At 42.2% G+C, this 72,089-nt stretch overlaps 2 protein-coding genes across 3 annotated transcripts; one reads left to right on the top strand and one right to left on the bottom strand.

Annotated features, from left to right (window-relative positions):
• Nucleotides 1-17,909: 17,909 nt before the first annotated feature.
• GPR180 (G protein-coupled receptor 180) lies at nt 17,910-43,941 on the bottom strand. The gene is made up of 9 exons (XM_037132459.2): nt 43,712-43,941; nt 42,016-42,174; nt 35,085-35,285; nt 27,473-27,653; nt 27,282-27,331; nt 24,403-24,560; nt 21,570-21,761; nt 21,038-21,115; nt 17,910-20,025 (listed from the first exon to the last, which is right to left on the bottom strand). The coding sequence occupies exons 1-9, from the start codon at nt 43,854-43,856 to the stop codon at nt 19,867-19,869; spliced, it is 1,323 nt and encodes a 440-aa protein (XP_036988354.2). The 5' UTR covers nt 43,857-43,941; the 3' UTR covers nt 17,910-19,866.
• A 3,061-nt stretch (nt 43,942-47,002) lies between these two features.
• TGDS (TDP-glucose 4,6-dehydratase) lies at nt 47,003-62,898 on the top strand. 2 transcript variants are annotated; one of them, XM_053665618.1, is made up of 12 exons: nt 47,003-47,079; nt 49,037-49,103; nt 49,836-49,904; nt 51,000-51,090; nt 52,784-52,926; nt 53,995-54,093; nt 55,066-55,125; nt 56,439-56,482; nt 57,441-57,606; nt 59,940-59,998; nt 60,815-60,912; nt 61,986-62,898. In XM_053665618.1, the coding sequence occupies exons 2-12, from the start codon at nt 49,083-49,085 to the stop codon at nt 62,069-62,071; spliced, it is 936 nt and encodes a 311-aa protein (XP_053521593.1). In that variant the 5' UTR covers nt 47,003-47,079; nt 49,037-49,082; the 3' UTR covers nt 62,072-62,898. The 2 variants fall into 2 exon arrangements, with proteins under 2 accessions (XP_053521593.1, XP_036988370.1); XM_037132475.2 differs by having other exon boundaries at nt 47,020-47,213.
• Nucleotides 62,899-72,089: the final 9,191 nt, after the last annotated feature.

Genomic DNA, 72,089 nt, shown 5'->3' with positions numbered 1-72,089 from the left:
TCAGGCACTGGACACTTAGACAGGAGGTGTCCCATTCACCTGAGGGCTGGCTTGGCTTCCCTGGGCCGTGCTCCGTGTTGGGATGATATTGAAGCGGAATCTAGCACATCCACTCATCATGGAAGAAGCTACACAGTGTTGGTAGATCAGATGGGGACAGTAGCAAGTTTGGTTGTTTTTTAAAAATTACTGGACATCTTAGTCTGAGCTGCTGTAACAACGCCGCAGATCGGGTGACTTGCAGACAGACGAAATGGGCTGCTCACGGGTCTGCGGGCTGGAAGTCCAGGATCAGGTGCCGGCAGGGCTGGGCTCTGAGGAAGACCCTCTTGAGACGGCCGACTGCTCCACGTGCTCTCACATGGCGGAAGGGTGAGGGATCGCTCTGGGGTTTATTTTCTAGGAACGCTAATCCCAATCTTGAGGGCAAAGGCCTATCTACCCGTACCATCACATTGGAGGTTAGGAATTCACCGTAAGAATCTTGGGGTACCGCAGTCAATTCAACAAATAAAGAAAAAAGAATTTTAAGGAGACATAAACATTTATACCATAGCACTGGAATATGGGAGGAGGATAATATTAAATAGTTACTACATGCGTATCTATAAGAAAAGATGCAAAATTATCCTAAAACCAGTCAGAGTATATGCCTGGTTGTGGGCCAGGTCCCCAGTGGGGGGAGCTTGAGAGGCAACCACATGTTGATGTTTCTCTCCTTCTCTTTCCTCCTCCTTTCCCCTCTCTAAAAATAAAGAAATAAAATCTTAAAAAATACGTGAAATATACACATGCCTAATTCTCCACATACTCATCCTTTTTTTGGATTTGTATATATGTATCCAGGTGGTCACATGTGTATATGGGCATAAACTCATATATGTATGCATATGTATATATACCCATAGGTCCATATATAAATACGACAGAGGATAACTAAGTATTTAGAAAGCAAGGCATGTATATAATTCACAGAAACACCCAATATATACATATGGCTGACACACCTTATTTGATAATGAGTTTTATATATCTACTATGTTTTAACAATTTGTCTATGAAGTATATGCTCAATTTAGGTCATAAATCCAAGGACCAAGTTCACCTTTTTGTCTTGAACCTTGTTAAATTCTCAGCTTGTGCTCAAGAAATATTAAATTATGACCATAATGTTATAGAAAACAAAGTGAATAATTAAAAAAAATCAAATTTCATCCAAGAAAAAATTAAACTGGTCATTTATGGAAAGTTAAGACAATAGTCATTCTGATATGAGATTTTCTAACCATTGTAAGACCATAAGAAAAAGAACAATGCCCCAAGTAAATTACACATTGCAGGAAGCATACCGATTTTTAGAATCCTTACTTCTATAGATGCCTGTTGGTGCAAAATCTGGCCCCTACAGTATATATTCCTGAGACAGGTTGGGGCAACTTAGTTTTAACATTTCAGCCACAACTGTAAATTTCTTACAGTTCAAATATCTTTGAACTGTACTGAACTTTTAGGCAAACGTATTCATTTTTGTAGTAAATTAGATCTTACACCTAGTATATGCAGACTTATTTGTGCAATCTGGCAATAAAAAAAGGAGTAAATTTTATGTTTTTTTGGTACATGAAAGGATAGTAAACAAAACTGTATACTTCCAGCACACTATCCCACAAATGTGGGTTCCTGTGGGTGAATACAAAATAAAATGAAAGGAGATACATCTTAAAAGTAACTGCTCTATTCTATACTTACGTGCTAATCACACCTTGAAGCATAAGTGTCTGTTTGTTTTTTTCAAGTAACAGAAGCAATAAAATACTAGTATGGATTAATCTTGTGCCAAATTTTGTTTTTTAATCAAATCTATTTTGAGCTAAAGAAAATACAAAAAATGCAAATGAAGGGCCTAATCCTCCAGATCTTGTGAACTTGTAAGGGCTGATACACTTCAAAGATTAAAAAAAAAAACTAATAAATTAAAATCATCATATGACAGGGCAAAACATACTTATATGTAAACCTTTTAATGTTATATTCCGTGTAAAGTTTCAGCCTAATAAAAGTCTTTACAAGGGAGGGTTTGAAAAATCTTCAAATTAGATGTTTACTAAATAAATGCTGAGCCACTTTAATTTCTCACCTGTACCGAACCCAGACCGAAAGTGAGAACTCCGCAGTTTTACCCAGGAGACAACGCCCAACAGCAAGGAGAACACCACGTTTAAAAGGGCCAGTCCTCTCAAGTACGCAACCCCATCCTCTCTCATTACACGCACCCCTGGGACATGAAGAGTGGGCGAGTTCACGCACGGGCTGTTTGCACAGCATTCCCTGTTGTGTTTTCCCCATCTGGGGTGGAAAGTTCATTGGGAGACCTAAACAAACTCTTCAGAACGTTATTATCTCAAAGTGAGAACACGCTATTCAAACAGGCAGCTAATGAAGCCATCCGCCACCATCTTGTGCGACGTTGCTTTTGTCGTTTGAGATGCTCTGAGAGGCACTGGCGGTGCCTTCTCTCCCTGGGGCCCTGGGCCACTGTTTTAACCTTGGTGGGGCAACTGTGGGGCTGTAACACAGACCCTCCCTACAAAATGCCAACCCACACGCTCAATGCAAAATGCAACAAATATTCATCGACATCAACTCTAAAGGGTGTCACAAGGACACCCTAACGTATCCTTTTAAGGATGATTCTTCATAGAATTTAATGTGTAAGAAAGAATGTTTTCATTTCTGTTTTGTAGCCAGAGGGCACAGAAAATATCGGGGAGAAGTGTACACCGTTGATGAAACATGTAAAACAAGTCATGTGTGCATACGTCTTTCATAGGAATATCTCACATGACTTCAAAGCAAACGTAGAATAGAAAAACATTTTGAATTATTTCAAGATGCGTGTGTGTGTTCATATACAAAACCATAAGTAAACGGGTATGAAAGGGAAATTTCACATTATGGCTGTAATGTAATGATGCAAAGAAAGTTAAAGATGCTCTTATTATTCATGAGATCACTACTGCTGTTCAAACGGATAAGTGCAGTTACTCAGATGATGATTTTTCAGTGTTTGTGCCCAAGTGGAAAAGGGGACTGTGTGCCAAAGCTCACAGCCACTGTGGAGAAAGCCCCCCAATACAGCATTCTACACCCAGATAACACACAGGCTTTTCAAATCCGACAGGCGGAAAGTTAAACTCAATATTCAACCCTATAAAATCGCCCCTCTTTGTGTATTTTCTAGTTCAAGTCATGATACATCATCTGCGGTGGGCAGAACCCTAAGATGACCCCCAGTGACCCACACTCTTGAGTGTGGGCAGGACCTCTGACTAGGAGGGGAAATCACTCCTGTGATTACGTCACACTCCAGGACAAAGGGGTATGGATATTGCCGATACAGCTTAAGTCCCTTATTGATTGACTTGGAGTTAATTTAAAGGGAGATGAGCCTGAATGGGCTTGATTTCCCAGACGAGCCTTATTAAAAGAGGGTCTAGAAGTTAGAGAGGTTCTCCCGCTGGCTCGGAAGACATCAGCTACTGTGTTGGGAGAGGACCTGGGTGAGGACCACACAGAGAGCACATGCAGCTGGCCTGGAGGGGCTGGGAGGGGTCCCTGGCTCACAGCCAGCAAGGGGATGGGGACTTTGGTCTTATAAATATACAATTAAATTCTGCCAGCGACTGCATGAGCTTGAATAAAGACCCGGGGCTCCAGACAGGGACATAGACCACGTGACACCTTGACTGCAACCTTTCAGGACTGAGCCGAGGATCCAGCTAAGCAGCGTCTGAACTCCAGGCCCGTGGACACTGGCATACTAAATGTAAAACACGAAATGATTTTCCGTGGGTGCTTATGTTTATTTACAAGTTAACAAATTTGCCAGGGGGAAAATTATTTTGTAGAAAAGCTTGCTTATTTTTCACATGGATTCTAGGAAAAACATATTTTGCATATATCCAGAGTCTATCTCAATATTTCATCATGTTTATACTTCGGTTTATTTATCCTTGGTATTTCTCAAAAACAATTACAGCTACTACAAGTTCCATGGTTTTGTATTAGGTCTGTGAAATTTATACAGAGAGATCTGGTCAGGTCACTCACCCGAGAGGGGTAGGGAGGGGCCTTAGGAGGAGGTTGCCTGTGGCAACGGTCAACAGCCTAGGATGGGATTGGCTGAGAAGCTCCACGCCTCCAGAGCACATGGAATTATGGGTAATAAGATCTGAAATAAAAGAAGGGCTCTCAGCTCTCCTCGACTCTCTTTCTTCCTCCAGGATGTTGCGATGAGCGTGCCTGCGTTTCCCAACTGAAGATATTTTGGATGGGAGGTAACTGGGTGCAACCTAGGATCTGGCCGTCCTGGCAGAGGGTGGCAGGGTTATTCTTTGAGTGTTCTAGAGGGGACGACCTCTGGGGCTGAAGCCTGCCATTCTTCCCAAATTGTGTAGTTTTGTATCTTATGTTGTTTTAGTTTGTAAACTAACCTTAAACATAAGATATTTAAAACTAATGGGGAATGATAGGTAGGAGAACTCAGGTGTTAAGGAGTTTAGCCTTAATTGAATTCATGTGGAAACTGTTATTCCAAAACTGTGAAGTTTTTGAGCGAAAACTCCTTTCCTTTATCACCAAACCTTTGCCTCTGGAATTTTGCTTAGATGGTGGCGGTGGGCAGCATGGCCCCTATTGTTGTTTGGCAACAAAATGAGTGAATTTGGTAAAATCACATAAATCTAACTAATAAAAGTTATTTGTAGCATCTATACTTTAAAGCCATTGAAATAATACGGATAAGGAGAATAGGCACAAATTTATTCACAGTGCTATCTGGCTAGCGGACATATTTTGTTTGTTTTTTGTTGGTAATATTCATTTCTCGATTGTATGTTTAAATTGTCTTCCATTGAATTCCTCTAATCTTGCTATGTGTTTAGTTTTATAGTGGACTATATAGGAAACTTCTAATTAAAAAAACTTTGTAAGTCTTAACATCAAGTCATATGAGTCATATTTTGTTCTTTTTCAAGGTCATTTTGGCTATACTGTTTTTTTAAACTTTGTCTTTATGGTTGACACTATTACACAGGTCTCCATTTTCCCCTGCTTTGCCCACCCACCTGCACCAGCCCCCGAGGCCCCTTCCCTCTGGCCATCACCAGCCTGTTGTCTGTGTCTGTGGGTCATGCATGTTCTTTGGCCCATCCCTTCACCTTCTTCCATCCACCCACCTGTGTTCTGACAGCGGTCAGTCTGTTCCACGTGTCCAGGCCTCTGTTTCTATTTGTTCATCAGTTCATTTTGTTCTTTAGATTCCATATGTAAGTGAGATCATATAGTGTTTGTCTTTCTCTGACTGGCTGGTTTCACTTAGCATAATACTCTCCAGGTCCATCCATGCTGTTGCAAAGGTGTTTTTTGATTTTATTTTTTAGTGCTGCACAGTATTCCATTGTGTAAATGTACCACAGCTTTTTTAATCCATGCGTCTACTGATGGGCACTTAGGCTGTTTCCAGATATGACTGTTGTAAATAATGCTGCTATGAAGATAGGGGTGCATATATTTTTTTGAATTGGTGTTTCAGGATTCTTTGGATATAGTCCCAGAAGTGAAATCACTGGGTCAATAGGCAGATCCAATTTTTAATATTTTGAGGAAATTTCACACTGTTTTTCACAGTGGCTGCACCACTTTGCATTCCCACCAACGGTGCACAACGGTTCCCCTTTCTCCAAGTACAGCCTGGCCAGTACTTATTGTTTGTTGATTTATTGATGTCAGGCATTCTGGCAAGTGTGAGATGATATCTCATTGTGGTTTTCATTTGCATCTCTTTGATGATTAGTGACATTGAGCATTTTTCATATGTCTATGAGGCATCTGTATGTCCTCGGAAAAGTACCTATTCAGGTCCTTTGCCTATTTTTTAGTTGGATTGTTTGTCTTCTTGGTGTTGAGTTGTATAAGTTCTTTATATATTTTGGAAATTAAACCCTTATCAGGTGTATCATTGGCAAATATGTGTTCCCATATGGAAGGTTCTCTTTTCATTTTGTGGTTGGTTCCTTTAGCTGTGCAGAAGCTTTTTAGTTTGATGTGGTCCCACTTGTTTATTTTTTCCTTTATTTCCCTTGCCCAAGGAGTGACATTGGCAAAAATATTGCTACGAGAGATGCCTGAGATTTTATTGCCTATGTTTTCTTCAAGGATTTATATGGTTTCACAACTTACATTTAAGTCTTTTATCCTTTTTTTTTTTAGTTCATTCTCATGTGCAGTGCAAGCTGGTGGTCTAGTTTTACTTTTCGGCATGTACCTTTCCTATTGTTCCACCAAATTGGCTACATCTTAAAATTATACACTGTTTAATACTCATATAATTTTTTTAAAAAGACAATTTTATTAAACAAATCATTTCTTCAGGCCCAAAAGACAATAACCAATACAATTTCTTTGTCATGAAGGTCTTGCCAAGTTTGTGTATGGCTTAGTAGTCACATTCCACATCAGCATTTGTGCACAACACTGTTCAGGCGTAGTGGGAGCATAACTAACTTTGATTCCAGTTGAAGAATTCCATTTGAAAATATTTAAAGAAAAATCGTAACAGGAAACATTTATATGAATACTACATACTATCATACTATTCCTAAAGGGAGCATTTTCAGCTCTTACCAATGACACACCTATGAATAAATATAAAACTGAAAGTCATAATAACATGACATAATGTAGCATAATAGCATAATCACAATGTAAGCAAAGAACTTTCTTTTCTTTAACACACCTCAAGAAAAGCGTGATACTTAATAAAAATGAATGATAATCTGCTTCCCGAGGAAGAGGTCATGCTACCAGTAAAAATGAGCCACGTAGTGACCCAGAAGAATTGGATTCCTTTTCTGCCCCCTCCTTACAAGCACAGTGCAAACAGCATCAGTCCTACCCTTCTCCTCTTCTGAAGGGGCTGTGAACGTTCCAGAAAGTCTGTCAATGTGTCTTCTGCAAACACAAGGGGTCTGGGGTGTCCGTCTTTTATACAGTCCCCGGTACTTCCCTGGAAGTTAGTTTTAACCGAGAGGAGGGGGAAGAGTGTATCAGCTAATAAGCTTTAGAGCCTGACACACTCAATCCTGTCGCTTAACTGTAACAGTGGGTAAATTACTTCATCTATTTCAACTCATTTCCTCCCAAAGTTGTTGAGAGGATTACATTGAATAATGTGTGCCTGGCCGCTGCCTTGAACTCTGTAAGTAATGAATAAGTTGTCACTCTTAGGTTTGTTTTTTTTTTAAGACTTTTCCCAAATAGGTGAAGCAAACACAAAACAAATATGCTAAAATAAGCACATGGTTTTTAAATGAAGTGCATCTAAGTTACTCAGTAACCATAATCTTCATCACATCCCTAAGTGCCAGGGGTGTGAAACAGGAAAAAGGCATATAGTCAAACCTCTTGAACGTCTTTCAGCTTGAACAATTTGGTTCTCAAATAGCCTTGGGAATGAATGAAGTTCGAGAACCGAGGGGCCTGGGTTCTAGCCTTGTCTGTCTCCGTGCCACCATGTGATCCTCAGCAAACTGTCATCTCCCAGAGGCTCTATATCCCTTCTCCGGAAGACAAAGGGATTGTTTTAAGGGAAACTCTGACTCCTTTTTACATCTGTGCTTTTAAGATTTGACTCAATAATAGAATTGCCACACTGCTCAGATCTAGGGAGTCTGATACTTGGGATAAAATGTTTCGCATCTCATACCACCCTGGCCCGTGGGGGAGGTGACAAAGTTATGGCAAAGTAGGTGCCTGAGTCATTTAACCAATCAGAATGCTGTAGCAGAAGAACTCTTACTACCTAAGACATTACACTTAATGTGGCAGAAATAAGCGTCTTCCAACAGGGCATCCGAGTGTCACCTGAATTGGGAGGAAGACATGGCCTCTGATACATCCTGCGTTGATCTCTCACTGTGATATCACCTGGGCTAAGTCTCCCAGCAAATTATCACTTCAGGAAACTCAGTCATAACATCTGCAACTTAGTTGTGTGTGTGGTATGGAGCAATCTGGATAGAGTTCAAATCCTGAATGTGTTTGGCAAGAACATTTCTCAGTCTTTCTGTGTTCTCCATTGAGGAGAGTAATGCTTGTGTTTCATGGATTCTAAGATGCATGTATTTTTCAAATTTTATGACCTTGATATTGAATGCATTAAGTACTCTATGTGTTAGAAAAGCATTGTGTCATAATTTGAATGCCAGTGTTTTTTCTTTCTTCATAAAATTAACAGTGAATCTTAAAGGCAGTGGAGTCTTGAATTCAGTTAAATACAGTAAAATCCTTCCAGCCCAATACAGAAATTTTTGTGAGGCTCTGGTGAAATAAATGGTCTTCAAAAAGTCTTGTCAGTTGTAAACAGGAGACTGGACTGAATGTTGTCTAAAGTTTTTAGTCTCTAATGTCTTTGGAAGTCCTATATAAATGCAAGAACTTATTAAATTGATTTCTCTGTGCAAAGTGAGGATATGAGCTCACATGAGCTAAGATAAAAACATATTGGCTGCTGTGATTTCCTTATTGGCCAAGGAAATCAAATACTGAAATATATTGATTCTTTTTACCAGCCTTTCCCAACTGTATTTTATTCTCAGAGATGAGTTAATATTCAAAAGCAAAAATTTAATAAACTTAAAAAGCAGTTATTTAAATCAATATTTGTATATAATATTTTTTATTTTGCAACTAATTCCTTATTATAAAAGGTAACACATGCTTCTTGTAGAGAATTTGGAAAATGCAGAAAAGAAATTTAAATCCCATTTCCCTGAAATAATTCTTATTAAGATTTGGATGCATTTTTTCCACTGCCTTATACAGCACTATATAAATTACTATAAAATTGAAATCAGAGAGTAAAATCAGAGACTTTATATAAATCCACTTATATAAAGTTTATATCAATATATTTTACTTCTGCTCATTTTATCAGGGTCATTTTTGTATCAGTAAAGATTCTTCAAAAATCCTTTGCAAGGTGGATTGGAACCATTTAGGAAAAGAAAATAAGGGCCCATGTATGATTCTTTACACAGTAGTCCTGACTCTGGTTGTACATCACAACTCACTTGCAGAAAAAAATGGAAAATACAGGGGCCTTGCCCCACCCTCAGAGAGTCCAAATCAATTTGTCTGGGATGGGATCGGGGTACAGTTGTTTTTTCTTATGTGATTCTAATTCATAGCCCTGGATGAGAATTATTGTTAAGATAAATTTCAAGTGGATTAAAAAATTGATTGTTAAAAAAGAGGCCATAGATTAGTAAATAAGAAGTATAAATATATAGGTAATTTTAGGGTGCTAAATAATTACACTAAAGACAGAAATACCAATGGAAAATATTCATTGGTATATCTCACATAATTCATTAATTATATGAGAACTTCAAATTTTTTAATATCAAAAAAAACAAGCAAAACTGAAAAGCAAATTATAAACTGAGAAAAATATTTCCAATATACATTATAGGCAAAGCTCTTAAAAAGGTGTAACAGAAAAGGTAAAAGACTAAAGAGGAAAGGTTAGGGATAGGTAAATTACCCAGAAAAAAAAAGTCACTAAATACATGCAATAAAAATCATTTTCTTTTTAAATGAAAAATAAGCTGGTCTTCCCTTCAGAATATATCCCTCTTTCCCTGACTCCTCTTCTGCCACTTATAACTCAGAGGCTTTACAGGAGCATTTACATTTTTACCGTGAAGCTTTATCTCATTATAAAAATCAAACCCTAAGCAAATATGTTAAAACTAAAATATGAACGCAGACGAAGGAGAGTCACACAGACACATAAAATCAGACGTTAGGGAACAGAGTGCCGCTTTATTACCGCCCGCGTCCGGCTCCGGGAAGGCTCAACGCGCCATAAAACGGAAGCCTTTTCAATCTGCCGGGGTGACTTTGCCCTGATTAGAATGCATACTCATTATTCCCTGATTACTCCCCTGCATACAACACCCCATTTGGTGCCTTGGTTTTTCACACCCCTTGTACGGGATTCACAGTTTATCCCTGAAGATTGTAATAAATCACGTCACACACAATAACCCATTTAAGAATAGATTTTAGAGGCAGAAAGGCACACTGGTCGTGACGCGATCACGGTCATCAGATGTCGTAATTGTCCCCGGGCACGTCCTGGACGGTGTGTACATGAAAGCTGCCGAGGCTGTACAGGCGGAACGAGTCAGCTCCAGCCCCTGTGTGCGTCCCGGTTTCAGGAGGTATCCATAGGAACCCTTTGAAATGTTTTGTTTTATTAATTTGGCTCCTTCCTATTTTTCACTAGTGCCAACCCTTTCAAGATAATGCAGTTTAGACATGCCACAGCTGTTGAAACTCATACCAGAAGTCTGAGCTGACAGTGGTGTCTCATCAAGAGCTAGAAACTGCAAAACAACCTTGTGATAAAGAGCAGAAGTATGAAAAGTAAGGAGACAAAGGGCAGAAAATGTTGCCTTACCCACTTAAAGCAGAGCCCTGGGGGAAAACATCTGGTTCGGAGCGAACAGTGAGTCAGTCTCTCAACGCAGAGAAGGGGTCACTGCGTAGAGTGAGGAGTGGCCAGAGGTGAGAGAGGCTGTCTGCACGCTGAGAGCGGGCAGTGTGATGCTGACCTCTGTAGGGGAGTTTATATTTGAAAGGCTGAGAGATCTGTGACGTTATAAAATCTAGATAGGAGCTGTAACTTGAGATTTTTGCTCTTCTGATTAAAACTAGACTATGTCAGGAATGTTTTCTTTTTCTTGAATTCTTAGGTTAACTTTACGAAGCCCTCGATGTGCTTTGAGGAGCAATGAAAGGTAGACTTCATGAGGGTTTAAAACAATTGTTAGGTTAGAACTACTAAGTTGTACCAGCTATTGGGTATCATTCATTTCTACAAAACCAGATTCCTTCACAAAAGGAAGTAAAGAATATCATAGTTTACTGATCTGACAAGGAACTTCAGTCACGGCAATTGGTGTATCTGAGAAGAAATCACTTTCCAATTAAAAAATAAATCCACTCCTACTCACCCCCCCACCCCTGCAAAAAAACAAACAAACAAAAAAGCCTTTTACAAACACACTAACTTCTGGGTACATCTTAAAAACTAATCTGGGAGATCTCTAAGGCTCACAGGTGAGGCAGGAGATGTAGAAGTTGATCTTGCGTGGGTGTAAGTTGGAATGTCGTCATGTGTGAATTAGATAGAATCTTGAAAATACTCCAATTACACCTACTTTCTGTTCTAACCACAGATGTTTGATCCGTTAAAACAAACACTTCCCTCTCATTGACATTTAAATATTATCTTCACAAGTGGGAGATTAAGAAGAACCTCAGGTTCACTGCAAGTTGCACACAACCTTCAGATCTATGAATAAAGAACTTCGCAGTCAGGAGGCACAGCATTAGATGCAACCTTTGAAACAAGCGCAGGACTTAGTAATGTTAGAGCCTGCCCCTCACATGCGGCCACTCCTCGCTCTGTTCAGTGAGACCCCTTCTCTGAGCTAGAAGAGCCACTCTTTGCTCCTTGAGAAAATCATTGACAGTGGCAAGGCCAGGCTTTGAAATCAGTCTGTCTTGCCAAGAAAGACAATGCTCTTTCCAGTGGATCATAATGCCTGCTGGAGATGAAAGATTTTGGCACCTTTCGTACCTAACCAGCTAGACTGTAAAGCATCTTGTGATAATAAGTCTGAAGTATCAGGGATGCACAAAACAAAAATGTAAAATAATACAACTTATTTCAAAAACACTCCTCAGAACATCTGCGAGTCTTGGCTTTCTAAGACGCAATTAAGAAATAAAAGAATCTGAATATTTTCATTCTCCAAGCTACTAAGGTTTATATCCTTAGTAAATATCCCAGATTTAAAAAAATCTCAGTGTGAGGTGGTAAAACTTTAAAAAATATATCGACTCTTCATTCTACATCAGGAAATCTCTTAATACTACTCACTATATTAATAGAACAAAAGAAAGAAGTCATATCATCTTATTCTTGGGTGCTGAAGAACATTAAATAACATCCAACATCTATTTTGTAATTATTTTATTCTTTAAGTCATGACACAAAAAATTGACTTTTGGTGTACAGTTTAAAAATTTAGCACCTGTATAGATGGACGTAACCAAAACTACAGTCAGGGCACAGAGAAGTTTCATCACACCCGAGAAGCTCCTTGGTGTTAACCTCTTCCTTCCCCCACCTGTAGCTCCTGCAACCACTGGTCTTTTCTCTGTCACTGCAGGTTTGTCTCTTTGAAAACACCATCTAAATGGAATCGTTCAGCATGTGACCATTTAAAACTAACATTTTAGGCCTGGCTGGTGTGGCTCAGTGGACTGAGTGCCACCAACCAAAAGGTCACTGGTTTGATTCCCAGTCAGGGCACACACGTGGGTTGTGGGCCCTGCTTGGGAGTGTGCTGGAGGCCCAGCGAATGTATCTCCCACACACCGATGTCTCTCTTTTTCTCTTCTCTATACTTTCCCCTCTCTCTAAAATTAAATAAATAAGTAAAATCTTTAAAAAAACTGGATTTTTAAAAAAATTAATTCTCGAGAGAGAAAGGGAGAAACACTGATTTGTTGTCCCACTTATTTTTGTGTATTAATCTAGTTATTCCAGCTTCTGTTTGATTACTGTTTGCATGGGTTTGTATTTTACTATAGTCCCATCATTTTAACTTATCTATAGCATTGTATTTGAACTGTAGAGAGCATTTAGTTGGGATATTTTTTAAAAAATCAGTGCTGACAGTCTCTTTAAAATCAAGTATTTAAAACATATACACTTGCTGAAATTATTGATGTGTTTGAATTCATGTTTTTTGTTGTTTTTTTTTCTGTTTCTTTTTCTCTGTTTTTCCTTTTCTTTCTTCTTTTGGGTTATTTGGACACAGTTTTGAATTTCACTTTATTTTTTTCTATTGTATTTTTTTACAAACTTTTGTGTAGTTTGTTTTGTTTTGTAGTTGTTATTCTAGGGATTACAGTATACATATTTAACTATTCAAAGTCTATTTAGAACCACTTCGTGTGGAATGTAGAAATTTTATTGCATATTATGGAAATTAATTACACTATTCTGGAGATACTAGTAAAAGGGGCAAAAATAAGAGGTAAACAAAATGAAGAGAATAAAAATCATTATTTGTGGATGACATATTTATTTACCTCAAAAATACAAGAGAACTAGAAAATTACTATAACTTTTAGGAGAATTCAGTTAGGTGACTGGGAGCAAAATTAAAATACAGAAATCAACAGCCTTCATATGTAAAATAATAGTTGTATGCAAGATACAATGAAAGAAAACATTAAAAATCCAGGGATATCAAGAAATGTATAAGAATTATACAGAGGAGTTTTCAAAAGGTGATATACACGCTCACATTGAAGAAATGGAAAGTTATTTCATATAAGTTTTTTGCATCAGTATGAAAGCAACTGAGATAGTTAATGATATACTTGGCTAAGGAGCCAGAAGAATGAGCTACCATCTGTGCGATTAACATCTAACATGTTAAGAAAGCTGAATCCCCCTAAATTGGAAATTCAGTTCATCCCAGTAGAAATAATAAACAGGATTCATTGTTTTTTGAAAATTCAGAAAAACTGATTCTAAAGTTCACATAAAAATTCCCATAAAGTTCACAATAATAATCATAAAAATAATGAAGAAGAGCACTAAACGAAAATTATTCCTACAAGATAGTAAGGCCTATTTTAAAGCTACAATAATTAAAACAGTGTGGCACTTAGGTCATGAGTCAACAGTTCATTGAAATAGCTATAAAAGCCAGATATAGACTAGAAACAAATCAGCAAAGAAAATGTGGATTACACAATATATAATATTGTAATAAGCAGGCAACCATTTGAAAAAAACTAAGTTGAATCCTTAGTTCATATTTTATAGCAAAATAAATTCTAGGTGGCTCAAAACTTTAAGCACAAAACTACTAGAAGAAATAATGAGGGATTTAAACATAATCTCAGAGGTAAGGCTTTCCACATGTAAAACAGGTAGAACAAAAAGAGAGAAGCCATAAAAAAAAAAACCCTGGTAATTCCACCTGTATTAAAAAAAAATCTACAAGGTCAACTAAGCTTCGGGGTCTGGGGTTTTTATTGGGGGCTCACTAGATAGGCACCATCGATGAAATCATTGACTATGGTTGACCTTCATCTCCACCCCTCTTCCTTTCTTCCCAAGTCAGGCTGATATCACTGATGCAAATACAGGGGGGTGTGACTCACCCCCCCCATCTAATTATGTGGTTCTCTAGTGGCCAACCCTCATCCAGAATCCTCTCCTGAGCGTAAGCTATCAGGTTTCATCATGACTAACGAAGACACTTCTATCACTCTGGAAATTCCAAGGATTTAGATCCTGGGAAGGACTTGGGGGCTAGAAAAGGAGAGAACTGGTAGGAGAGAAAGAGGGCCAGGAATAATTTTTATCCCAAGGGAGGCTACCAGCAATAGCAAAAAAAAACAAACAAACTGGAATCAACAATGTCCAGTAACAAAGTACTAATTTAAAAAATTAAAATACATTCATATAATGGAATTCTATGCAAGTGATGAAGATGGGCCAACTCTGTCAGTAGGGATAGATTGCTGAATGTGCAAAACTTTCCGTATGGCATGCCCCAAGCTGGATTTCATATATATGCATATTTATATAACCCATGGGGCCGTCTCTAGAAAAATAAATAAGAAACCGATAATAGAGTTTGGATCCAGGGAAATGAGTGGCTGGAGGACTGCTTCTTTATCCTTCTCACCCTCCCGATTTTTGGACAATGTGCACATGATTACCTATTTAACAAGGCTGAAACATCTCAGTGGATTTGCACATTTTTCTGAGCCTACTAAATATAGTTTATAATTTAATTTTTTTTGAGTTGAACACTTGGAAAATATTTTTGTTGTTCAAGTAACAGGTGTCTCCACCCCCCCCACTCTCCCCCGCCCCACCGACCCCCACCTCCCACCCATAATATCCTACCCACTTTCTGCTTTGTCCTTTATACACGCTCCTTGGCGGCCCTTCCTCTTCTTTCCCTGGTGACCACCTCCCTTTCCCCCCTGGTTACTGTCAGTTTGTTCTTTATTTCAACATCTCTGGTTGTATTTTGCTTGCTTGTTTGTTTTGTTGATTAGGCTCTACTTATAGGTGAGATCATGTGGTATTTGTCTTTCATTGCCTGACTTATTTCACTCAGCATAATGCTTTCCAGTTCCATCCAAGCTGTTGCAACGGGTAGGAGCTCCTTCTTTCTTTCTGCTGCATAGAATTCCATTGTGTAAATGTGCCATAGTTTTTTGATACAGTCACTGATGGTCACTTACAGTAGGTTGCTTCCACCACTCAGCTATTGTAAATTGTGCTGCTATGAACATTGGGATGCATAGGTGCTTTTGGATTGGTGTTTCAGGCTTCTTTGGGTATAATCCAAGCAGAGGAACAGCCGGGTCAAAAGGCAGATTCATTTTTAGTTTTCTGAGGAAATTCCATACTGTTTTCCACAGTGGCTGCACCAGTCTGCATTCCCTCCAACAGTGCACTAGGGTTCCCTTTCCTCCACAACCTCTCCAACACTCGTTGTTTGTTATAATTTAATCTTTCCATTAAGGCCATTGTCATGAATTATATTAAGCAATAAAGCTCCAAGTGTCTAGTAAAGAACGTAAGACCGTTTTCATCCACACGAAATGTCTCCAGGCTACTGTGGGTGGTGTCTCACTTTTAGTCTGTCTTCCCCCATCTGCCTTTTTATGACTGTCAACTATTTTTCCTCTGACTGAAACTTCTCTTAAATTGGGTGCGTTTAGTGGTGATGGGCCAAGAAACCAGACGTATGGTCCTAATACTGTATAAGAGGGAAACCGCCCCTTAGCTTAAGGAATCCTCTCATAACTGATGAGGCTGGGAGATTAGACTTTGTAATAACTACTTGACTACTCACAATTTTTGCATAACTCTCAGTTCCATATAACTGAATAAAGAACAGGGGAGGCATTATTGAAGTCACAACAGGAGATTCTATTATTTGATAATGCTGTATTGCTAAGTACATGTCTGGAACTCTTTTTCATTCATTCAAGCTATTTTTGGAGCATCTAGTGTAACCAGAGAATGTTCTAGGTGCTAGGGATGCAGCAATGAACACCACAGACGATGGTCAAAGTCCTGCAGAATTTAAGCCAAGTGCCACAGAGAAAGGGGCTAATGCAACAGAGCAGTTAGGATGAGGAAGCGTTAGATAGGATGGCATTTCAGTGAGGGGCTGACCAGAAGAGGAAAACCACTAGGATATCACACACACACACACACACACACACACACACACACACACACACACACACACCCATCTTTTGTATATGAAGTAAGGGATTTATCACAGAGATTATAGGAGGCTGCTCCTTTTGTGTCTGGCGGGTGGGAAAGGAAGACAGATGTGAGAGGGGGATGCAAGGGCACAGTGGAACCCGCCAGGGTGAGCACAGTCCATGAGGGCCGAGTGGAACTCCGGCCAGTGTCTGTCTCCACGCCTCCGACCTCCACAGCGGATTGTCCTGGCGCCCTTTGTCATGCAGTTAGACACACAGCTGGCCCGGGAGTCAGGATAGCAGCTGGCACTCCCGTGGGCCCAGCTGCTGGCCCACAGGCCAAGATGGCCCAGCAGGTAAGCAACCTCGTGGGTGAGCAGCAAGTGTGTGCCTTGCTTGGACCTTCTAATTACACAAAGAACCGGATCTACCCACTCCTTCTCAATCCAGCATCAAACATTTCTCGTGGCCCATGTACCCTGGACTTAAGCAGGGAGAGAATTCTGAACAGTGTATCTCCAACTTACTTACATTTGCAGCAACAAAATCCCCCGGATGGTCAGTGGTCTCTAGAGATACTGCAGCTGAGAGCCTGAAGAATGAGGGTTCGGCCATGTGACCATGCCCACAATTGGAAGAGTATTTCAGGCAGGAGAGAAAGTACAGAGGTCCTGAGGCCATGGTGGAAATGAGGCTTTTTTTAATGATGAGGCGGGGGCGAGGGGAGAGGGAGAGCGGTTCAGAGTGACGAGACCGGACTTACAGGTGGCGGCCAGGTCTCGCGGGGCCTAGTGGGGCAGGGTAGTGAGTGGGGACAGCTTTCGTGTAAGTGCAATGGGAAGCAAGCAAACACACAAAAACCCCAAAGGCCTGTCATCACTAAGTTATTTGAAGAGAATGTTTCACAGATGATTTCAGATTTTCAAAGACTGTCCCGCGAATGTGCAGCCTCCTGAGGGAAACAGACCGAAGGGGCCGACACGCATGTTACCGAGTAGGCCCTACTCTGGCTATGCTGGAGTCGGCTGTGGACTCGCCTGTCTTCTCCTTCCATCAGCCTTGGCTTGCTTTGCTTGAGATCATGAAAAATTCTCCTACAGCAAGCTCTGCTGCCTGGACTGTCTCCCCCTGCCCGCAGTGCTGCCTGGGTAGAAGCCAAGGAGCAAACAGTGAGGCGTGCTGAGGTGCACACCTGCTCAGGCAGCAGCTCACCATCCGATACGTGTCCATAAAAATTCAACATCTTCTGCACCTTTCTGAGGGAAAGCACCAAAATGCCTCTTAAAAAAAAAAAAAAAGAGCTCTGGACACACCATTCATCCTCTTTAAGAAAAACGTAAAAATAAATTTTAAAAAAGCATTTTTCTGACAAAGTGGAAACATTTTGATCTTTTTGAGTGCACACTCATCCTTCTGAAATCTGGAATGACTCAGCTCCATGCAGACGTTCAGGAAAAGGGAAATCCTGTGCTGTGACTTATGAACTGTAAGTCTGAGCTCTTTTTACTAAACTTTATTAACAACTCTTTTATACATTAATCACGAACAAGTAAATTGTTTTACTTCATTTAACAATGGCTCTTGAATAACAAAATAAATTATCGGCAAATTCAACCATAAATTAAAAAATAAAGTAAAAACACCTGTTAAAGTTTCCTAAATGCAAGCACAGGACTATATTGCATATATACTGATTACAGTTTCTATGTTCTTTGTAAGGTAACATGAACATCAGTCCCTTCCCATTGTTGCAAGTTCACAAAATTCATGAAAACCCTTCCCTTGTTTTATCAGCTGAAATGAACTGCACTTCAGTTGGACACAAGAGACAAGAACCGGTGTTATTAGTGGGCAAAGAAAAGGTCATGACCACTCGGCAGATCACGTAAGCCTAAAATATACCCCAGACTTCTAGTCTCAACCTGTAGCTCTCATGTGTTAGCTAATTTACAAAGAACTGCTAGAGATGATTTAATGAGCAGGCTGAACTTTGTCGCTTTGACATTTTGCTAGTGACTAATCAAAAATAAATACATTTTCGCCTATAAAATGATACAATACTATTCATTTCCAGTAAGACCAGGTGTCAGGGCAAACAAGGTAGCCATGGATATTTTTAAGTTGTGCTACATTATTTTCACTATTTAATTAAAAAGTTTAATGACCAGATCAGCGCACCATTTATTACTTAAAAATATAATGCCTCTGAAAGTAGATTTAAGACGTTTTAAAAAACAAGCCAGAGGTAAAAATGAAAAGACCCGAACAACCTCACAGCCGGAAACAGAGTCACTTCCCATCAGTCACTAATGGGAAAGCTCACTCTGTACAGCAGGCACCCACAACCAGCCAGCGAGTCCCCCCACAGGCACTGGGCAGAGGGCACTTCGCCCCACACTCCGTGCTGGGCATCACGCACAGAAGGATGTGGCTTTATTACAGAAGTTTCAAGATGGCAACTACTTGGAGTCCAGTGCCAATACGGATTAGAACAAATCCAGTGAGTATTTTGTTTTTCAATTATTCATAGAAAATTTAATCCTGATTAAGTATCGTTGGGCAGGAATTTGTGGGTAGTTGATGACTGAAACCAACATTTATGTGAAGTGTTTCTGTTAATTTAATCTGTGTATATGGCTTAATTATAATTGGGGATTCAATGTTAAGAGAAATGAATTATATCGGGATTAAAATTTTAGTAACATATCACACAGTACTCTTTTCTTCTTTTTAAATATGTAAACCTGCTTGTCCTTTCACCTAGATACTCAGATTTTAACACCCTTTGTCCTTAAAACACACAGAATGTATCTAATTTTATTTTTCATAAACTGTCAAAAACTCTTTGCTAATTGAAGTAAAACCCAAATTAGAGCCAAAGAGATAGAAGAAAGCAGAGAAAAACCCCACCCACAAATAAACAGATGCTTATTCATTTAACTACCAATATACCTGGTATTTATTTTCTGAAGCCTTTTCAATATTATTTTGAAGCCATTTTCAATTCCTTTCAACTCCAATGTGAAATGCATTTTCTTTAAAGCATAAAAAGCAGTTCAGATCAGTGTACTACACTGATTCCATAGCTGGACTTAGCTATGTATAAGCAAGTAATCATTTAACTGATTACTTTTTATAAGACTCTCAAACCTGAGTTAACTATTTGACATGAGGCATTGTAAGTGGTGAATCTCTTACCAAAATATCATATAATTCTTTTCATCTTTATTTCCACATGGAAATTGCATAAATCACCTTATAACCATACTCTTTCTTTAAATTTTATTCAGTATTTTTCAAAACATTTCATTTATTACCTGTTTCAGTTTTGGTACTGCTTAAATGCAGTCGTATAAATAACCTGCTCTACCTCCCATGTTCAATTTTTCATACTATAAGTATGAAAAAAAGTCAGAATTTGGATCCTTATTGCACTCTGTTCACTCTTCCTGTAAAGCAAACCAAGTATCAGAAGTGAGGCCGGCCCTTGTGCCCAGAGGGTATGGCCAGCGGCAGCGTCACCGAGGACAGCGAGGACACTTCCCAGTACAGGCTGTGGGACAGAAAGAGTCTGTACAGAACCACCATGGAGACGGCCTGGCAAAGGATGACGCCCATCGTAACGACCTGGAAAGGCGAGAGGAGACTGATTTCACTGCGTGCCAAAACAGAGACTCAACTGATCACAAACCGATACACGTTGTACTGTACATACACAGGCAGGGTGGGGTAAAAGCAGATCTGCAGTTGTTCATATAGAAAAATAATGCAATGGTTGGTAAATAACAAGAATGAACCATGTGTTTCCTGTACTGACAACTATAAACCTACTTCTGCCTCACCCTGCGTATCTGTACAACCTGCCCTCCATCTTCACCTTGGGCGCATTTTGTGATACGTTTCCCATAGAGAAATATAGCTAATGTTCAGAACTGTCATTGTGCGAAGACGAGATTCTCTGAACAGCTTAGAGATGCGAAAATAAGACACCGGAGAGTAACTCGCTGCACCATCCCCCCTCTGGTGCTGCGGTGCCACAGACAGCGAGGAAGAAGCCGGGTGCTCGGCCCCCCAGCAACAGGCAGACAACACCCCCCCGCCCGCACCTGAACAGCACTCCCGAAGTCCTCTCAGAAGTCCTCAAGTCGCTCCTCCACTTTTGCAGACTGCCCTCCTGTTTACCCTTTGTAAACAGGCTCCAGGCGCTGCCTGCCTTCAAGTGCACATTGCACTGCCCCCAACGGCCCCGGCCGAGCTCCGAGTGGAAACGAGGGGGCCACTCACCTAACAGAGTGTTACAGCAACAGCATCGAGTTTTATAATTCTCTCTTGATTTTTACCATCAGGCAGAACAGAACTTTGCCATTTTTTCTTAAAGATGTGTTATGAATTCTCTGATTTGTAAAATGGCATTATAAAATAGGCTAAAATATGAATAACAAAGCTATTTTCCATCATTTTGCTCATAAACTAAATGGAAAATTTTGTCTTTCATATTTTAAAACTTCTAAATTACATACTTACCAGTTCAGTATTTTGTTTCAACGTTTTATTGGAAAGAACCCAAGAAGCCTCTGAGAGGACAAAAGCCGCTCAATAGAGGCTACCCAAAACCACTCTGATCATTTACCCCACTCACCTTATCTCTCTGGTGGTCGTTACACACGGCAGAGACACATGCAAGCACCGGGTGGCACAAAAACCACAGGACGCAGCCCTGAAACAGACGAAAACGAGTCAGGTAAGTGCGCCTACAGCTTTACCTCCAGAATGTTCCGGATAAAACTAGAGTGGCGTATTTCAGAGGTCCTGACTGACCTCAGTTGGACTTTAGAGAACTTGTAGAACTTGAGAAAAAAATGTAGAAGTAAATTTGCTGCTGCTGTGATGTTAACTGTAAACTGTATTCCATTTGTTTTAGAAAATTAAAATTCTGATACTATAGAAGAATGTAAAATCCCCACTGGCGAAGGAACCGTGGGCCAGGCAAAACTGACCTGCCGAAAGTGGGAACCACTGTCCCATGGGTTCTGCAAAATGGGGACAATGCCACCTGCCCTCACAGGCCGGGGAGGAAGGGAGACGGTGGGGGGGCTGGCCAGTGGCTGCCGGCGTGGGCTCGCTAAAGGAAGCGGACAGTCGGAAGCTGCTGTTGTCTGAGAGACCCCTACTTTGGCAAAGGTGACGTAGAACTCCCTTTTCAGCGTGCTCCTCTCCACCACGACGATCTGGTAGAGGCCACAGCCTAAGGACAGCGCTAGGCAGACCCTCAGAACGAGGAGAAGGGTCCCTGCCAAGTTGTGGTGGGAATAGTGGCTGTGAGGACTGGTGTCTTCAAACTGCTCCCAAAGTAGCAAAATACTCTGCAAAAAAAAAAAATAATAATAATAGTAATACACTTACAGGAAAAAAGTCACACCTGTTTACAATGAAGTACTTTTTCAAGTCCTTTAAACATCCCTTTACACACATCAAGGTTCTAAGAGGTTCTAAGATTCATCAGAGGATAAAGCTGTCAATCAATAAAGCAAGGGCAGTTCCTTCTTTGCAGACACCCTGAGTAGAGAAACTGGATCATGGAATGAGACCACACACAGAAGATAAAGAACTCCGCTGCTCCCTTGACTCGAGTAAGACATTCATGAAGGTGCCAAGAATTGAAAAGATTAAGAGAACAAATAGCAACTTTTTTCTAAATCCATCTTTTTCTTATTTCAACACCTTATTAGAAATCAAACTGTTCTGCATTGAAGCGTATTATCTCCAGGTAACTTTCAAGTATCCGAGTATTTTTTGTGATCCAGAAATTAACAAGTCAGAACTGCTAATTTCAGATTTCCTTCCTTCTCCATGGTCAGCTCCCTGGGTAAAGGAGCGTATATTTTTAATATTCACTAACAGTGCAGTTACTTATCCTTAGTTGTTTTTCTCCCATGTTGTTACTGTAACAGTACAAAACTCAGCAAGCTGCTCTGTTTACTGCTACTCACTAGAAATCTGCATCCCCATTCCCTCCATCTTTCCCAACGCCAATCACTTACATACATAAATTACTCTAATGTCTTCACCATCACAAGTCAGTAGCCTTCTGCGCTTTTTCACACACCAACTCAGACCTCAGAGTTGCATCTGCAAGTGGCTTCCAGGAAGTGTGTTAATTCCAGTCCTCAGACTCGGTGGAGTATTCCAGCAGCCTCTTCCTTTTCTCAATCTCGGAGCTTCCACGCCAGTTCTGGTCTTGCCACGGTTCCTGACTGGGGAGCTCCTTAGTCTCCTGGCACATCTGGATTTCCCTGCTGGACTGAGTACTCGCTCCCGATGACTGGAAACACTCCTCTTCCACTCCACCAAATTACACCCATGAGATTTCTTATCCTACCTTTCTAAACTTAACTTTGACAACGGAAAAGTGCACAGCACAGAATTACCATTTCCTGCTCTCTCTCTGAGGTTGTGAATTTATCTGTGATCATCTTACAGTGTACATGTCCATCAAAACATCAAGTTGTACACCTTAAATACACACAATTTCCACTTGTCGGTTATACCCCAATACAGCAGGAAAAAACCCTCCCGATTCCCATGACTCACTTCTTTACCGCTCAAATGCCCATATTTCACACACATGTGCAAATATGTGACCTGTAAAATGTACGCATGCATTCACACAGTCTCTGGTCTCCCGCAGCGCTCGCCTTGTCTGGGTGGTTGTACCTGGGCCCTGTCCAATGTTCTCTTCATGAATGCTCACCTTCTAGGGTAGTGTCAGAACCTCAATTCTTAATTTGCATTTGTCCATGGTAATGAATTTAAATGACAAAGAAATAAGAATTCAACTTTTAAAACAGCTTTTAATTGAGAAATGAGATTCTAACACTACTCTCCACAAATCCTGAATCAAAAACATTAAGTTGGCAGAATCTTGCCCTTATTTTAGTAACTTCTAATTCAGTTCTTTCTCATCAGCCCTTACCCCCCGGCATTATCTCCTGTCTCAGCATCACTACCTGCGATGCAGTCTAAAACCAGTCATGCGGATTCAGTACAACCGCTTCACTCAGCAACTACTATCTGCTCTCCTTGCTAAATACAGACCTTACCGTTTATTAATCCTGCAGTTTACTTAATGCATTAAAACTTAGATTATAATGCCCTTTACAGAGCCCATGTATATATTTCATTTTCATCTATAGTCAATGATGGTTACAAACTCAGTGCCAATTTCTATGTTTGTACCTTTCTCCTTAATTTCTATGAATCCACTGCACACAGGCATGTGGAGATCCCAGGTAACCTCTCGGACTGTCACTATGGGGGGAAAAAAGCATACAGGGCCTTTCTAAAAGACCAACTTTAGCCCTGGATTGAGTGTTGGCCTGCGAACTGAAGTGTCGCTAGTTTGATTCCCAGTCAGGGCACATGCCTGGATTGGGAGCCAGGTCTCCACTGGGGGCCACACGAGAAGCAACCACACATTGATGTTTCTCTACCTGTCTTTCTCCCTCCCTTCTCCTCTCTAAAAATAAAATCTTAAAAAAAAAGAAGACCAAATTTGTTTCTGTAATGGTTTTCATGAACAAAAACAAGACCCATTTTTTTAATTCTACATTCTACTTTTTTCTTGATCTCAGATATTAACTTGAGTTGTTTCATGTATAAAGTGTAGAAATGAACCTAAAGATCCTTGCCAATGGACGAATCTCAGATGCATGGACTCACTCATTTTGAGTATTTAATATGTGTTATAACATATGAAAGAAAACCACTAAGTAGAAAATAAGAATCTAACCTAATGTGAAACATACTGCACTTGACTAAGCTGACAGGAAGCTCAAATTCAGGTACCTTACAAAAATTCAGATTACTTAATCCGTCTGTCTTCAAATTCACACTTTAAAATCCGCCTGCACAAGTTACTCACAGGCAGCAAGTCTCGTTCTGAAACGGGCTGTGTAAATGTGCGTCTCTGAGTCCGGCACAGAAGCCCCGAGAGCTCATGCTCACCTGTGTCGTGACGATGACCACGGCGATGCCGGTGGATGCAGGGGTGGAGTCCCACTGCAGAGGTCTGCTTTGAGACTTCTTCATTCTGCCTATGGTCCAGCCCATGCACAGACTCAGGAGGAGGTATAACATTTGAATTTGGGAAGCGATGTCAAAAACTGATGGGAAAGGAAAACCAAAGTTAACCAAGTGTTCATAATACCAAGAGTGCAGTCCTTTTGGAGTTGAGAATATATAATTATTTTTTAACCACAAAAAGTTGGGCATTTTCAAAGAGAACCGATACAATTCAGTAATAACAGGTATTCATATATAAGATTGTAAAAAAGTAAAATTTTGCCACTGAATTTGTAAGCATTCATTAGAACAGTGAAAATAATGGCACTGCTCCTATTTTAATGTATGTACAGGTATATGTATGCCCTGAACACATCTTTATTAAGATAAACTTTAAATCTCTGTGTGTTTCCCATTTTTCCTAGCTTCTCTAACTACATCATCCTGCTGTCTATACCTCAACTGCTTATTAAAGAAGGCAAATTTTAAATATAATTTCTGCCATGTACAGAATACTGGCACCTTCCTTTCTCAGTTGCTAATTTTTTTGATGTCTGGACCTCAAAGTGAAGATCATTTTCTAAAACCATTCATAAGAAATCGGACGACAGTAGCACGCAGAGCGGCAGTAACGTCCAGCGGTGCTCGGGGACCAAGTCCTGAAGACTCAGATGAAACACTGCAGGCGCTAGTGCGCTGCGCCACCAGGCGGCCGTCCTTCGCACTGCAGGGCCAGCCGGCTGCCGTGGGGATTGGGCAGCCCTACCACCTGCACCCAGTTCAACAACCATCTATAAAAACTTCACGTTCCACGCATATTTATTTTGGAAGATAGTATTTATTAATTCTAAAAAAGTCCCTCTCTCATCACAGTGTATTTTCATTTAGCTTTTAGAGTAAACGTGATCATAATTTAACAAAATAAACCTTTTTCGAATTGCCATCCGTAACTTTGAAGTGCACAACTTGTACTTCCTTTTATATAAAGATGTTCTTGAAGAACAAAATAAAACTAGCTACAGTATAATACTTGTCTTTAAAAGTGTCAAGCCAAAAACCTATGAACAACGTACCTTTTCATACACAGTTTGACATATTTTCCCCCTACTCTGCCACCCAAATTAAAACTGCATTCTCTACATTTAAGCTTATGTATTTATAGTAGTGAATTCTGACAATGAACTGTCATTACATTTGAATGATACAAAATGTCGTGGCATTTCAGATCAAGCAGAGTTTTATTTCACCACAGATTTTAAATGACTGTAATGTCAATCATATCTGTTCAACGTTTCACAAATACATATTCAGTTACTGAAAGAAGTTATAGGCAAAGAAATATTCCTACATAACTTGTTAATTTTCAAAACCGAATACCTGGGGGGTAAAGACACCCGATTTGCCGGTGCATTTCTTTATATACTAAGTAATGCACATACTGGTGTAATGCTGTAACTTTGAGGGCAGGTAGAACACTGCTTACCTGTTGTTGAAGAATAACTAATTGTAGGTACAATACACAGATCACACAAAAAATTCCATTCTGTGAGATTTGGTTAAAAATCTTACATTTTTAATCACTTCACTAGCCAAACCTGATGTCAGAATTACCAGAAACAGCAACACTGCCTTACTGCAGTTTTTACTAAAGACTTTTTAACCTACAGCGAGGATGCCAGACAGACTTACTACACTGTTTTTGCAAACAGCAGACACTAACATGCAAGAGTCCTTGAGCTTGTAATGGCTTTGCTATTGATGGGCTTCTGTGTGTTTTTGCCTCGTTAGGCTTCAATTTCCTCATCTAAAATGCATAAGCTACATTATTCCTAAGGTCTGTCCAGCTTTAAAACATTCTATGATTTTAGTAAACATTCTGAGTCATCTTAGAGAGAAGAGCAGGAGAACCCAGGGCTCCAGGCAATGTTGAAAAAGGAGAAGCAACTCTTGTTCATGCCCAAGGGGGAAATAAAAAAGTTTCAGCATTTCAGAATCTCCAACAGGCAGCAAGGTCAGGACAAGTGGGCCTGAGACGATTACAGAGATTACCATAAGATGCCCCATTAAGGAGGGATGAGACCTGAAGGGAATAGGGAAGTACAAGGACAAGTGAATTCTAGAATGGTTTCATACTCAGAATCTTTCTTGGTGTCTTTCAAATCATAATAAGCTTTCCAGGACTGAGAAAGGCATAGGACCTGGTGCATGAAGTTCTCTTTAAAAAGTCATAATTAGAGAAACTTCTAAATATTTTTTCCATCATGTTTAACTGAAAAATTACTTCCTAAAAGTTCCTCTTAAAAATAATTAAAAAAAAAAACCCAAAGCTCTGAGGTCAGCTCAGTTATAAGTATACTCTATGGCTCTGGGTCAGAGGAAAAAGGGTAAAAGAAGGGTTAAAAACACGGAAAAACACCCTTCAGCTTGGGGTCAGAAACTCGGGTCTGAGTCTGGCTCTACCTCTTAGTAGGGGTCTGAGAGTTGGAAATGCACTGCCTGGCACTGAGCCCCGGTTCTTTATCTGCAAAACAGGGAGAAGCAAACCTCCCGTTCACCGAGGTTTTACTGAGGGTGAAAGTGAAGAAGGCATTTAAATATGCTCCATGAACAGCAAAGAGCGCCCACTTTACCAGTTAAGAGGAAACTAAATAGCATAATAGGAACTAAATCTGTAGTCCAGTTTTCGGTCATGCTAATTTGTAACCAACCTTGAATAGAAAAATAGTATTAGCACAAAAAAAACGACTTACAAAAAAGAAAGACAAACAAGAAACAGATAGCAAGTTTTAGTTTTTAAAAACAAGGCTCAGAAAGATACTCACATTCTGCCAAACTTCCCATAAAAGGCACCCCTATTCCATCTTTGGAGTAACTGGGGAGTTGAAGAGGAGAGGATCAGTGTACATTGCAAATGTGAAAAAAGCTGTTTACAGTCAAATCAAGCACAATTTTGGTGGACTAATTAGGATTAATTAGAGGTAATGATGAACACAGTTTAGTGGTTGTGAGTTACCTGGAGAAATGAATGTAATTAGCTAAAGCTGAACCAGCTTGTAACAGCAATGCGGTTGTCAGAACCTTTAAAATCATGTGCATGGGTCCTCCTTTATTAATAGCCTGCCACAGTGACTGAGCATAAATGCAAGCAATCACAAAGTACGCTAGGACTAGGAGGAAAAAGAACTCATGTAACCCTGTGAAGAGAAGAAAGGAGTTTGCTTCAGTAAAACGAGCCAGTTACAGTGTTGGGTTGCTTTCAAATCTCCCTGTCAATATATTTCTAGAACTTGTTTTTTTGTAGCATGACCTCACATTTCCCCTTGGCCCAAGCTTCCAAACGCTTGTTGTGACCAGAGCCCCCTTCGGAAGTAAACTGTCTTAGGCTCTCGTCAGAGAGGAAATCCTACCTGCGGAGGCCATGAGACTCCACTCCCTGGTTACCTTGAACTGCAACACTGACTGATGGCTACCAGTCCAAAGATAGCCATTGGCCAACGAACAGCATGATTTGTTCTCAAAAGTAAGTAAGGCTAATCATATTCTCTTGGGAAATCAAACCACAAAATAGGGAATTAGGCAACAGGAATTGAAGTTAAAAGGGGCCCACACAGGGACAGGCCAAAGAAATCAACCCAAGCCATGATAAAATTCTGAGCACACTGACATTTTGAATGAACAAAAGGAGCTGGTCGGTAAAGACACGACGAAGTAAATGTGCAGATTTCACATTAGAAACCGTGCCAGTCACTGAGCAGCCTAATTCCCACCGGATTTCAGTCGAGTCTTCCTGCATCCTCAAGGTAAGTCCCCCCCATCTTTTTTCTGCATTATCTGGAATACTCTGTCTCCATTTTTCAAAAATTTCAGAAAATGTTTATAATGAGCTAGAAGCCTAACTTTGGGCTTAATGGCTTACATTTATTTGGTTACACCTAAAGCCAGTCTTTAATATTGAGGCTTTTACAGTCTATCTAAATAACACTAGAATACAGTGACAATAGATAGGAATAGAGATGTCTCTACTGAGTCTGTGGATGAACAGCATAAATTGCAATCACTTTCGTTCTAACTGTGAATACTGAACCTACTCCACTTTCTCATTTGTAGTAAACTCCAACCAATAAGCAGAGAAGGGAATATTTCCATTATATGAAAAATAACTTTCAAAAAGCAATCCAGATACTCATTGTAGGAAAAACAGTCAACAAACAGTTCAGTCTCAGTCATGTTTTGGGCATGGGTAGGAGAGAAAAGGGAGAGAGAAGAAGTATTCCAACCACTGGGTGTCTCCCCTGCTCTACTTAAATACATGCTGCCGGTCCACTCTCCAGTCCAGGTGAAAGGCATGTTCAGTCTTCAGGAGGAGAGGATCAAATAACAGAAAAGGCTTTTTTTTTCCTTACAGAATTGCTTACACAGAAGAAGTATTCCAGCTCTAGAAACAATGGGACAAAAAACCTGGGGTTGTTATAGGAATGCAGCAAGACAGAAAATATGCTGATTATAACTCAGTAAAATTCTTCTAGGTTTTTAAAATTCTGGTTTTTATCTTTGTTCTTAGCAGAAAGAATTAAACAGGGCATTCTATTTAAAGTTTCATTTATTTATAATTCTTTGCAGAATATCCATGACAAGGTAAAGTTTTAGACTCTAGTTACAAACCCATCATAAAAAGAAAATCCTTAGATGGTTTACTGAGTAACTGGAATAATATAGGAGAGGACGGGAGATTCTGAGAATAAGACATATGTCACGAGCAAAAAATGTTTTAGGATTACTCAAGATTATTTTTTAGAGAAAGCTAACGTTATAAGCAACAAATTATTTCATTGAGGTAATATACTAAATACATTGAACCAAGTCATTTGTCCTACACTTTGTTCATTGAATTTCTGCATAAATTATTTTTATCACGACTCTGCCTACAAGACACTTTAAAGATAAAAGGTTAGTTCTGCACCCAGTTCTATTTTAAATAATTCACCTCTAGAAAAAAAGGGTATTTTTTTCTCTTCAGCTATCAACTTTACTTTTGTTCTGCCACCATCCTTCCCAAGAAAACACTTTATGTTCACTTTGAAATTAAAATCTAATTTTAAAATAGATGGACACTAGGTATCAAATTTTCCTATACACAAAAGACTACTCGTAAATGAGTGTGCAACAAGTGACAAACACTTATGTTATTAGGAAATGTAGAGATTTTAAGACAAGCTGACGGGGAAGACGCATTGGCAAAATTCAGCAGGAAGAAAACTTACAGGTCAGCTTCAAACAATCCGGCTCCAGATAAACGGCAGGGGCCGAGAGAACAGAGGGCAGGAGAAGGGGAGAGCCACTGGGTCTGGGGCAGCACCTGGGACTCCCTTGCCTACCCACGGTGCTTGCTGTCTCGGAGCCCCACTCCATGCCCCCAGCAGGAGTCTCAGGATGCACCCGAGTCGGCCTAGCTGACCGGAGAAATCCCAGCACCCTCGCCAACACCCTGTTTCCTCTCCAACACCTCGTTACGTTTCCCTCGTGGTGCGTGGAGCAGAGCACGTGACCCAGTTCTGGCCAATGAAATGTGATGACAGAGCCTCCGGGAAAGGTCTCCGGGCTCTATCTCCTGATTTTTGCCATCAATCACCTCTCAGTATCCGAGAAGGACCGGTTCTGGGGCCCACCCCTCCTGCAGAACGGCACACTAAGGCGGTGGGGGCGAACGAGGCGGTCACTGCAGGTGGCCAGAGGCTGGCAGGGGCGCCCACCGGCTCTGCGTCTGCAGGGGGATTCCGCACAGCGCGCCGCAGGGGGCAAATTCCAACTGGGCTTTTGGAACTGCCTGGGACCACTTCTTTGTTATTTTCAATCTGTGATTGATTGAGTACACGGTATGGGGCCCACAGCTACCGTGGGCCGACTGTATCTAGCCCTGATGCCCAGGTGGGCTGCCGTTAACAGGTTAACGGGGAACAGGAGGGAGCGGGCCTCAGGACACAGCTGACGGGCACAGGGTAGCAGGACAGAACGGGGCTGAACAAACCGTCGGGAAGAAGCCCTGGAAGTTCTGGTAGTGTAAGATAATTAATCTCCTTACCATCTACACCATTTGCATTACTTTTTTCTGTTTCCTTTAAGCCAAAAACATTCCAACCTGTTATTAGCAACATGTTACCAGAGCTAAATGGAAGACCTAACCTGTATCTGTTGGGATAATAGAGGGAGAAGGGGCAAGAGAAAAGGATGAACGTATCTGGAACCTTAACATCAGCGAAATGGCAGATGTTGGCAGGACCTGTAATGTTATCCCAGTGAAAACCAGCCTGCTTTAGACAGTAACGATTTCGCCCTCTGAATTTCTGCTCTTTCTTCTTTTGATCTCTAATAACAGCACAGAGTTAACCACAATTCTGCTTTTTAAAATGAAGAAGCAGCTTTATTCTGCCTTAAAGCATGACATCCCTATGTAGTATTTTGTCAAGTGACACCACACTTGCCTTAGTTTTATTTATTTTTTTAAATCTAGACCAATTCTGTAAAGCACAGGATGAACCAAAGTCTGATAGGTATAATGGTTTTAAAGAAAAACAACTTATAAAATTTAACCAAAATAATATGTAACACCAATCACAGATATTTGCACCAGGTTATTCTAATTCCAACCTTTCAAGTATACGGTTTAATAGTCAGTGCTTAATAAAAAGCATAGCAAATCAATTTTCCCTACTTAGGGCAGAGAATGAGACAAATGAGCGAAAGTTTCTAAAATGAACTAATTGGGATTTATTTGCTGAAAACAAACTCCACACCTAAGGCTGCAGAACAGGAGAAATCCCTCCTAAGGCTCCTATTCTATACCAGCACGTTGCCCAGCCGACTGAGTATGGACTTGGAGATTGGTGGGTCTGCGCACGAGAATCGACCTCAGAGCTCTGACCACCTACAAGTTCCTCGCTTCCACCCCAAAACTGCATCTAGGTGGGTCTCTGAGGGATGGACATCTAGTTTTTTTTTTTTAAGCTCTCCAGATGCATGCGCGGTGACGGGTGAAGAACCACTGATTCAGACTTTGATGTAGAATTAATCACATTTTATGGCAATGTAGAAGTAATCGTATTTTAAGGCCTCTGGGCATTTTAATCTATACAACAATGTGACCTTTAAGAATTAAGCCAGTCACATGACAAATATGAATACTGTTGAGTACTCTGGCACTTTTTGATAATCAGGTTAGCCATGCTCAGAATCCCATGCTTAAGGAAAATAAGAACTATAATGAGGTTTTGTCCCTAATTTAACTTTTGTTGATGACATGTCCCATGTAACTTTCCCATCCTAACATTTAAAAAAAAACCCACCAGATTTTAGACACAAGTACAAACATCTAATCAAAGTCAGTCACAGAAGAATATAGATCAGGGGAAATGAGGACTAAGGACTCAATCAGAATGGTTAGTGTGATCCCTAAAGAAAAAGCTAACTGTAAGTCAGGATGTTGGAAAAAATACTAGACAATGCAGGGGAGGTTCAGGATGGGCCAGGGTGAGTATGACTGACATGCGGTGGCTTGTGCATGGTGCAGGGCGCACGTGTGATCACTTCATGGTCTGTGGTCAGTGTTCACAAGTCAAACTGGAAATGCAGAAGGAGACTGGAAATGGGAGTTTGGACAAGGAGGTGAGAAAAAGCGTATTAGTACACAGTAGCATCTCATGGATCCATACAATAAATGAAACGGTCTGTTCAGCTAAAGGCCTACAGCCTGCAAGGCAACAAGGGGAAGAGTGGACTCTATGACACAGGATGGAAGAAAGTGAGGGAAACCCCTGACAAGCGGGGTGAGGAAGTAGAAGCCGACACCCTCCCACCAGAACCCTCCAGGAATGACCAAGGAGAAAACGGTCAGTGGCTGAAACGCCTGTGATTCTGGAAAGCAACAACAAGGCCTCCTCCCAACCAGAAGGCAGGTGGAATCTGCCACCACAAAGCTTGGAAACACACAACATCCCAGGATCTGACTGACCATGCACATAACGCACTTGGACTTGGCCTGTTTCCACTGGGACATGCGCTTTTCACTTCTTTCACAGCGGCGTCCGCACCCTGGCCTTTTTCTCTACCTGAAAAATAAGTGCTTGATTCTCACTCCAACTCATTCTTGAAATCTCTCCTGGGTGAGTTAAGGACCAGGAGTGTCTGACATACGAAAGGCACCCAGACGGTGCAACGGCAGGACCAGCCCTCGGCTCAGAAGCGGCCGGTGACAACTAGAGGCAGCGGGGTCTGGGTGTGCAGTGACTGTTCCAGAGCATGGCTTTCTGCGGGGCCTACACCAGCCCTAAAAATAAGTATCAGGTGAAGTAATGCAGCCTTCTCATGGGAAGGGACCTTAGAAACAACTTAGTCCACCCTTCTACTCAACGCCATCAGGAGACGTGGGTTTCATTGATGCCTTTGCAAACTGTGAAAAACGCCAACATCTTTTAGCAAGATAAAAGAAGTGGTAGCACTGCCTTAACTTCCAATAACCATCTACAATTGTTAGCTAGATATCAATAAAGGAAGGTAGCTAGATATCAATAAAGGAAGGGGGCAAAGGGAATAAACCATCAAGCCTAATAAACCAGGGAGCTGAATCAGACAATAAGCCTGCTTCATCAGGAAGCTGTAGCTTTGCACATGGCTCAGGGGACTGCTGTGTCCTCCGCCCTTGGGACCTAAGGCCAGAAGTGGGCAGGAAGGATCGTTACCAGTCACTAGCCAGGGTTACTAAGATAAAGATACAACAGGAGGAGAAATTCCTCTGCTGGCCAAGATGGTGCAGGCAGAGGTCCTTCCACTTTGAGGCATGCACAATAGGAACTAAGATAATGTCCATAAGGGGCAGAGCCTAGCCTGGGGAAAGGGCTGGATGGAATTGGATAAGGAACACAGAACCCCAGAAGATCTATAAAATGGACTGGTAACCGAAGGACCCATCAGAAGCCTGAGTAAGATTGGGAAGTTGACCAGTTAGTTGGAAAGGGTGCCTGGTCCTTCTCACGTTCTAGGTAATATAATCAGCCTAACACAGACAACCCCTCTCTCACTTTACATGTGCTTGCCGGTTCACTCGCACGTCCTCTCTCCACAGCAGCCATATGGCTGCACAGACTCCAAGTGCAGGCCTGGGCCAGTGCCAGCCAAAACACACCCGGGGAAGAGACTAAGCTAGCCGGACAAGGACAGAGGCTAAACTGGACTCAGCTTCAGCATGGCCTAGCATTCCTGGACACTGGCCTTCGTTCTGGGCCTGATAAAGACAAAGCTGGACTTCTTCCAAAGCTGGTCTGTCTGTCGATGAGACAGATAGGGAGGAGACCCCAGGAATCTGGGGCATCCTTCCACTTCAACCCCAGTAAATCTCACCACAACACCTCCTTAACCCCATTTCCACCAGCAACACAATGATCCAAACTACAGCAGTAGGACTAACAACTTCCCGCAACAATCTACAATGATCTAAATCACCATTAAGTGAAATTTAACCTCTAAGTTCCTTTGCATTCAAAAACAACTTGAGTAGCTTCCTCTTATGTCATTTCCTTTACACACAGAGAAACTTTTGAGAATTAACTATTTTAAAACATTTAGCATCTCATTCTGTCACTAAATAATGTTTTTTCATACCAAAGGATATTTTTTGAGAAGTTGATCTCTTGATACATTAAGCTATTTGTGACCTGTTGTCTATAACACATGCTCCTTGAATTGTTTTCCTATCGCTGGCAATTTATACTTTGAACTAAACAATCAGTTTTGTTTGGTGTAGTCCCAACTCCTGCCCAGCCTCCACTCATCCACCTTGACCAGGAATGAAATGTAACGGGACTGAGTTTTTCTCTAGGCGGAGACTGACTCTTCCAAATGGGTAACGGACTCATGAATCCCCTTTCTTTGACAGATGTCCTATAGATCTCCGTTTTTACTCTGCTGTGCTAATTTACAAATCTGTTGGGATACTTTATGGCATGTCTATCACGCATCACAAGAAGTCACGCATTTCTGTCTGGACTAGGTAGCTCCCGTCAGTAGTACCGTGCACAGTCAATGAGACAGGTAATGGGCGTAAACCTGACTTGGGAAAGCATTTCGAACTTTGGTCTCTCCTAAAACAGTGGCAAGCTCGAATAAAGACAATCCTTAAATCTGCCCAAATGACTCACTAAAAGGATAGTCAGGCAAGGCAGCACAGTTGCTAATCTTGACCATGGAGTTTCCGATTTAAATTCCTCAAATTATTAATATTTTTCTGTTTATGTAAATGCTAGCTTACCATTTTAAAAAGATTTAGAATATACAGAAGAAAATCAAACTATCCAAATTTCCACCACCCAACACATGAAATAATCTGTTAATATTCTTGTACTTCTGATTATTCTCTATATTTTTAAACTATTTCAAATCATACAATATAAAATTTAGCGTTTTGCTATTTTAACTTAATAGTACAGCTATTAAAATGCTATAGGAAGATTCATTTTACCATTTCCCTACTATTGTACGTTATTTTAATTTTTAATATTTTAAAAACATAACATGAAATAATTTGTGCATGCATCTTTTTCTGTATTAAGTGCATGTATTTAAATGTCCATTCTTACCAGATTCTCCGGCACTAAAATGATCAAGTGGATTCCCGTCAGCATCGGGGTTTAGAAACACCATCTCAAATGGTATGTCTTCCACCTGAGAATCCTCCTTGTCATCTTTGCATGTGTACTTGTCTGCATAAAACACATGCCATGTTTGTGGATACGGAACCTGGGACACGGTCAGATTATGTTCAGTCTGATTCACGGTCACTTGAAAGAGAAAGAAGATAGTACTTTCAAAGCACAAGCCTCAAACATATTCATTGTGTTAGTCATACAATCAATCTGAGATTCAAATTCTCTTGTTTAATTCTTATAGCCTTCAATATTCAAACCCTATTGTAGTATTGGCATATGGTCTATAAATCATAAAGCAGAGAAAAATAACATAACTTAACCAAAGGAATCACTGTAAGAGTACTATGAACCACCACAAATGAGTAGAATGATTTCACTGAAACTCTGAATTTTAGCTTCAAATGTTTTCAAATTTTTCGAGTGGGTTAGTGACACTCAAAAATTGTTTAATAAAATTTACTGGAGTCACATTGTTTAACAAGATCATACATGTTTCAAATGTACATTTCTATGACACATACTCTACACACTGCATTGTGGTAAAACAGACAAAACACAAAAGTTGGCATTTTAATGATTTTTGGGGTACGGTTCTGGGGCATCAAGTACCTTCCCAATGCTATGCAATCATCACAGTGACATATTTGAAAACTACTGAGTTAAATTTATTTATTTATTTATTTTGAGAGAGAAGGAAACGGAGAAAAACAGGGACACATCAATGAAAGTTCAATTTAAAATGGAGCACTCAACTCAGAAAACCGTATCTAATAGCTATGACTCCCAAATACCTTCAAAAGAGTACCCCGAATGCTCCTCTAACGGGTAATTCTTTCAGAAGGCACTCCAAGCAGACACACAGAAATGATAAGAATGTAGGAGCTGTCACACTGGGTCGGGTCTACACAGTGGTGGGACGAGGGGACTCCTGGATGTTGGCGTCACAGCCAGTGGCGCTTGAACCCTGGCTCCAACACTCACCTTCTGGGTGACCTTGGGCAAATGACATGAGCAATGGCACTCACTTTCTTCATCTGCAGAACGAAGATAACACTAAGAGCAAAGAGCTGATGCAGGGACTAAGTTACGTGAGCCACTCTGTATGGTATCTGTAGTACAGTAGTTGCTGAATGAAGGTTAAGCCTCCTTTTCCTTTCTTTATAAAGGGTGGTTTTTTAAAAAGGTGGTCATGCTAGTAAGTGGTTCCCAATCCAGGGTAACCCTGTCCTCTTCCAGGACATCTGGAAATGTGCAGGGACAGTTGGGAAGACACTTGGAGGGGGCTGTGCTAGACCTCATGAAATCCAAGGTGAAGTCTCACAAAAAGGAGCTGTTCCTCCCCAAATGCCAACAGTACCCCCTTTGAGAAACGCTAAATGGTGTGTAAGATCCCTTTTCCATTTAAACTCACCATTCTGACCCAAGAGGCACTCGCTAACACGTTCACAAAGGTATAGGAGAGTGGGGTCTCTGACTCGATGTGTGAGAAAGAGTGGAAGAGTTAGAAGAGGAAGTCTTAGTCCCACTACTCACCAACATTATGACTTAGCAAATAAACTTACTTAATCTCTCCAAATTCGTTTTCAGTAGTAAGACTGAGATACCTGCCCTGGCTAGTTCAGATTCTTATAAGGAACAAATGCGACAGTGTATGAAAATCCAAGGTAGAGTCCGATTTTGAACAGTGCCAACTATTCTTAACATGTAAGTTATGATGGCCCGAGTCTCAACTCCAGACTACCTGCATAGCCTGCCAACCAGTCTCCATCTTCCTCTCGACTGAAGAAAAAAACTTTTTAATAAATCAAAGACAGGTCTTGAAATAACTGTGGAGATTTGCATATGTGAGATTTTAGAGGACATTAAGCAATGGTTTACTTTCTTAGGTGTAAGAAAGTGGTTATGGAGAATGTGCTTACTGTTACTGCAGTTAGACTGAAATAGGGTGGGTCGAACTGCTCCTGACACCCAGAGCTTCTTCCCTCCCTCCCACCCACCCGTCTTCCCAGTCTATTTAATCCTCGCTGGAGGACATTCCTTCACTGCTTCTTAGAGAAGGCAGAGAGAAAGACTGCTGCGAGAGAGAAGCATCAGTTGTCTACCCTGCATGCCGGACCAGGGATGGAACCCGTAACCTAGGCGTGTGCCCTGACCAGTAATCAAACCCGCAGCCCTTTGGTCACAGGACGACGCTCCAACCAGCTGAGTCCCACCAGCCAGGGCCCACCACTTATCTTCATATGGCTTGATTAAAAACAAGTATCACAAATACAAAGCACATCTAACAAAACATTAACAATTAATGAATATAAGCCAAGGATATACACACAGATGTTGGGGGTAATACACTTTCAACTTTTCTGTATGATTAAAATTTTCCCTAATAAAAATGTTGGAAAAATGTTATTTGTAGGTCGTCTTTATAAATGAGATACTGATATATCTAGTCCGGATTCAAATTTTGAGGACTTGGACTTAGGTTTGGGAATGTCATTAATAGCAGTGAAACTGGATAAGATGCTTTTATCAATAATACCACAGCACTGTTACTTTGGTTATCTTAATTTAGCTGACATTTATAGTGTGTTTTTTTTTTAACCGTACAGCTGCTGGAAAAATGTAACACATACTGTAATCTCTGTTAAATATTTGAAGAGCTTTTTTTTTTTTTTTTACTTTTTCTTTAAAGATTTTATTTATTTATCTTTAGAGGGGAAGGAGAGAGGGAGAGAAACATCAATGTATGGTTGCCTCTAGTGCTTCCCCTGCTGGGAACTGGCCTGCAACCCAGGCATGTGCCCTGACTGGGAATCGAACCTTGATCCTCTGGTTTGCAGGCCTGCGCTCAATCCACTGAGCTACACCAGCCAGGGCCTGAAGAGCTTTAATAACAATTCAACATATAATCATTACATGGCTCAGAAATAAGGTTTTTGAAAGGTACAGCTTGCAATTACATAATTTGGACTTCATTATATAAAGGCTCTGCTATGTTGCTATTCTATCACTTGCATTTTTTATCACTTGCATAAAACAATATAAAAATTAACCACTATATTTTCACCAATACGCTTTTTAATGTCTCATTTTAAATTATGCAGATTTACATCAAATTAAAGCAGGAGAGTGCTTCATAAAGTGGAACTGCCCCCACTTTCTGTTTTGCTGCCTTTTCTAGCAAGCCCGGAAAGCAAGCCTCTAGACAAAACTGGGTACTCATTGTTTTCAAGACAAAAGACTCCAGCACAGCACGCCTATTCTACGCTGATGTAATTAGTACCTCAAATATGAGCAAAACCTGAATTCCAGAGAATGATGTTACACGGCTAACTGCTCAATCATATGGTAAAAGGAAATGAATACAGTGAACAAGAATACACAGGATAATAATATACCAACACCTTTAAAGGACTCATAAACATGCCAAATGTACAAAAGGAAATACACACACATGATGTACAGAGACATTACTAAATGTTTTATATACGAAATCGTATTTAGGTCTTCTACTCTGACAGCAAATTACTCTTAATCTCCTTGTTAAATTTCTTTACGCGACACTTATTTTTAGTGTTTTAAATGTTTTGTTTGCTTGCTTTTAAAAAACCTACAAAATATGTTATTATTTTTAAAGCTGATGTTTTATGACATTACTTAAAGAGAACAAAGGAAGACTGAAAAATAATTTCTTAAACATTAATTTGGGAGAATGTATACTTATAAGCCACATGTGATATACCAGGGTGTTTTTCAAAACTGCTGGTCTTTTTTCCTAGTTCAGAGCAGCAGTAAGGTTTTATATAGGCACAGTTAATTACCAGGTAGGTGAAAGGCTATTAATTTCTGAAGTCCTATTAAATGGCCAGGAAGTGAGAATTATTTCTATAAGAAGTTAATTTAAAATGTGGTACTACTACACTGTTGTGAATTTAAAAACATGCTTTGTGTTTCAGTGTGTCAGGCCCTAAAGAATAACATACTATAAATATGACAACTAATATAAAAGAGAATATAGACTTTCTTAAGACTTGGCATTTGTTATTAGAAAAAGAATTGATGAAATATGTAGAAAGTGATTTATGTCTCACTTAATATATTTCAGTCCCCCAAATTTAACAAAACGAGCCTCAAAAATTCCTGTTTCCTGAGATCTTCTGTTGTAGTAATTCCACAGAACACCCTCTCGCTAGAGGGAGTGGGCGAGAGAAAGGGAAAAACATAAAGAGAATCAACAGCAAGAGGTTTTATAAAGTTACAGCCAATGTATATGCAACTCCACCCTACAGAGTTAGCATTAGAATCACGGCATTTTAGGACTTTCAGAAACCTGAGAGGAGACGAGTCCAGCTTCCTTGGTGCACAGACAAGTAAAGTGTGGCTCAAAGAGAAGATTTTGTAGGTCAGGAGCCCTGACTATCAGCCCGGCAGTCTTTCCATTGCCCCATCCTGCCCCCTCATATACCTAAGTTCTGTGACAGGAGGCATTTGATGACTGATATAAAAGCTATGATTTTTCAGGTGTATGTAGTACATGGTATATAATACTGACCACGTGATACAAGAAAATAAATCCATTCCTATAGCTCAAAGCTTTAAACTACCCGATAAATTTTGTAAATGAAAAATAAAAGAAAGAAAAAGACTTTGGGGTGTCAAATAAAAAGCAAACAACCTACCGATGAAAACCCCGAAAGCACTAAGCTCTCTGATAATTCATCCTACAAATGCTTAGTAAATGCTTAACTCAGCACTAGAGGATCCTAAATTCTCATCCTCACAACACCATGTAACCAACATGTACAGTACTTATCACAGCTGCGATTTTGCACTACACTGATGTATTTCATTCCCGTTACACCCACTAGCCTTAAGGACTGAGACGGGGTCAGTATTTTGTTCTGCGATTTACCACTTATGTAGCATAATCCATGATACAACAGAAGAGCTCATGAATGAATGAATGAATAGACCAAAAGAGCCTTGGTGCTTTTACTGATTGATTTGGTAACAGGTAAATAAAATGCAAAGTGGTAACTATAATAAGTGCTGTGGAGGACCACAAGAGGCTATAAAAACTCTGGTGTTAACTTAGAGGAGTGAGAAGTCAAAGAGGGAAGGAAGAACAAGCAGAAGAAAAGCCTGTGCAAAGGCCCAGGAGAGCACTCAAACAAAACAAGCGCTACCGAGAAAGAGAGGCAGGAAGGGAACAGTGTTGTGGGGGGAGCTGGGAGACGGCAGGTAAGCAGGGCCCAGGCTCTGTTGGCTTTGCTGGTCCGGCTAAGGGGGTCTGTCTTTGACCTAGGAGCAGCAGGAGACCACTGAAATGCCAAAGGGTGTGGTGAGGAAGTGGATATGGGCCTGATGAAATCTGCTGTTCAGGAAGATTCCTCTGATGGCAGACAGGGATGAGCACGGCCCAGGTGGCCAGGTCGGACGCTACTGCAGCAGCAGTACAGGCAGGAGATTACGGCGACCTGGAATAACCCAGTGGGGGCGGAGAGGAAGCAGTCAGATGAATTCAGGAGCTATTTAGACGCAGCTTACAGGTAGGCTAGAAGGGGGAAGAAAGGTCAAAGGGTGGAGTGTCCGCAGACTCCCTGGTTTCCAGCTTGTTTCCTAGATGGGTGGTGGTGCCAGTCCCTAAAACCGTGAACACTGAGGAGGGTTTGGACGGGCAACAAGTTCTTGCCCGTCTGTGGGACACTCAGATGGACACATTGGTGCATAAAGGGAAAGGCAACGGATAATGAGCACTTGCGTGAACTTCTCAGGTAGGTTCTGAAATTCAGGCAGGAGGTACAAACCTTCGTGTAACTGACTCTTTGGTATTTGAATCCTTAAGTCATTCAGACTTCTTCAGCATACTGTCAAAGTCATCTCACACATATAAATAAGATATCCTCACAGTGGGCGGCAAGGACTGGGGACTTGTAGCCCTATTCTGGCTCACTGCCTCATCAGGGAATCAGGGAGCTGCAAAGACTAGGAAGAATGGATGTTTAGAAACGGCAGTGTTTTCCTTGACTAGATTACAAGAGGATTCAGAGACTCATCAGTAGGCAGAACGTGATGGAGAAAACGTAGAGGCGAAAAGGGAAGAGGGACAATTTCCGTTTTTTCTCATGGGTGCTTCATCTTCCTAATGTCCCCTTCAAACAAGTGACTTCCCCAAGGCAAGATGGGCAGCGTGGCAGACACTCTTCATTTCTATACTAAAAAGATCTGCACGCACTCTGGACAGCTAACACCCTAATGCACGGGATGGTGTTGATGAAAAGGGAAGAGCTCAAGGATCCAGGCAACTAGGATAGAAAAGCAGGGCTCTCTAGAGGCAAACCTAAAGGTTTACCAACAATGGGGGGTGCTGGTCCATCCGAAAATGACTTACTCTGTCACCATGACTAGGTCCTACGTTCAAATAACATGTTGCAAACAGCATCACTTGGGCTAAATTATACAATTAACTGAGATACTACATGTTTAGTGCTTAGCTCAGGGCTAACATATAATAAGCATTCAACAAATGTTATCATTCATTCCACGCTGCCCCTGGGTCAAAATCTATCCGCCATATTGGTATGAATTATGTGACCTGTAGGAGGTCTGACTGAAAGAAAGTATCCCCTTATAAATTACATGTACATATTTTCAAAAAGTTTGAATGACAAAGGGGGATAAGGTATTCCATCTTTGATCCTGGGAAAGATCGGTTTCCTTAAACTTCAGTTTAAAATGTACTAGACAAAGAGTCACCCCAGCGTGAGATGTCCGGTGTCATGAAAACACCCTGGTACGCAAACACTGCTATTAGCAGCAAGGAGGAAAAACACACACGCAATTATATAACAAAGGCTATACTCACTTGTCAAGTGAGCTTTGGACAATTTTTCGCTACAACTGTCACCTCGACTGTTTTCCTGCAGCTTCAGCCATTCCTGGGCTGGGAACAGGTAGAGTTTCGCTTCTTTTCCAACAGCTACGGCTACGCTGTTGATTCTGACACAGAGAAGAGCATGGTCACCTGGACAGGAAAACACAAATTATCCACCCGTTTGGTCTCACACAAAAGGGAGATGGCAGGACAATTCAACACCTTCACTTACCAAAGTGGAAATTTTAAAAAATCACAATTTTTCTTAAATCTCACTTAACTAGGTAGATCGCATTAGAACGGACACCCCATTCAGATGCAAGACAAGAGATGACGCACATTAACTGTCCAAAGCGGTGTGTGCGGTGTCTCCTTATACTTCAGCTCACAGATGCCAGTGCACTGACTAAACAGTGACATCTGCTGCGTGTGGACCTTTCATTAATTTTTGCCTCATTTTACAACCACTCCGCATGTCTTTAACATCTGTCCATAAACTATCTACAGAAATTTCCTAAGCTTTTTAATATAACATGGCTGTTAATGTTGAATTATACTTTTAATGTAAATAATAAGCATAGCTAATAGCAAAAAAGAGTTTGGGGATAGACATTTTATACCCAACACAAAATTTGACATGGGATTTTTTACAGTAAAACTTTCAGAGTCTGTTGCAAAACTAGTGTCCAATGAGCCTGGTTGCACACACCAAATACATTTAAGGCCCAGAAATAAATGGCAAAAAAAAAATAGGCGCCTCTGTGGAAACGCACTCTGGGTGAGGAGTAAAGCAGGAGACTGTTTCATTTTTTGTTTTCAAATGTTCTTTTGTTTTTATCTTCGTTAATATAATTGTCATTTTGGCTAAACATTTCAAATAAATTTAAATATATAGTATGTATCAAAGAGAGTATAACTATCCTATATAAATTGGTTACATTATAAAGTATCGGAAGTTAACAATGACGTTAAGGCCCTGTTAATATCTTAAGCTGCATTCTGAATTAGAGTTCATTATTTCAGTATAGCTGTGGTATTATCATTTTACTGGACACAAATTATGACCCTTCCGGGACACACATGCATTTCCCTCAAGTTAATTCTGGGCCTCGTGATCCACAATTAATCTACTCCTTTGGTGGCAGAGTAACTAAACTGTTGAAACTACAGTGACAACTGGGTTATCAAGTGTTGTTATTTGTTTTCAAAAATCTCTTTATTGCAGGTAGTTTTTATCCAATTAACTTTAATAGCAACGGACCCAAGAAATCTATGTTCTGGGGCTTAAGATGACACGTAATTGCAGTCCCTTAGTGTACCTAATCGGGTTGAAACAGAAGTGAGCAACTGATGCTTCTGGGAAGGAAGGATCTCGAAAAATGCAGCAGGCGTGTCATCTGTACAACATTTGTATGTTAAGGCTGGAGAAACGATCTTTTAGGTGCAGAACACAATCACCAAGTGGGGAAGGGGTGCTGATGACGAGGATGTAGGGGGCTGCGACAGTGGGCTGCGCAACACACGCATCTCACGATGCCGCTGAGCTGCGGAGAGAGGGCGGCGCTGGAAGTCCAGGTGACACACCCGGCCCGGCGGCCCGGCTCCAGGTCTCCCCACGCGAGGCTGGGGGCGCGGCCCGCGGCATGTGTCCACTCGCCTTCATCCCTCTCCCCGCCCCCGCACCTACCGTGGAACCCGAAGTGGCCGATGCGCTGGCCCTGCGTGTCTCGGGCCGCGGCGCTGCTGAAGCTGCCCCGCAGCGTCTTACCCTCGCTGCCCGACGGCCACCAGCAGCAAGTGAGGGCCACTGCCAGCAGCCGCAGCAACCCCATCCCTGCCTGCCGCTCCGCACCCGCACCGCTGCCGCCAACCACTCGCGGCTACGGGTCCCACGTCGGCAGCCGGGGAAGGGGAAAGAGGGAGCACGACCGCACCGCGGACCCGCCCAGGAGTTGGACAGCCAATGACGAGGGCGTCTCCGCCACGAGCCCAGAACATCCACCAATCAGAGGAAGAAATGGGCGGGACGTGCGGAGGCCAGCGCCCCATCACTTCTCCGCCTTTTGGCTAGTTCCCGCCTTTTTCTACGGAGAATTAGGAGGATGTTGCTTCAGGTTACGGAAAAATTATTGCCGTCGCGGTCCACTGCGCATGCGTGGGAGTGCCTGCTGGGGCTCTCCACTTTCCAGAAGCCTGTGGGTTTCGGAAAGAACTAATAAACCCTCGGCAGCACCATTTCTCGTGAAGAGAGGAAAACGGTCGAAAAGCACTAGGTGCCGATGTAGCCTATTGGACATTTCCACTTTAACGTCTCAAAGATAGTTAACTGGATTTGTCCAATCGGTTTTTTTCCTCCTAGGTTCTGTGTTTTCTTGAATTACGTTATCACCCACCGGGCCAGACAGCTGAGAGTTACCTCGATGCCCCCAGCTCTTACAGGCGGCAACCCGTTTGCTCAATTCAACAGATGTTTATTAACGCCTCTCCTGGGCGCTGATGGTAGGAAGCAGCAGCCACTGTCCTCTCCAGGTCGCAATAACATATAATCTTACTTGGCCTTTGGCAACTGACCTGCCTCCAGTGTTCATGTTCCCCAGTTGGCTATACACAGCCCATCCCTAGAGACACAGAAAGTTTTGGAAAGTGCAGTTTGACTGCATTACTTTCCTATAAAAGTTCTCGATTGCTTTTAGTACACAACACACTCTTGAGTTACGGTTTGGGAGCCTCTCAAATGTCCATCTTTCGACTTTTTTTTTTTTTTTTTTTTTTTTAGCGAGCCACTGCTTGTCAGCTGAACACTCCAAGTTCTCGCTTCTGGGCTTATAGCCCTGGCAGATCCCTCTGGCTGGAATGCTTGTCTTACCCTATTACTCAATCTCCAGGCCACCTTCCTGTCTCTACTTTACTCTTCTTTCTCAAGGCTCTTTTAGAGCCCTTTCTCAAACCACCAAGCATGTGCTAGATGCCCCGGGAAAAGGCCCCTACTTCCCTACCCTTACAGGCACTTACCCACAAAGGTATTTTAAATGTTTATTGGTTTATGTGAATCCCTGACTATACTGTAAACTCCAACTGGTCAGAGACTATGTCTCCATAAGAGTAGATGCTTAAAATTATTTAATGAATAAGTGTATACAAATTATTTTCATTAGACAACCAGTTTTATTACATAGAAGCAAATTCATCTTTTAGAAAAAAGAAAGCTTAAGGGAATACTTCTTATCATATAGCTAGCATTTTCTGTATCTCTGGTAGACCAGGAATAAATGGAAGGTATTAATATTATGAGACTTTAAAAAACTACATTATATTTTAATTATAAAAGTAATTCATGTAGCTTAGAAAAGAACCATCGTCAAAATTATACGAAATAAAAATGCAAGTCCTCATTCTCTCCTTTCCTTGCCTATACCTGATACCCAAAGGTAACCCTTGTTAATAGTTTAGATGGGTCCTTTCAGTCACGTGTTTGCAAATATATGTGGTATTTGCAAGCCAAGAAAAGGAATAAAATTGGTCCAGAAAAAAATCAGAATATGGGCCTTGAACACTGTGGGGCCTCTTTTACTGTCTCTTGTCTTTCTTTGTTATGAAGTCTGTTTTTCCCTCTCACAGAAAACAGGCTTTTTTGATTCCTCAGTTTATTTGAATGAACGTGGCCACCAGCAAGTCCAAAATGTGTGGGTCCTCAGAGTTCAAGAAGAGCAACCAGACTATCCTAGAATGTGAGTCCAATTCCAGATCCTAGGAAGAGGCTTCAATTGGTGGAGGGTGAGTCACACGCCCATCCTGGGGCCTGCCTGGAGCGGGACAAGTTGGGAAGATGAAAAAGGGTGGGGGGGTCTGGTCATATAAAACCTTAAGTACCCACTACAATGAATTTGGTCCCCATTCTATGGTGGTACATTTTTTAAAAGGCTATATATCACTCCTTGTATTTAAAAACTGTGACAGTATTAGTAGACATTTATACGGTGTCATTTTTCATCACTACAAGCAATTCGGCAATCAACATACCTGTGTTTTCTGCAATTACCTACATTATATATCATAGATCTTGGGGATTATAGGATACGTACATTTGAATTCTGAATATTTATTACTAATTTGCACACCAAAAGTTACCAATGACTCTTCTATATATCTGGGTATTCCCATTCGTTTTAGGCACTGCTAACACATTATTTAGAAGAACCACAAGATTTTTACTCACCTATTTAATATTTACTGATGGTTTACTCTGCGCCAGGCTTGGTCCTAGGACTTTGGGATTATATCAGGAAACAAAGCCTCTGCCCTCATGAAGCAGGGACAATAGGTAATTCAACATAAATGTTGATAACTGTTGTGGAGAAACAGTTATTTTTCTCCTAACTGCTGTTCGGCAGGGCTGGAGTAGCGTTTGCTATTTTAATTTGGGTGGTCACGGAAGGACTCTCTAATAGGTGACATTCCAGCTGAGAACTGAAGTAAGGGTAAATACTAGGCAGACATCTGGGGAAACAGCAGCCAGGCTTACAGGAAATAGCATGAGAGGCGAATTCAGGGAAAAGCAAGTAGAGGCTAGGGCACAGTAGGACAAAAATGTGAGGGTAGGATCTAAAGAACATCTGTAATAATAATAGTAACAACAACAGAGAAATTTGGTCATTTGGCTAATCCAACCTCCCATCTCTATACTTTTGCAAGAGAACTCCTTGGGCGTTCTCAACACAACTGGTCCATGACTGTGGAGATCGCTGTAGTAAAAGAAGGTAATCATTCATAACTCCGACTATCTGTGCATCTAAGTAAAGCCTAATTCATGCTGATGACACGCTCCTGGACAACGTGCCAAAGCCCACTTTTCCAGACACCCCCAATTGCCCCGAGCGAGACTCGGGAGAGCGCAGCACGGCTGCGCCTGCGCACTGGCGCTGCGGAAGGTTCGGCCCAGCCCTCCAATGGGCGGGGATAGATCAGCGACGCTCCGGAAGACGCCCCGGCCGGCTCTAGTAAACGTGTCCGGGAGACAGCGACCGTCGTAAAAGGTCGCGGTGGACTCTCCCTACGGTACAGAGACTTGTGGCTTTATGGTGCCAAGCGGTGCTTAGGCGGGAGATGTCGGCTGCGGGTGGGGTGGATCCCCCGGGTCCTCCCAGCAGCTTTGCGAAGCGGGTCCTGGTGACCGGGGGTGCTGGTTTCATGTAGGTAACGGCGTCGCTAGCCGAGTAGTGGCTCCCCAGAAACCCCAACCTTTTCTTGCGGCTCTGCTCGCTCTAGGCAACTTAGGACCAGCTTTGGGTGCCTGATAAGGGGAGGGTCTTAATGCACGACAAGACGTTTATTTATTCAGCTGAGTTAAAAATACTCTCTTGGTACTAAACGTTTTGTGCCCCTTTCCCTCTTCCACCCGCAGTCAGCAAGTCCTCTCTTCTTGCTTCCAAAGTATATTCTCACGGCCGTTCCTCACCTCCCTTCCCCTTCTACCCTGGCCCACGTTATTGGGTGGGTGGTTGGTTTTGCCTAGACCACTACTGTAGCCTCCTGATTGGCCATAGTGCTTCTGTTCCTTCCAAGTCAGTGTTTATTAAGTGAAAGTGCATCAATCAGACTTAGACTAAAATCGAGACTCTTTCCCATGCCCTGAAAGGGCATGCCCTCAAGTGCCCAGGCACTTATTTTCCAATCTGCTTTCCTGCCAGTCTACCCCTTTCTTTTCTGTGCCTGCCACACTGATGACCCCTTGCTGTCCCAGGAGCATACAAAGTTCCTTCCTCCTTTCTTGCCTTCACACTTGCTTCCCCTTTTGCATCCTTCAATTCAGACATCACCAAATCAGAGAGGCCTTCCCTTACCACCCTATCTAAAATACCCCTCTCCCTGCTAACACACTTATTACTACCTGAAATTGTACTATGTATCATGTTTACTTATTTATTGCTTGCACCCCACTTAAGGTGGTAAACTGAATGAGGGCAGAAACTATTGTTCTTTCAGCACCAAGAAGTGTGTCTGGCTCATTTTATAAAGGTCTTCAGTAATTGTTGAATGGCTGAATGCATTTGTATGAACAAGAAGTTCTTCCAATGTCTAGTGGAAGAAGAGGAACATGGGAGTCCTCTCTCCCACCACCCTACCCACTCCCAGCCCATTAGCACATTAAATCTCTTCTGATCTGACAGTGACTTGGAGGAGGGTATCAGGCTGGCAAGGTTGACTTAATGGCAGCAAGAGCATGGACATAAAAGGGTGATACAGGGGTGATAGTGCTGGTCCAGGAAGGGTACTTTTAGAAAACACTGTGGAAGAGCTATCAGGTACAAACTCGAGTTTGTAATTTGTCCAGGGGCTGCTCTTGATCCTGCGCTTGTTGGGTGTATATAGTAAAATCTGGTGGATCATGTCACTGAGCCGTGCCTGTCATTCCACTTTAGGGTCCTCTGAAACCCAAACCTAGGAGTCACTGTGGATATCCAACTCAGGGCGGTATCAGCTGTTAGCCTTGAAAACCAGGTTTAGTCTAAGACCTGCGCTCTGCCCTGCACCTGACTTATGTCATCAAATTCTTGTATGAAAAGCTAGCAATTGCAGTGCGATTACTATGGACACAGACATCTCCTATACCTATACTAGCTTAATTTTTACATAGTTATACCTACAGTCTGAAAAGGCATGTTATAGCCGTTTGCACTAACCACCAACCACTGTATTTATCATCCTGCTTTGCTCCCATATTCAAAGCATGCATGGACAGATCATTTCGTTAAACTAGTTTTTTCTTGTACCCAGGAGCAGTAAATTCACTCTTCTCTATAGTGTAAAGGGAATATAAGGCTTTGTATATTAATACTGAGGACCATGTTAGTGAAAAGGGTAGGTGTGTGTCTATTCAGTGTAGTTAAATTTCTTGCAAAGATGTAAAGGTATCTTTGAATAGTTTCATAATACTTGATGGCTTAGGGTAACAGTTAAGAATTTATGGAAATCATTAAGTTTTCTACTAACAAGATACACTTTTTTCTTACAGCGCATCGCATGTGATTGTCTCTTTAGTAGAAGATTATCCAAATTATATGATCATAAATCTAGACAAGGTGAGTTTTATAAAAATGAGCTTCATGCACTGAAAGTTACATTTTTAAAAGTACTAGATATACTCTGGTTTCTCTTCAGATCGTATAAATCTTTCGCCTTTTAAAAGTACTAGATAATTTTGAGAACTTTTCTGTAACAATTGGAGTCTCCCTAGAGAGTCTGAAAGCTTTGATTGGTAGTCAGTGAATTTTTTACTTTAAACACAGGATGCAGTCAGTCACCTTCATTTCATAAAATGTAATAGGAAAAATGTATAGTCAAAGGATAATCCATGTCTTGGGAATTTTTACCTGCCTTAGCATGATGGACTGTAGTTTTTTTTCCCCCGTCTCCACTGACCTACCAGCAGTTACTCAGGAAAAAGTGTAATGAGTCCTAATGTAGGACACAGAGGTAATTGTCTTCAAGCACTGGTTCTTCCAGTGAGGAATGGTCAAGTTTTCTAGCCCCTGGGGGCCGGAGGCAGATGTGGGCAGAAAAACTTTTTAAAGGAGAGGTTTCTAACAAGTAACTTTTTTTTTGTTTTGAAACCTTAACAAGTTATATTTTTTGTTTGTTTTTTACTTTAATATATTAGAAACATCTAAAAATCCAAAGTGCAAACACCTTCAGAAGACATGTTCTTGTACTATAATCAGAACATCTTTATAATAAATTGATATTTTCTAGGAAAAGCTATCACCTCTTTTTGTGTTGTTTCTCCACTCTCCCTTCCCCTTCAATATTTTAAGCTGGATTACTGTGCAAGCTTGAAGAATCTTGAAACCATTTCTAACAAACAAAACTACAAATTTGTACAGGTATGATAGTTTCTTGTATAATTATTATACTGAGCCTTTAGTCATTCAGATATTGTGTCCTCCTTACAAACTTGTGTGACGGGCTTGGAAAGCACGCTAATTAAAGACCTGTCAGCTTCCAGAGCACCACCTGCTCTAGAGCTACACCACATACAAAGTTCCGTGTGATTTTTGGTGTCTCACCAGATCTGTGAGTAGCCGATTGAACTTACATGGTTTGGGATTCTTTTAGGTCCTCACTATCCTTCTGAATAAGGCCTTGCTGGGATTTAAAAAGACTGGTGTAAGGTGGGGGGTGACTTAGGCCAGGCAACAGCAAAAAAGCCCCCCATACAGCCTGTAGCATAGTCTTTTCCCATAAGAGTTGATTCATTGCTTCTGGAAGACTGGTTCTTACCAGCCACTCCCAAAAGAATCCAAAGTATAAGACCAGAGAGCCAGGTCATTCATTTGCAGAGGGGAGTTTTAATGGCAAGTGCAACTATTTATCCTATGCTTTATTTTTACTTATATTTTATAGTGATTCATTTAATCACAAATTTTAAAGAATATACTGAGAATACTTTTCATAATTCTGTTCCATATGAAAGAGTTTCCTTCAGTCGCCAAAGGGTTTTTGAGGATACATATTTTTGGAACTATACATATAACAAAAGTACTCATAGATTTACTTAGTTGTGATTAAATAGATTTTTTAAAATGTCATTCCAGTTGTAACATTTACTTTAAATATATTTCAGTAGTGTTTATCTCAAATTTTTGAAAATATGTATAAAAAATTTCCTGTCAACTTAATGACCTTAGGCTGGCAAGTCCTTAGTAGTAGTTGGTGCATAATAAAATATTTCAGGCATTAATCTGCAACAAATTTTTTGAATTGAATATTTTATATCCTAGGATGCTGAAAAGGTGCATCATTTGTTACCATACTTACTTGACCCCTCAGCTGAATTTTTAAGATATGCTCTCTTAAACCGGGGAGGGGAGAATTAATTCTTTCCTTATCATTTTTCTGTGTTGTTCCTGCAGTAAAACGGTTCTTACGAATGGGCGTGTGCGATGAAACTCAGTGTTTTCATGTTCGCTTTCATGTAGGGCGACATATGTGACCCTCCCTTTGTGAAGCTGCTGTTTGAAACGGAGAAAATAGACATGGTCCTGCACTTTGCGGCGCAGACACATGTAGGTAAGCGTCGTTTTGTGTTACGGTTACGACGGGCAAATTATTCCTTCCAGTGGCTGATTAGCCTACGTCAAAGCGCAGTCCTGGGGTGGATCGAGTAGGTACTTGTGTGTGCGTCTCAGAGAGAGCACAGACCGCACTCCACCGGAAAACAAGCCGCGGTCACTGTGCCATCGAGATAACTGTTGTTTTTCAGGACATTTCTTTTAGGGGAGGTTGAAATACAGCCCTGACTGCTCTCTTAAAACCGTGAGTTTAACCAGATTCAGCGCAGCGATTACTTCTGGGCCGACGGACGTCCAAACTGTATTTGTTGTTGTTGTTTTTAATCTGGGCGTTGGATACACATTTGAACATTATATCATTGTACTTTTTTGTGCACCTGAGATTCTTCTCATAGTTTGTCTAGCATTTTATAGTGTGAAGTGTAAATATTCGGAAGAATGTAGAAGGAAGATTAAATGAATGCTGATACTGCGAACACCCACGTAGCCATCGCCTAAGCAAAAGACAGAATGTTGCTGAACCCTCTTTAGCTGTAGTACTACTGCTGCTTGAACCTGACTTCAGAATTATCATTTCTCTTGGTTTTCTTGGAGTTTTGCTGTCTGTGTGTTTATTCCAAAACAGGATAGGTTTTGCCTGTTTCTAAAATGTTATAAAAGTGTACATAAAAAATAACACGGAGGTTTTCTGGTCGTGCTTTTTCATCCAGCTGGACTCATCCACCTAGTTGAGTGTAGGTGTGATTTATTCATTTTCGGCGACATAAAAATATTTCATTCTGAGTATACACCACGATTTGTGTATCAATTCCACTACTGATGGACGTTTGGATTGTTTACACTTTGGGCAGTTCTCAGCAATACTTCCATGAACATTCTTGCCCACATGTACTCTATTCATGAGTATTGAAAAGAATGTGTCATCTGCAAATGTTGGGTACATTGAGATTACGCATTTGTTGTGTTGAGTTGGCTAGCCATGGTCTCCAAATCTCCCGTCTGTTTCTGATGGATTGAACTTTCTGTCCTTATGGAATGATCTTTCTTCCTTGGTAACGTCAAGGAAGAACGTCAACTTCCTTGAAGTCAGTTTTGTCTGACATCAGTGTAGCTGTGTCACCTCTCCTTTGGTATTATCTTTATGATGTGTCTTTTCCTATCTTTTTATTTCTAACCTTCCTCTGACTTTATGGTTTAGCTGTGTGTCTTACAAACAACTTATGTTTGGATTTTTTTTAATCTATTCTCACCATCCTTGGTAGTTACTCTAAACACTGAGTTTGTTGACCTATTTGGATATATTCCTATCATCTTATTACCTGCTTTCTATTTTTCTCACCAGTTCTGTTTCTCTGCTTTTTAAAATAATTCTTCTACAGCTTTAAAAAAATACCTTTAAAAAATCCTTGCTTGCTCTTTTAAGGACTTGACTGAGGAGCTTTTCTTATTCGTTTTTCTTCCTCTGCTAGCTCGGAAGTTATGTGTTCTGCCTGTATTCTGTGAGTGGCTTCCCTAGAAATTGGAACATGTGTAACTAGCTTATCAAAGCCCAAAGTCCGTCGAAACCTCTGCTCGCCTCCCAAGTAACACAAAGACCTTATTAGACACTTTAACTTGACTTCTCTATTATCAACCCTGGTGTTTGTTCTGTTCCTTGGATGAAACTGTTCTAGCTTTTTCTCTTTTTTTAGATCTTTCATTTGTACGTGCCTTCGAGTTTACCTACGTTAATGTTTACGGCACTCACGTTTTGGTAAGTGCCGCTCATGAAGCCGGAGTGGAGAAGTTCATCTACGTCAGCACAGATGAAGTGTACGGAGGCAGCCTTGACAAGGTGAGCTCAGAACACATCTACTCCCCCTGCTTCCCGTGGAGCCTGGAACAAGCCTGTCTTAGTAAAACCTGCTCTGGGCTTTTCTCCATCCTCCGATCGCACACCCTCGTGGGGCTCTCCAAGTGGCCTTCCATCATGCCATCAGTACGATCAGGTGGTGCCGCCCCACTGGCCACAGCGGTCCTCTGGGTGCAGGCGTGTGTGTGATTTGACAAGAGAGCAGCCGGTTGCTTCTTTGGGTCCCAGTCTTGCATACACGGTGACTGTTATTCCCTCGGGCCAAAGCACGTGGGCGTCAGGCTGCAGCACACGGCCTGGAGGCGCGTGCGGGGGTGAGATGCAACTGCCGTGGGACGGGGTCTGTCCTCCGCTCCTGGTCGTTCGTGGATGTCGCTCTCTTCATGCAAAAGGATGGCTCCATTTTCCAGTTCACATTTTTCGTGGTCAGCAAGTGACCTCATTCTGTTTAATTATTTTATTTTTACCAAAACTCATGTATAGCGAAAAGAATCAAGTGGTTTGAAAATACTTACAGTGAGAAAAAGCAGACCCTGACCACTTTCCAATCCACAGTCCCATCCCGAGAAGCAGCCGTTTTCACTTCTCCTTGCCATTTTTATAAGGCTGTCTTGTTCCTTTTTGTACGTTGCCACGCTACACCAGAAGTGACACGGTAGCCAGAATGATATTTAAAATGTCAGTAAGGTCATGACATCACCCCGTTCCCACTCTGTTACTGTTTTGGGGCCGGCCTCCCTCCAGCCCCCAGCCCCATCTCCCACTCCTCTCCCCTCTCCCGAAGCTCCTGGCAGTTCCTTTGGACACACTTCTGTCGCAGGGCCTTCACACTTGCTCTTCTGCTCTTGCCTTCCAGGGTTGTTGTGAACTTTGAATAGGTTACTCTGCAGTACATTCAAGTGCTTGGAAAAATGCTGGGCATGTAGTTGGGGCTCATTAATGTTTTTTAACACAGTGATTAACATTTCAAGTTTGTAATAATATTTTCTGATTTTTCTACTTAGAAAGTGTGCGTAATACTTACCTTTAAATTTATCTTATTAAATTTAGGAATTTGATGAATCTTCACCCAAACAACCAACAAATCCTTATGCATCCTCTAAAGCAGCTGCTGAGTGCTTTGTACAGTCTTACTGGGAACGATATAAGGTAAGAACTGATTTAAAAACTCTTGAACCATTTTTCTTTGGACTTAGGTGATGAAACTTGAAGTTAGCATTAGCAATGTTTTATTTCTAGAGTAGAGGACACATATTGGGAAAAGTTATATGTTAAGGAATTCTAAAACACTGGTTTTCTATGCCATGGGGGTGAAGTAGGATGTGCTGCTTCTTCAGTTCACCATTTAAAGGACTGATTTGTACACACACGAGAGTGTTTTTCCTCCTCAGTCACAGGGCGAGTGTTTCAGCTCTAGTGAAAAGCCCCATTCTGAGTGAAGGCAAACAGAGGGAGGGCAGTTTCCCCACCCCTGTGTGCCCCCCTCTGCATGGCCCACCTCTCTTGGCTCCTCGTAAGTGGGAGATGTGTTCCCCGGGAGGTTCTGTAGTGTCGGTGTGAGAGCCTTAACCAACCCGAGTCACTGACTCGAACGCCCACGCTGGGCCCCGCACTGCTCTTCCCCGGGAGTTCCCCGGAACTGGGTCCCAGAGGCAAGCCCAGGGCTGACGGCGGGTCGCTCGCCTTCTGTGTTCCAGTAGCATCGGTCCTTTTCTCTTTTCATGGCAGGTTTTTTATTTGCAAGAGTTGGTTCAACAGGGAAAGCCAACTTGAAGTTTAACATCTAACCAAACCTGGAGTCTTAGAGGTAGTCTCTGAAACGACCAGCTGCAAATTTCCTTGATTTTCTTATAGCAAACTTAGAAACCTGCCCTCATCTGTATTTATCCTCCGCTTATCCCAGTAAAGGAAAAATTCCCCTCCTTCCCTTTGGAGCCTCTGCCGTTGTCTGAATCCCATTGTCTCCTGACTTTTCAGGAGCCTTACATTAGAAAAAGTCCCTTCACTTCTAGCCTTGGGGTGTGTGGAATTATTCAGCCAGAAGTACCATATTTTAAAGCTTTAACTTTAGGTAATCATTATTTGGGACCTTTCCGTTATCTCAATGTCCAATGCTCTCAGTTTCCAGTTGTCATCACAAGAAGCAGCAATGTTTATGGACCACATCAGTACCCAGAAAAGGTACATTTTACTTCTGAATTTAGTGTTCATCAGTGATCGTAACTTACTGCTTGTAATAACCTCTCTTCGGTCATTTGTTCAGAATTCATGTAGTAATGATATGTAATCTATAAACGTTACATAGGTCACCTGCAGACCTATGTAAACCTTCCTGGTTTAAAGTTTGAAGATTTGAGCTTAAGTCTCAACCTGATACTCAACTAGCTGGCATGACCTCGGGCCCTTTGAGCATTGCCTTTAAATTGAGGAGTAGCAATTATATTGAGCAGGATTTTGAAGGGTCCGGTGAGATGATGTGCGTGAGAACGCCTTGTACTTTGTGGGAGTCGCCAGCACTGGGGAGCCCTGCCCTCGCTGCCGCCCGGCCACAGTTCAGACTCCGGTTTGCAGTCAGACCCGTGTGTCAAGCTGTGCAGAACGGAGACGCGGGCAGGGAGTGGCGTGGGAAGCTTGTGCAGACATTTCTTAGACCCCACGGCTGTGGGATGATAGCGTGGAATAAAGCCTTTCCAAGTGGGCACAGACACCACACAGCAGATCAGTCACTCCAGTCCCCGGAGTCCCAGACAGGCTCAGTGACTTCCGAGGGCATTTCGGAAAATAGGGCTCCAGAGCCGCACGAGTAGTGAGTAAAGACACGCGGGGGGAAGGAAGAGAACGCCCGGCTCCGTGTCGTTAAACCACGTGTGAGTCACCGGTGCCCTCTCTCTGCCCAAGTTTGCAGACTGGGCTTTTCGCTTCCCAGCTGGACGCGCTCACCTGTTTTCCCAGAGGAAAGGGCCCTTATCGTGATCTGCTGGTAGTAATATCTGCTTCACTTAATTTATACAGTGTCTTCAACAGGTCTATTACAAATTTAGTAATTTATCTCGCTCTGTTTAACATAAATTTCCTTTGAATCCAAAGCGCTGGAATAGTCTTTTTTAAAGACTTTAATTTCCCAGGCACTTACTGAGTAGGTGTTATATGTAAAGCAATAACTAAGATTCCTGCTCTTGTAAAAATCAACACAGAAGTGAGGTTTGTGATGAAAGCAATTGTTCACAAAGACTTTTTCTGAAAACAGTATAAACAGTGGAACATGTTTATGTATTTTAGTATTTTCGTAACAGTTAACTTGCTTTGTGAAATAGGAAACCATCTTAGAGTTCTTTCACTTATCAAAATTATAATAGGTTTTTCTTGAACTGCTGTTAAGAATTGAAATGTATCTATATGTATATTTCTTAACAATAACAATGTTTTAATTTTATGAGTGCAAATATGCATTAGCAAATCCCAAAGTCTGAAATGATATTTAAATATTCTTTTAGGTTATTCCAAAATTTATATCTTTACTACAACACAACAGGAAATGGTATGTTATTATTTACCTTTGTACCAAGATGTTTTTCTGATGTTGTTACTTATTCGGTGACAGTCTTTCTGGAAAATCATAAGTCTTGGTGTTGGAGGCCATGGAATTGGATGTCTCAACAAATTTAAGAATTCATTCTACAATCCGTGTAATAGTTTACTTTTTAAAAATCATGTATTTGGTTTCAGAGAGGAGGAAAAGGAGGGAGAATGGGAGGGGGAGGAACATCGATGTGAGAGAAGAACACCCATTGGTTGACTCTCACAGCTCCCCAGCCAGGGACCCAGTCGTCACCCAGGCCTGCGCCCTGACTGGGAACCGAACCAGCGAGCTTTTGGTCCATGGGCCGTGTTCAGTCCACTGAGCCATGTCGGCCAGGGCGAGTTTTTTAAATAAGTATAATCTGTAATTCATCTTTGCAGTTTATTTACTAAGATAATTTCAGTTCTTAAGGGACTAAGCAGAAACAAAAACGAAAACCCCAGACCAACCTACAAACAGAACGGATGGTGATTATCAGAGGGAAAGGGTGGGGGGAGGATGAAGAGGGTAAAGCGGGGATACATAGTGACGGAAAAATTTAGTGCTTAAATGATTTATCCTGGAACTTTTACTCATCGTGTAATATTTGACATCAATCTTTATATGACTTTTTGAAAAGATTTAATTCATAGAACTGTAGATATTTCTTCAAAATGAATTTAAGGCATCCAGTTGATGAGAAAATATTTCTCAGGGGTCACTTACATGTTTGCCATTTCCCCCTGAGGGTGCCAGAGGTCATTTAAGAACTCGGGATGAGACTCAGAAAAGTGGGGACGGCGTCTTTTCAGTAAAAGATCTCCAGGGTTGCCATGGGAATTGTCTTTTCTGGAGTTGCACCCAGGTGTTGCCTTGCTCTGGCTTAGGAGAGCTTATGTTTTACGTTTTATGACTCCCTTTTATTTAACCTTTTTAGCTGCATTCATGGATCAGGGCTTCAAACAAGGAATTTTCTTTATGCTACCGATGTCGTTGAAGCATTTCTCACTGTCCTCAAAAAGGGGCAGCCCGGTGAGATTTACAACATCGGGACCAACTTCGAGATGTCGGTGCTGCAGCTGGCCAAGGAGCTCATCCAGCTGGTGCGTAAGTGCCGCCTCAGGGCAGCGTTGCAGGGTCGTCTCAGTGGCAGGGGTCACTGCTTCAGTCAAAACAACAGTTTTCCGTTTATTCTGGTGAGAAGCGAGGATTGGGAAATAAAACTTATAACTACGTATACCAGCGATTTTCCACTGGTGTGCCACAACGGTTTTCAAGCGTGTAGCCCCTGACTGTTTAGTCAGGGGCACAGACCTCTTTCCCCTTAGATTGTGGGATAAAAACATGACAGCAGCCAACACAACAATAGCTGTCCAGTGTAAATGAATCAAAATCACACCTGTTTTTTTGTCAGACCAGTAAAAAGGATCATGTATTTTTTTTGTGCCGCAGAATTTTACTTACTAGTTTGCGTGTCCCACGGGATGGAAACGGTTGAAGAGCGCTGTGTGCGCCATCTGGGTGCCGAGATGCCATGCGAGGTTCTGGCGCCCACATAGCAACAGCTGTTTCGGGGAAAAATTCCCAGTAAAAGACATACTTCAATTTCAGAAATGTGAAGTTGTGCCCTAAAACCAAAGAACAACGAAATGATATATAAACAATTGTAGTTGTGAGTGCAGGTGTGGGTTCCTGAATGTCAGTGATGGAGTACCTCAGGACTCAGCAGACAGGAAGACTGAGCACATTGAGAAGCTCGTTCTCCTCTGCACTGTCACCGGAGTGTCCCATGCTCCCAGTGCGGGTGCTCCACATCCAACACTCATCCGGTGCCGGCAGGGTGTCCTGCAGTTTAACTCAGTGCTGATGTTACCTGCCTGGAGGCAGCACCAGACCCCAGGGGTTGTGGAGTCAGCCCTGCAAGACTGCCCTCGGTTCAGATGCCAGTTGTGACACCTGGTTGTCCCTGTGCTCCTGACCAGCAGCTATAAACCAGGGGTGATTTGCTGGAGTGGCTCACAGAACTCAGGGCAACAGTTTACTTTCTAGATTACTGGTGTACGGGGTCTGCCCAGAAGGTATCCAGCCATGTAATATGAAAAAGAGAGACATTTATTGTGTCTTACACAAGATACACGAAACGTTGCACGTAGGACAATGACACCTCAGTCCCCTTCAAAGTGGGCACCTTGGGACCTCACACAGTTCTCCCAATTGTCATCAGTTGCCTCATGATATTTTCCTGAGTGCCACCAATGGTCTAGAGTAGACTCCCTTCCCTTTTGAAGGTGATTTTAGTTTTGGGAAAAGCCAGAAGTCACAGGGCACTAGTTCTGGGCTGTAGTGGAGCTGAGTCACCTGGGTAATTTGATGTTTCACCAAAAAACTGCATGAGATGTGATGCTTGAGTGGGGGGAATTGTCGGGATGAAGCTGCCAATCACCAGTAGTCCATAGCTATGGCCTTCTTAGTCATTTGAATAGTTTCTGTGGAGGAATGTTCAAGGTTAACACAAAATTGGATGCTGATTCATTGCTGTACTTGCTCAGTCATTTTGAATGTGATGGCCGCACAGTGCACATGCTCACTCAATGGCATCTACCACCCCCACTGACTAGTGCAGTGAAGTCATTGTTCACACGTGTGCATTCCAGTCCACTCTCCTTGGCTGCCAGGTTATATCGATGTCTCCCATTCTCGTTATGTTAACAATGGCTGGACTTTTCCCAGACAGACCGTGTATTAGACTGTAACTCAGGACCAGCCAGATGGAGGACACACGTAAGGGCGACAAGGCACGAGGGAAGGGGCGTGGAGTGTGCACGCTCTCCGTGGGCGTGCCCCCCCCACCTTAACAGGCTGGGAGCTCTCCGTGGAGGCTTTTCCGAGTAGGCATGATTGACTGACTGGCTGCAGGAGGCTGGTCCAGCCTCCTGCCCCTCTCCCTCCTCCTCTCCCGGGTGTGAAGGGGGCGGGGCTGAGTTCTGTCCCTCTAATCACATGGCTGGTTCCCCAGGAAAATAGCCCCCGTCCTTGTGGACCTCCCAGAAACTCCCGTGGACTCCAGTGTGGTTGAAAGGGGCTTGCCGTAAACAGCAAAAAGACTGTCTCATCACTTAGGAAATCATGAGGGTTCTGGGAGCTCTGTCAGGAACGGGGACAACTGAGCGTATGTTTCTTATTATAAATCACAGCATCACACTGAGTAATCACCAAAAGCCAAAAAAGTGTATTTTCTGCCATAGTATACAACGTGTATTAAATGAGCTTTAGGCAGAATTTGGGTCATAAAGTACCAGTGGTGTTACTGAGACGCTGTTCGTCTCCGCGGCTTTGACAGGTTGGGTTTCTCACCCCTTGACTCTGCCAGGGACATTGTCATCGTTCTCTGGTCTCATTTTGTAATTGAACTCAAAAGCCTTCTCTCTTCTGACAGATCAAAGAGACCAAGTCGGAGTCTGAAATGGAAAGCTGGGTTGATTATGTCAGTGACAGGTGAGTAGCAAGTGCCAGCACTGGGGAAGGACTGTGGAACCTTAGGTTCTTACAGGATTACGGAATACAGGGAATGGACCCAAACCAGTTGGCTTGTTTTGAGTTTTCTACCAAAATATTTTTATGATTACAAATGTTGTAAGAATAAAGTGTAACATTCTTACATGCTAGGTCTGTGGTTTACAGAGAGAGTTATTGACCCTTTCCAAGGCTGAGGTTTCCTCGAGTGTGAATTAGAGAAAATAACATCTCACTGTTTACAAAGAATTTTAAGGTTTGATTATAAATACAAAGTGCCCGGCCCAGGGTATGGAACACAAGAGCCCTAATAAGTGTGTATGTACTTATTTATTCATTCGTGAAACATTTAGGTGTTACCCACTGCAGTCATGCCAGATTGTGCTGACATAAGAGGACAGGCCGTGGAGATGTTAGGTCTCTGGGATTATAGATACATTTTTAAAAGACTTTATTTACTTATTTTTACAGAGAGGGGAAGGGAGGGAGAAAGTGAGGGAGAGAAGCATCGACCAGTTGGAGGCCTGGCCCGAAACCCAGGCACATGCCCTCCCTGGGAATCACACCCGTGACCTTTGGATTCCCAGGCTGGCGCTCAGTCCACTGAGCCACACCAGCCAGGGCTAGTTTCTTAAAAATAAATACTTTATTTTACAAATGTTCTATGATCATGTTATCAGGGAGAATTTTTTTTTAATTGAATTGTGGTAAAGATGCATGGACACGTTATTTCTCATAATATTCAGATATGCAAATATATTTCCATGCTGTCATTTTAAATCTGTTTTGTTTTCCAAGACCTACGAATGACATGAGATATCCAATGAAGTCAGAGAAAATACACGGCTTAGGATGGAGACCCAAAGTGCCTTGGGAAGAAGGAATAAAGAAAACGAGTATGTTATAAATTGGCCCCTGGGGGGTAGAGGGTTTCGAAAAATTTTTAAAAAGAAGTAGTTTATTTTTAGAACGTTACAAATTCAGTGGAATATTTTGATGAACCATTTTTACTTTTCAGATTGTTATATTTAATATATTTTTAACAATAGAAATACATTTCCTAAGCATCTTGAATTTCATAGATTAACTTCTGATCAGTCTTCCTATATGTTACTAGCATTTTTCAGATTCCTGGCTCATTGATTCTCAGGTGTACATTCTTTATTCTTTTCATACCCTTGAAAGGTATGTGTTTTACAATCACTCACGTGTTAAGAGTATTGCAGCTTTTTTTTTGGTATGTAAAACTGTGGTCCATCTTAAGTGACATCTTAGATTTGATGAAATATATAGTGTCAAGTCTTTTTATATTAAATAGGAAGCAGATTGACCATGTGCAGAATATCTACTAAAATAAGTGTATATAAGTATATGTACGTTAAAGTTCTATTTAGAAACATACTCATGAGAAAAAATATGTTCAAGCATAAAGTCTTGATTCAGAGCTTAAAATACAAAATACTAGTGTTACATTTTAAAAAGCAAATTAAAAGATTATTTTTAACTAAAAAAACTTCAATGCTGGTACAGCAAGATAAAATAATTTCACTTATTAACTGAGGTAAACTCAGATTATCTCACTGTGCCTGTGATGTGGTGTTGCTCTACATTTATGTAAATGAAACATTACACTTATTTCCTATAACTTTCAAACCAGTATAAATGACTTTATCTGCCTTTCTCCCTGAATTTCTTAAAATGAGAATGTCTTAAATACTTATACCAGCAAATTCAATATAATACTTTTGAAGTTAAAAAAAACAGTTGAGTTTTAAATCTGAATTTTCAGATGATGAAACATTTTCTGATTGTTAGTTCAAGGTCGAATTGTTTTGTCTTTAGACCGCCCTTGCCCGCCGGGAGACTGTTGGGCAAGACTCTTCTTACTGACCGGAACCCAGTCAGTTTTGGCTCACTGATGTTTAGTGTTTTAATTTTGATCTTTGGCTTTTGTTTTCTCTCCTATCAGTTGAATGGTACAGAGAGAATTTCCACAACTGGAAGAACGCGGAAAAGGCGTTAGAACCCTTCCCAGCACAGCCGCCGTTTGTATAGACAGGACAGTTTTTGGAAAAGGAAGAACATCACCCTACCTCAACAAGAGATACGAAATCAAGCGACCAAATGAAGTGTCTTGTTTTCATTTGGAATCAGATTCATGACTTTTTGCATAAAATTCAAAATTTTTATCAATCTTGAGAAGAGTTTCAGTATTAGCATAGGATTTAAATATCAAAATTCTTTCAGAAGCCTTTTCCAAATTAGGGACCAGAAGGCACAGACAGAGCCCTGCACCCGGTGAGCCGGGGAAGAGGGCCCCGGATCTGGGAGCAAGGACGCCAGAGCTCTGGGTGGCCGACAGCTTTGCCTTTGGTGACTCAGCCAGCAGCCCAGTCTCTCCCACTGCCGGAAAAGACTGAGGTCTTCACGGACAAAATAGTGTGCCCTGATTCATCTTTTTTTTTGAAGATATGCTCTTGTACTACATGAGGTTTGAAAATGGAACAAAATGGAAGCACTTTTTAACTTTGGGTAATTTTGCAATATTAAGTTAAATGTTTTTTAGAACAAAGGTGAAGTTTTTATATTTTCAAAATCAATCATTGAACTCTGTATAAGTAACCACATACTGGAAATTGTATTACGTACTTAGTGTTTATAATGATTTTATTTATAAAATGACCAATATTTTAATGTATTTAATATAGAGCCTGTTTTTTAGTAATGTATGTCTTTATTTTGCTGTAGAAAAATTTTAAAATACTTGATCATGTATTTTTAATTTGTCTCTCCTCTAAAGACCTTAAGATGATTTGAAAAATGTAACTGATTGGATATTACATTGAAAAATGGAAAAGAGTCAAAAACTACGCCCGACTCTCTGGCTTCGGTGCGTGATTGATGGTTGTTTACTCTGTGAAGTAGGAAGCCAGGTTGGCTATTAACGCATAGGTGGTTGAGGGAGCAGGTAGGAAGGGAATAAGGACCTTGAGGAAGTGGAGTTGGGAGAAGAGCAAGCAGACCCAAAATTAGTAAGAGGATTTGCCTGACACACACAAAGTGAAGTTGAACACTGATAACTGTAGAATTTTGAGATTTGTAAAGGTGGTTAGATTGAGCCGGAATTGGACTAGTATGCGTCAGGTCGGGCAGGAGGAGAGTGAGGTTAAGGGAACTGATGCTTCGCTGATCTTAGATGCACGGGGAAGGAAGTGCCCCTGGAGGGAGCCTGGAGCCCTAGGAGGAAGGGGTCGGGAAGCAGGCGTAAGGGAGGCTGGGGTGAGAGCTCAGGGAGAGGCCGTTCCAGGCACAGAGAGAGCCACCCGGCAGCAAAGGGTCTGTGGTGGAGTTTGGTCACTGAGGGTGGACGACAAAATAACACTGCGTCCTTTATTCTTGCACATATTTTTGTGTACACTTTAAAAAAAAATTCCTCACCCATGGATATGTTTATTGATTTGAGAGAAAGAGGAAGGGAGGTGGGGGAGGGAGAAAGAAACATCAACGTGAGAAACATTGATCTTTTGCCTCCCGTAAGCACCCTGGCTGGGGATTGAACCTGCAACCTAGGTATGTGCCCTGACTGGGAACCCAAGCCACAGTGCTGTGGGGCACAGGACGATGCTCCAACCAGCGGAGCCACCCCGTCAGGACTTGTGCACACTTTTATTTCCAACTTTAATGCACTCACTTTACCGTTTGTCTAATCTCAGGAGATGACCTTGACAGACATTAGGAACATATCATGGAAAACCAGTTTATTTTTTTTAAATGCAAACAAGTTTAAAAGAAATTAATCTTCCCTCTCATAGGTCACAAGGAAAAGGCAAATGAAAACGAGATCCCCCTACACACCTATTAGCCCAAAATCTGTAACGCTAGTACCACCCAGTGCTGACAAGGGATTCCACTATTCGTGGCATCTAGAATTTAAGACTTAGTAGAGGTTCACCAGGGGCTGGGGGCTGGGTGGAGAGGGAAAGGGGGAGTTACTGTTTAATGGGTACAGAGTATATTTGGAATAATGAAAAGGTCCTGAAAGTGATCATGGCCATAGTTTCACAGCGTCGTAAATGTACTTAATGTCACTGAAGTGTACACTTAAGGTAGTTAACAAGGTAGACTTTTTATTATGTATAGTTTATCATGATAATAATTTTTAAAAATGCGTCCTCAGACTAGCAGCATTGGAATCAGTTCTTAGAAATGCAAATTCCTGGCCCCATTGCAAACGTGGAATCAGCACCTCTGTGGGCGGGGCCTAGAGGTTCCGATGGACCCTGATGTCTGAGAACCACTGCTCCCTAAACAGGGTGGGGAGATCAGGCAAGAGGGGGATGATGGGGTGGCCAGGTCACACAGGGCCTTGTCTGCCACAAAGAGACGCTTAGACTTCATCTCCCTGTTACTGTAAAACAGTTGGGAGTCCGGGGGAGTCTCCCCCATTGGCCAAGGTGGCGGCAGCAGGGAGGTTCTTACACTGAGTGTGTGAAAAGCTAGCAAGGTGATTGGACAGGAAAAAGAAGCCCTGACCTTTCACCCCTTCTCACCATCCCTCCCACAGTACAAGAGTGGGGGTGGGAGCAGGGGAAGGCAGGCACATGCAGCATAGATGTCAAAAAGTCAAATAATATATATAATTATTTGAAAAAATCAAACATGGGACTATAATGAACATATTGTTTTAGAGTGTGCTTTTTTGCACTAAACGAACGGTTTTAAATGTTATGAGATCTTTGGCCACTTTTGCTGACAGCAGAATTACAGCTTTGATAGCTTATTCTGCTAACAGCGTGGAAGATGAGCTTACGGAAAGCAAGACTGAGCTCCTGCAGGGATCCGAGTCGTGAAGCTGTTGCTGTAAATCAGGCCAGTCACGGAAAGGCCCACAGCCCAGCACTGCCGAAAAGGGATCGTGTCGAGGACAGACGTGAGAGGCCTTCAGATTAAAAAACCAGATGATTAGACGTGGGAGGTGCACTCTCCCGACTTGGGTGGTATTTTAAAGTTGTAAATATCGCACTGCAAAGAGTGGAAAACGGTAAATTATGTTTGGGAGGTGACGAGCTTTAGATATCGGCGGGGTACGTGAAAGGAGACACCTAGCAGGAACTCAGAAATGAATTTGAAACTCAGATTGATGGGTAGGGTTCAAGACCTGCAGATTCATATGGGGTGGGCACAGGTAGGTTTACAGTTGCATCATGACATGCTTTTGAGTTAATAAAGCTATTGTAACCATCATCATCTGCATGTCTTTTTCTATATGAATGACTTTAAACCTACTTGTGCCCACCTCTATATTGATGAGTTAAATGGCTACTAAGACCCAGAGAGTAGATTAAAATATCCCCAAGGAGATCACACAAAAGAACAAGGCCGATGGTGGGTGTCATGATTCACAAACAAGCCATGAGAAATAACACCAAGGTATAAGTTTCAGGCAGAAGGACCGGAGAGATCAAGAAGGAATAGTTTTAAAAAATGGTCAGAGGAGTGGCAGACAACAGAAGGAAGTTATACCACAGCAGTCAAAGGGCTAGATACTCAACAACAAGCAGGTGGCCAGCTGAAGCTGGGTAAAGACTTGAAAAGCATCTGTTGGTTTGGGCAAGAGACAGGCAGAATTTCTAGGGTTGATTTAGTGGTGTGTGGGGCAGAAGGAGCGCATCCGGACAATAAAGACCGAGTAGTGATTATGAGACAGCACAGGAACTTGGGGCCGGGAGTAGAAAATCCAGGGTAGCCAGGAAGCCAAGTTCAGACCACATGGTCAGAGAGAGTGCCAGATAGGCCGACCTCAAGAATATCACCACCCTTCCATTCCCTACTCAAAAAAGCAGAGGGAGTCGATACCTCCCTTCTAACTGCCCATGTCGAAGCCACTGACCTGCACACGCGGTTGGTCAAGATGTGACCTCTCTGCCTTTCTAGGGTGGTAGTAATAACAGTCTGCCTTCTTGTCCACACAGTGCAGGCGAACAGTTACCAGGCAACTCAGCTGGAAAAGGAAGTCACCCTACCCTGCAATGGAAAATTTTCACAAGTCTGCCTTTTTACAAAGCCCACTTGGCCCCCAACTTATGCAAACAGCCAGGCAGAGCCAGCCGCCACGCCGGTTCAGAGGCCCTTCCTTCCGGTCCTCTATGGTGCCTTCCTTGTGCACGAGCACGAACTTAATAAAATCTTTCTGGAAGTGCCTCTGGGGTTTCCTCTCGATTTCTATCTTGAGGACCCCAAGCCTTAATGCCAGTTGCAAGTAGGGGTCTCGGAGTGGAGTGTGGGGGGCTACACACTAAACCTGACAGGGCCAGGGGAGACGGGCCTGGGGGGCGATACAGGCTCAGAAACCAGGAGGCACCCCGCAGGACCGTCTTGAACATAAAAATCCCGAACTGAAAGCGTGTCCTCAGGCAGAGAAGCCTCCTCTCCCAGACGCCTCCGGACAACCGCTGCTCTCGAGTGAGAGACCACAGCCCCTCTGTGTTACCTTGTTCCCCACACGCCACCTCTCTGTGCTGTAAACCTTAGTTATTAAGTGGTGTTACTCTATTTTCCTTTTTTCCAGTCCCAGAGATTTTCCTACTTTGCTTTCTCCCGCCCCTTTTATCTACCACCAGTAGATTTCATGTAACCCTCCTTACATCTCCTCTTATTCTCATGTTTAAGATAAACCACAAAACTGCCATTCTCTGGAACATTCCTCCATCTGTTGAGATTTTGCTTGGTGGCCAAGGTCAAGTTGGTTCAGATAAACTCATAAAAAAAATCTCTACAGGTTTTGACTTTTTACATCCACAGGGGCTGAGAAAATTCAAGATAGGGCCAGCCCTAAAGAGGGTAGAGAGTCCTGGAAAGTGTGGTGTGAGCAGTGTATTTGATCTCTGTCCCAGGCTCCTGGGACGGCACTCCTAAACTCCCAGGAATTTCCAGTGTTAGGAGTGTCCTTGTTACTCACAGGAGGCCCCGGGAAATCACACTGGAGTCGCGGCTGATGAGTTGACTCAGGGCGGGGCCCGTAAACAGCCTCACGATGGCTCTGGCCACCAGAAATACCAGATGATTAGAAAGTAAGATGTTTTAGACACAGAGCCTAAAAATTAAGGTCCGTAGAAACTCTTGAACAAAGAGATTTGATGAGCATCCAGGTTGGCGAACAGGTGGAGATGCTGGAGGGGCCTCACCTGGAGAAGGCCTGGGAGCTCTGTGCTTCTTTCCCCGCATCTTGCCCTGTGGGCATCTTCCGTCTGGCTGTTTATGAGCTGTAACCTCTCTAATAATTGTACATAAATGTTTCCCTGGGTTCTGTGAGCCTTTCTAGCAAATTATCAAACCTGAGGAGGGGGTCGTGGTGACCTGAAATTGACAGCTAATACTCAGAAGCACACATGACAACCTGGACTGGCGACTGGTGTCTGAGGTGAGTACGGTCTTTGCTTCTGGGACCTGTCGGTAGGTCCAGGTAGCTACGTCACAATTGAGTCGAATTGTAGGGCAGCCTGATGGTGTCCTCGGAGAACTGAAGAATTGCTTGGTGTGGGAAAAAAACGCACTTTCTGGTGGCCAGAAGTGTGATAATTATAGACAGTAATAGTAGTAGAGAGTAGAAAAGGAAATTGAGTTTTTCCCTTCGGAAGGGTTTTCAGAAACTAACTTCTCTCCCTCCCCCCTCCCCTCCCCCTCCCCTCCCCTCCCCTCCCCTCCCCTCCCCCTCCCCTCCCCCTCCGGTGGGGTGGGATTCTGTATGGTTCTGAATGGGAGACTGGGCAGTAGGGAAGGAAAGGCTGATGGTGGGCCAGGGGTGGGCGATTCGCGGGCCGCAGGGGACACAGGCCCCAGGGGAAAGCACTGGCTTGGGTGGAATGGGAAGGTGGAGTTTGCCTCATCCTTCTGGACCAGTAAGGCAGGAGTCGAGATGAATTTTTGGATATAGAGACTTTGGGAAAGGGGCATAAGGGAACTCACTGTGGCCTCAATTTCTTCTTGTGTGATAGGGAAGGCAAATGAGGGGAAGTGACAATTTCGAAGTGTCACAGAGGAAAGTAAAAGCAGAAACTTTTCTCATTACCCAGGTGGAGGCATGGCCAAGTTGAAGGCCACAAATTCATAGCGGCCCCTGTTATTGAAAAAACTGCTGCCTCAAACACCCTGTGCGCTCCCGTCCGTACAGAGATGAGCGTATTTCTGAAGGACTGATATCTGGAAGTTCTGTTTCTGGGTGCAAAGAACATGCACCTGACATTGGAAAGGCATATGGGTATCTAACCTTTTGGCATCTCTGGGCCACACTGGAAGAAGAGTTGTCTTGGGCCTCTCATTAAATACATTGAAACATGAAATCACAAAATGAAATCTCATGATGTTTAAAGTGAATTTACGATTTTGTGTTGGGCTGCATTCATAGCCATCCTGAGCCACCAGTGGCCCACTGGCTGCAGGTTGGACACCCCTGCACCTGGAACCGCCTGTGCTACAGCTGTTAGCGGCGAAATGGCACCTGGATGTTACCATAGGACCTGGTTTCGGCAACCTCAGTGCTTCAGCTCTGGCTAAGAAAGGATTCACAGCTAAGACTCAAGCTATGCAAGGAAGTTTATTTGGAAAGTCACAGCGGGAGAAGAAAGAAAGGGGTTCAGGAAACAAGTTACAGAGGGAAAAGAAGGGCTGTCGGAGCCCAGGTGCAAGGAAACACACCCACACCCGGGGGAAGGGGGTGGAGAAAGGCGCAGGCGTGCTCCCTAGACAGAGCCACCCTGGGTCCTTTGTCTTGAGGGCCTTTATCTGGGGGTCTCGGGGGAGGATCCCAATAGAATATTCATCAGCTTCCACGTGTGTCCTTTCAGGGTCACAGGCTCCACTGATGGGTTGGACCAGGGTGGGCGGGCGTTAGTCAGTGCATGGGGTCCTGACGTCGGCCACGCTGTTACTCAGTCCAATTTCACTGCTTTTCTGGGCCTGGAGCTGAAACACACTGAGACCCAGAGGGGTTAATGCTTAAGGGAGTGCTCATGCAAGGCCCTTCCTGGGAGTCACAGGAGGTCACTCCTCAGTCCCTGTTCCTCCTCTAAGGGGATCTACTGTGTGACTAGTAACATGCCAGGGAGGAAAGGTCAGTGGAGGATCCAAACGCATGACCAGGGAGATGAAGCTCAGGGGGGCTAAACCACATGACCAGCGCTGTGCTAGGAGAGGAAAGGAGAGGAAAGGAGAGGAAAGGATGCCCTGGGGGTGAGGGCCCTGTTTTCCCAGTTTTGCCTGCTGTTGGGCACCCAGGGCGTCCACCCTGCTGACCTTCTGTACCTGGCCTTTGCCCTTGCTCTGCTTGCGTTTGTCTAACTGCCTACCAAACAACCAGTTGTGGATATTAATAGACCCTTTAATCTGTGCCAGTTTGAAAGATGCAAAGTTGTTTAATTGTACTTCTGTAATCTTTAGATAGCTTAGGTCTCTCTGTGTATGCTTATTGGCCACTTGTTTTTGCTCTGAACTGCACGTTTATATTGTTGCTGGTTTTTCAACTGGGGTATTTGAAGCAGATCTTTTTCATTATACAATTAAATGTTAGTTGAAGCAACCCCTTTGCTGTCATCCCCCCGAGACTTGAGCTTCAGGGTCCTTCCAGTCTTGCTTTCACCTAGGACCCCAGTCAGATGAGCCTCAACAATCTATCTCATCAGCCTCAACTTGCTTCACTACCCTTCCTACTCTCTCTGGACCTCAGTGGTCTGAACAGGTCTAAACTTTTTTTCAGTGCTTTTCATTCTGTGACCTGCTCTTGCTCCTCCCTCCCTCCCTCCCTCCCTCTCCCTCCCTCCCTCCCTCCCTCCCTCCCTCCCTCCCTCCCTCCCTTCCATATTATTGATTACCTACTGTGTTCCAAGCACTGTCCTTACCTAGCTCAACCAAAGAATCTAATCTTTCTTTCTCTACTTCTGTACATGGACTATAGAATGTTGCTGAAGAAAACTTCAAAGTTTTATGTATTGGTACCACCAATAGAAACAAATGTGCCCTTCAAACTATAAGCAATGCGTCCCTCTATTCCTGCTTGGCTGCCTTTTATATGCCACAGGGTAGCAGCTCTCCATTTTTTTTAACACGATGTTAAGTTCTTGACTTTATTCTGGTCTCACTCATTCTCAGTCCATTCTCTTACTAACATTGTAGAAGGACGTGAAATGATGTAGTGTTAAAAACTGAGTTTTGGAGTCATGTTTGCTGGGCCAGAGCAAATGTGAAAACAGGTGCTTACCTTTGAACACTCTCCACTAACCCTTTGAGGAGATGTGTGCAAGCTCGTGACGTCCTGGGTCCCCAGCTGCCACAGGCTTCATGAACTTGCACCATTCCCTGACAGCGGAGATCCCAGAATGGGATCAGCTGTGCTTATTACCATGACAACCAGACCCAGACAAACTTCCTGCCTGAGCGGTGTCCTACTTGGAGGGACTGAGCAAGGAGTGAGTCACATGGAACCCTACAGCTGGTCAGCTCTTCAGGAAGAACCTCAAACGGAGAGCCGGGGAGACCTAGTATTAATTTGTTAGCCTCCTGCAGGGAATGGATAAAAAGTGAGGACTGGGACTAGTTGACATTTTAAAGCTGCCATGACCGGTTTCCGTGACTTTGGAGACTGTCCTTGGGCCTTCAGGCAGCATTTGCACAGGGCGAGAGTAAAACCCCTCGAGCTTAGGAGAGCCTCCCAACACTTCAAGTTCAAAGCCAGGTTCACCACTCCCTGCCTTGTGATAATCACAGTTCTCAAACCGGGGCTCAGTATCCTCCTTTATAAAATGGAAGCAGTAGTTATTGCGAATTTTTTAAAAAGAAGTAATATATGTAAAACATTCAGACAGTGCCTGGTACATAAATAATACATGTTCATTAAATGTTGGTTTTTATTTTTCACAGGAAAAAAAAATAAAGGAAACTGGAGTTTCCTTGCCCTAAACATAGAATTACTGAAAACCAAACCACTTATTGACATGGGAAGTACATTTTGATTCCCTGTTGCCTAATGCTTCAAACTCCAAAGGGGTTCCCATACCCTGCTCCTTCCAGATCCACCCTCAGATGCCCTCACACATACGCACCTTGGCCTCCTCAGGATGCTGGGCCCTTCCAAGCCCTGTAAAGACCCTGTTACTCAGCACATCTGTCCATCCTTTCGCAAATGCCCCTTCCTCTTCTTTGTCTGCAGAACTCTTAGCCAACCTTCAAAACCCAACCCAAATGTCACCTACTCACCGAAGCTGGCCTCACCTGCAGCTGTTGAGATTCTGCCCTCTCTGTGACCATCACGCCTGACTCATACGAGTCATCTGTTCATAGGTGTGTGTGCCCCGCCGGACTCGTTGCTCCCGGGAACGTCATCATCTGTGCTGCCCAGGGCCTGGACGCTCAGCGTTTCCATTCACTTGTGGGGTCTCAAAGGAGCAGATTCTTTGTCACTATGTTTTGTCTCTCCCAGTTTCTCTCTGCTTCCCTCTCCATGTGTGCACACACCTGTTCTCCACCCCATCCTGAGCAGAACACACCACTGACCACATGAAGCATATGTTCTTCCTTGAACCTCACATTTGAAGAAAGAGGTAAACCAGTTTCGCAAGTGTTATGCATGCGACTGATCTCACTTAGGTTTTGTTGTTGTTTAGAAGGACTGATCTTTAATCCTCACTTTGGTGCTTCTTTGTAGAAACTTCTTTGAGTAATTGTTCTTTGATCTTTTCTTAGCTTTAAGAGTCAGTGTTTCTAATACTGTTGTGTTTATAACTAAACTCACTGTGCTTTAATTGACACACTCTTAGACAAGACTTATCCAATGGTGAAAAAGATTCTGTTATACCAATGTAATCTTTCTATTCTACATTCAGAAAGTAGGAAGCACCCCTCCCCCTGCCTTTTTAACATTTTGACTTAATTAGGTCAATTTCGTGAAGCAAAAGAAGAAACTTTAATTCTTGGTTTCCCTCTCTTGGTTTGAACTGCTGGAAAACCTTTCAATAAAATGTCTTTCAAAATACAAAACTGTACACCTTTCAGTAACAGTTTTCTATTTTGCTTAATTCCTAAT

Source organism: Artibeus jamaicensis, unplaced genomic scaffold (genome assembly GCF_021234435.1).
Source record: "Artibeus jamaicensis isolate MK-2021 breed Jamaican fruit bat unplaced genomic scaffold, CSHL_Jam_final contig_415, whole genome shotgun sequence".
Taxonomy (NCBI): domain Eukaryota; kingdom Metazoa; phylum Chordata; class Mammalia; order Chiroptera; family Phyllostomidae; genus Artibeus; species Artibeus jamaicensis.
Note: the sequence above shows the minus strand (reverse complement) of the source record. Positions and strands in the feature narration are given on the sequence as shown.

Excerpts from the sequence above, each read along its gene's own strand:
- GPR180 (XM_037132459.2), bottom strand. The coding sequence starts at position 43,856 with ATGGGGTTGCTGCGGCTGCTGGCAGTGGCCCTCACTTGCTGCTGGTGG. Across the intron at positions 35,286-42,015 it reads GTCCAAAGCTCACTTGACAA|TGACCGTGAATCAGACTGAA; the intron begins GTGAGTATAGCC and ends TTCTCTTTCAAG. Across the intron at positions 27,332-27,472 it reads AATTACATTCATTTCTCCAG|TTACTCCAAAGATGGAATAG; the intron begins GTAACTCACAAC and ends TCAACTCCCCAG.
- TGDS (XM_037132475.2), top strand. The coding sequence starts at position 47,128 with ATGTCGGCTGCGGGTGGGGTGGATCCCCCGGGTCCTCCCAGCAGCTTT. Across the intron at positions 49,104-49,835 it reads TGATCATAAATCTAGACAAG|CTGGATTACTGTGCAAGCTT; the intron begins GTGAGTTTTATA and ends CAATATTTTAAG. Across the intron at positions 55,126-56,438 it reads CACATCAGTACCCAGAAAAG|GTTATTCCAAAATTTATATC; the intron begins GTACATTTTACT and ends ATATTCTTTTAG.